At 44.1% G+C, this 64,354-nt stretch overlaps 2 protein-coding genes across 2 annotated transcripts; one reads left to right on the forward strand and one right to left on the reverse strand.

Annotated features, from left to right (window-relative positions):
• Positions 1-6,559: 6,559 nt before the first annotated feature.
• On the forward strand, positions 6,560-7,522 carry LOC135558069 (uncharacterized). Its single transcript, XM_064991821.1, has one exon. The coding sequence runs from the start codon at positions 6,560-6,562 to the stop codon at positions 7,520-7,522; it is 963 nt and encodes a 320-aa protein (XP_064847893.1).
• Positions 7,523-22,589: 15,067 nt separating this feature from the next.
• Positions 22,590-36,624, reverse strand: LOC135558297 (vimentin A2-like). Its single transcript, XM_064992019.1, has 9 exons — positions 35,969-36,624; positions 35,536-35,596; positions 29,724-29,819; positions 27,248-27,412; positions 25,234-25,359; positions 24,799-25,019; positions 24,264-24,307; positions 24,033-24,118; positions 22,590-23,042 (listed from the first exon to the last, which is right to left on the reverse strand). Exons 1-9 carry the CDS (start codon positions 36,517-36,519, stop codon positions 22,992-22,994), a joined length of 1,401 nt encoding a protein of 466 aa, XP_064848091.1. The 5' UTR covers positions 36,520-36,624; the 3' UTR covers positions 22,590-22,991.
• Positions 36,625-64,354: the final 27,730 nt, after the last annotated feature.

The following is a 64,354-nucleotide window of genomic DNA, read 5'->3' on the forward strand; positions in this document are numbered from 1 at the left end:
GGGCGCAGGGACCCGTCCTTCTTCTGAACAAAAAACCCGCGCCCGGCGGGGGAGGAGGAGGAGACTATGGTACCGGCGCCGAGCGAAACCGACAAATAATCCTCGAGAGCCTTACGTTCGGGAGCCGACAGAGAGTATAATCTACTCCCGGGGGAGTAGTTCCCGGAAGGAGATCAATACTACAGTCATACGACCGGTGTGGAGGGAGAGAAGTGGCCTTGGAACGACTGAACACCGTGCGCAGATCGTGATACTCCTCCGGCACCCCTGTCAAATCGCCAGGCTCCTCCTGTGAAGAAGAGACAGAGGAAACAGGAGGGATAGCAGACATTAAACAGGTTACATGACAAGAAACATTCCAGGATAGGATAGTATTACTAGACCAATTAATAGAAGGGTTATGGCGCACTAGCCAGGGATGACCCAAAACAACAGGTGTAAAAGGTGAACGAAAAATTAAAAAAGAAATGGTTTCGCTATGATTACCAGAGACAGTGAGGGTTAAAGGCAGCGTCTCACGCTGAATCTTGGGGAGAGAACTACCATCTAAAGCGAACAAGGCCCTGGGCTCCCCTAACTGTCTGAGAGGAATGTCATGTTCCCGAGCCCAGGTCTCGCCCATAAAACAGCCCTCCGCCCCAGAGTCTATCAAGGCACTGCAGGAAGCAGATGAACCGGGCCAGCGGAGATGGACCGGAAAGGTAGTGCGTGATCCAGAAGGAGAGGCCTGAGTAGTTGCGCTCACCAGTAGCCCTCCTCTTACTGATGAGCTCTGGCTTTTACTGGACATGAGGTGACAAAATGACCAGCGGAGCCGCAGTAGAGACAGAGGCGATTGGTGATTCTCCGTTCCCTCTCCTTGGCCGAGATGCGGATACCCCCAGCTGCATAGGCTCAGCATCCGAGCCGGCGGAGGAGGGTGGCAGTGATGCGGCAGGTGGCAGTGATGTGGAGAGGGGAGCAACGGAGAACGCGAGCTCCTTTCCACGAGCTCTGGCGACGAAGATCAAACCGTCGCTCTATGCGAATAGCGAGAGCTATTAAGGAGTCCAGACTGGAAGGAACCTCCCGGGAGAGGATCTCATCCTTAACCTCGACGTGGAGACCCTCCAGAAAAACGAGCGGCAAAGCCGGCTCGTTCCAGTCACTAGAGGCAGCGAGAGTGCGAAACTCAATAGAATAATCCGTTGGATCTATTCCCCTGACATAGGGAAGACAGGGCCCTGGAAGCCTCCTCGCCAAAAACAGAACGGTCAAAAACCCGTATCATCTCCTCCTTAAAGTCCTGATACTGGTTAATACACTCAGCCCTCGCCTCCCAGACTGCCGTGCCCCACTCACGCGCCCGTCCGGTAAGGAGAGAAATGACGTAGGCGATGCGGGCTGCGCTCCTGGAGTAAGTGTTGGGCTGGAGAGAGAACACCACATCACACTGAGTGAGGAATGAGCTGGCACTCAGTGGGCTCCCAGAGTAACACGCGGGTTGTTGATCCTGGCCCGGAGACTGGAAAACCTGGAAGTGGGCGGTGGATCGAGGTGGAGTTGGTGAACCTGTCTTGTGAGGTCGGAGACTTGACGGCCAGGGTCTCAACGGCATGTTGAGCAGCAGACAATTCCTCCTCGTGTCTGCCTAGCATCGCCTCCCTGGATCTCGACGGCGGAGTGAAAAGGGTCCGGAGCCGCTGGGTCCATTCTTGGTCTGATTCTTCTGTTATGAACTTGAGTGAAGACCCAAAAGCGGTTTTAACAGAAAACAGAGTTCTTTAATGAAAAACAGGAATGGCATAAATCCTCTTCCAACGTAGTCAATGGAACAAAAAGAACGTAGTATAATGCAGGATGCACCTGCCATGCAGACCTGACAGGACAGGACAAGGTGGAAGCAAACGAGACGACAGCTTGCTTCTGGCATCAAAAAACACAAACAAGAATCAGACACTGAAAGTAGCAGGAACAGAGAGAGAAATAGAGACCTAATCAGAGGGGGAAGAGAGAACAGGTGGGGAAAGAGAACCGTGACAATTCTCATCAATGACATAAACTCTACAGTGGAAAGTCTGCACATTGTAGTTATCAGATTCACATGGAATTGTTGTTCAATATAAATGTTTGAATATAAAATTATTGGTGAAAAGATGAAATGTAATTTTAGCTTCCAAATGAGAGATTTGGGTTTTCATAAGGTTAGGGATCTGCTCAATCAGTGGCCCGCCCCTGTGAAGAGACATGGGTAATACAACTTTTCAAACACACCCTTCTTGCTCCCCTTTATAAAGCCTTGACGAAAATGTAACCTCCTGTTCTGAGGATGTGAGGACCACGGTCCATACGTTAAAAGGACTAACATGTCAACTACAGAACTAAGCCAACCTCAGCGTGTTGCTTGGTTGCGAATGATATGAACTTTGAACTCTTATTCACTACAGAAGTGATACCTCCTAGCCGTTGAGTTAGCAACAGCAGCTGCAAACGTGGGCTAGGGAAGAACAGACAGAGTATCCCATCTACCACACAACGACGTTACTACAACGTATTCTTCAAAGGACAAAGGACTCTGTTGGGCAACACGGCCTTCCATCTACCACCAACCTACCGAAGCGCAGCTGAGAGTAAATATTTATTGCATTTTCCTTTTCCAAATGGGCGGTAATTTAGAATGCATAAGATACTGTATTTACGATAGCACAGCTTCGCCCTTTGTTCCTCAGTCTTCCCGCTCTTTCACTCAAACCCAGACCCTTTTCTTTTGTGTAACAAGCTGTCATATCTGTTCCGTCTGCTAGGGATGTTTTCCTTTATGATATAATTTGTAATCAAGGTATGATTCATTCTGTGTATATGTAATTCTGTGTTATTAGTTAGATATTAACTAAATAAATGATTAAACCCAATTTTGTATTGCTGATTCAACTTGTTAGCCAGGGTTCGTGAATATTTACAACTTTCAGATAAGACTGAAATAAGGTGACGATTAATATTGACTGCTATTGATGTAAAATATTACTAGGTCTTTAACTTCTTCGATATAGGGGGCGCTCTTTTCATTTTTGGATTAAATAACGTTCCCGTTTTAAACAAGATATTTTGTCACGAAAAGATGCTCGACTATGCATATAATTGACAGCTTTGGAAAGAAAACACTCTGACGTTTCCAAAACTGCAAAGATACTGCCTGTGAGTGCCCCAGAACTAATGCTACAGGCGAAACCAAGATGGAATTTCATACAGGAACTGCCCCAGATTTTGAATGCGCTGTGTTCCAATGTCTCCTTATATGGCTGTGAATGCGCCAGGAATGAGCCTACACTTTCTGTCGATTTCCCCAAGGTGTCTGCAGCATTGTGACGTATTTGTAGGCATATCATTGGAAGATTGACCATAAGAGACTACATTTACCAGGTGTCCACTTGGGGTCCTCCGTCGAAATTATTGCGCAATCTCCAGCTGCGTCCACTTTTCCATTAGGTTCAGAGGAGAAAGGCAACTGCCACAAATTATTTATCATTGAATAGATATGTGAAAAACACCTTGAGGATTGATTCTAAACAACGTTTGCCATGTTTCTGTCGATATTATGGAGTTAATTTGGAAAAAATTTTGGCGTTGTAATGACTGAATTTTCGGGGGGTTTTCTTAGCCAAACGTGATGAACAAAACGGAGTGATTTCTCCTACACAAATAATCTTTTTGGAAAAACTGAACATTTGCTATCTAACTGAGAGTCTCCTCATTGAAAACATCCGAAGTTCTTCAAAGGTAAATGATTTTATTTGAATGATTTTCTTGTTTTTGTGAAAATGTTGCCTGCTGAATGGTAGGCTTAATACTATGCTAGCTATCAATACTCTTACACAAATGCTTGTGTAGCTATGGTTGAAAAGCATATTTTGAAAATCTGAGATGACAGTGTTGTTAACAAAAGGCTAAGCTTGTGAGCCAATATATTTATTTCATTTCATTTGCGATTTTCATGAATAGTTAACGTTGCGTTATGCTAATGAGCTTGAGGCTATGATTACGCTCCCGGATACGGGATTGCTCGACGCTAGAGGTTAAGAGTTGAATCGGAAGATAACAGCTCTATAAATATTATTTTGTGGTGCCCCGACGTTCTAGTTAATTACATTTACATGATTAGCTCAATCAGGTAATATTAATTACAGAGAAAGGATTTTATAGAATAGCATGTCTTAACACTTAATCCGGCATAGCCAAAGACACGACAACAGGTTTATAGGGTTAGGGATATCTTCACCATTACAGGTTTAAAGGGTTAGGGATATCTTCACCATTACAGGTTTAAAGGGTTAGGGATATCTTCACCATTACAGGTTTAAAGGGTTAGGGATATCTTCACCACTACAGGTTTAAAGGGTTAGGGATATCTTCACCACTACAGGTTTAAAGGGTTAGGGATATCTTCACCATTACAGGTTTAAAGGGTTAGGGATATCTTCACCATTACAGGTTTAAAGGGTTAGGGATATCTTCACCATTACAGGTTTAAAGGGTTAGGGATATCTTCACCACTACAGGTTTAAAGGGTTAGGGATATCTTCACCATTACAGGTTTAAAGGGTTAGGGATATCTTCACCATTACAGGTTTAAAGGGTTAGGGATATCTTCACCATTACAGGTTTAAAGGGTTAGGGATATCTTCACCATTACAGGTTTACAGGGTTAGGGATATCTTCACCATTACAGGTTTAAAGGGTTAGGGATATCTTCACCATTACAGGTTTAAAGGGTTAGGGATATCTTCACCATTACAGGTTTAAAGGGTTAGGGATATCTTCACCACTACAGGTTTAAAGGGTTAGGGATATCTTCACCATTACAGGTTTAAAGGGTTAGGGATATCTTCACCATTACAGGTTTAAAGGGTTAGGGATATCTTCACCATTACAGGTTTATAGGGTTAGGGATATCTTCACCATTACAGGTTTATAGGGTTAGGGATATCTTCACCACTACAGGTTTAAAGGGTTAGGGATATCTTCACCATTACAGGTTTATAGGGTTAGGGATATCTTCACCATTCCAGGTTTAAAGGGTTAGGGATATCTTCACCATTCCAGGTTTAAAGGGTTAGGGATATCTTCACCATTACAGGTTTAAGAATGGTTTTCTTCAGCTAGTTTCACTCCGTGTGACTAACCTTCAAACTATACATTGACACTGATACCATCTCCTAGACACACACACACTTCAAACCATGCCACATCAAACCAAACCACCTTAAACCAAACCACCTCAAACTAACCCACCTCAAACCAACCCAACTTGAACCAACTCACCTTGAACCAGCTCACTTGAACCAACTCACCTCAATCCAACCCACCTCAAACCAACTCACCTCAAACCAAACCAACTCAAACCAACCCACATCATACCAAACCACCTCAAACCACCCCACCTCATACCAACCCACCTCAAACCAACTCACTTCAAACCACCCCACTTCAAACCAGCCCACCTCAAAACAACCCACCTCAAATCAAACCACCTAAAACCAAACCACCTGAAACCAACTCACCTCAAACCAACTCACCTCAAACCAAACCACCTCAAACCAAACCACCTTAAACCAAACCACCTCAAACTAACCCACCTCAAACCAACCCAACTCGAACCAACTCACCTTGAACCAGCTCACTTGAACCAACTCACCTCAAACCAAACCAACTCAAATCAACCCACATCATACCAAACCACCTCAAACCACCCCACCTCAAACCAACCCACCTCAAACCAACTCACTTCAAACCAGCCCACCTCAAAACAACCCACATCAAACCAACTCACATCATACCAACTCACCTCAAACCAACTCACCTCAAACCAACCCACCTCAAACCAACCCACCTCAAACCAACTCACCTCAAACCAAACCACCTCAAACCAACCCACATCATACCAAACCACCTCAAACCACCCCACCTAGATTTACATTTACATTTAAGTCATTTAGCAGACGCTCTTATCCAGAGCGACTTACAAATTGGTGAATTCACCTTCTGACATCAGTGGAACAGCCACTTTACAATAGTGCATCTAAATCATTTAAGGGGGGGTGAGAAGGATTACTTTATCCTATCCTAGGTATTCCTTGAAGAGGTGGGGTTTCAGGTGTCTCCGGAAGGTGGTGATTGACTCCGCTGTCCTGGCGTCGTGAGGGAGTTTGTTCCACCATTGGGGGCCAGAGCAGCGAACAGTTTTGACTGGGCTGAGCGGGAACTGTACTTCCTCCGTGGTAGGGAGGCGAGCAGGCCAGAGGTGGATGAGCGCAGTGCCCTTGTTTGGGTGTAGGGCCTGATCAGAGCCTGGAGGTACTGCGGTGCCGTTCCCCTCACAGCTCCGTAGGCAAGCACCATGGTCTTGTAGCGGATGCGAGCTTCAACTGGAAGCCAGTGGAGAGAGCGGAGGAGCGGGGTGACGTGAGAGAACTTGGGAAGGTTGAACACCAGACGGGCTGCGGCGTTCTGGATGAGTTGTAGGGGTTTAATGGCACAGGCAGGGAGCCCAGCCAACAGCGAGTTGCAGTAATCCAGACGGGAGATGACAAGTGCCTGGATTAGGACCTGCGCCGCTTCCTGCGCCAAACCAACTCACCTCAAACCACCCCACCTCAAACCAACCCACCTCAAACCAACCCACCTCAAACCAACTCACTTCAAACCAACCCACCTCAAACCAACTCACCTCAAACCAACTCACCTCAAACCAACTCACCTCAAACCAAACCACCTCAAACCAACTCACCTCAAACCAACTCACATCAAACCAACTCACCTCAAACCAACCCACCTCAAACCAACTCACCTCAAACCAAACCACATCAAACCAACTCACCTCAAACCAACTCACCTCAAACCAAACCACCTCAAACCAACTCACCTCAAACCAACTCACATCAAACCAACTCACCTCAAACCAACCCACCTCAAACCAACTCACCTCAAACCAAACCACATCAAACCAACCCACATCATACCAAACCACCTCAAACCACCCCACCTCATACCAAACCACATCAAACCAAACCACCTCAAACCAACTCACCTCAAACCAACCCACCTCAAACCACCCCACCTCAAACCACCCCACCTCAAACCACCCCACCTCAAACCAACTCACCTCAAACCAACCCACCTCAAACCACCCCACCTCAAACCAACCCACCTCAAACCACCCCACCTCAAACCAACCCACCTCAAACCAAACCACCTCAAACCAACTCACCTCAAACCAACTCACCTCAAACCAAACCACCTCAAACCAACTCACCTCAAACCAACTCACATCAAACCAACTCACCTCAAACCAACCCACCTCAAACCAACTCACCTCAAACCAAACCACCTCAAACCAACCCACATCATACCAAACCACCTCAAACCACCCCACCTCATACCAAACCACATCAAACCAAACCACCTCAAACCACCCCACCTCATACCAAACCACATCAAACCAACCCACCTCACACCACCCCACCTCACACCACCCCACCTCAACTGAACCCACCTCAAACCACCCCACCTCACACCAACCCACCTCATACCACCCCACCTCAACTGAACCCTGTTCTGTCCTTTCCCCTCCCGGACACAGAACCCTGCAGTGTCCTTTAAATGACTACATCTGGACTTCACACATAATAATAATAATATTCTGGACTGGAAATTATTTATTAAGACACAAATGTTTGTTGTCATAAGACATTGATCAACTGATGTTTTCATTAAAACATGTCTTTCCTGCTGTCTCTCATGTGGTTTAGGCTGGGCTAGAGCAGAAGCCTGAACACCCAGTGTACATCCAGGAGAAGGACTGGCCTGCTACAATTGTAATACGGTTGTATCCTACATTGTGTGACTTTTAACTGTGTTGTTGTATACAACATTAGAGTCACTGAGTCATGGCTCTCCTCCTAATGGACATGTGATGTAGACTCACAGGAGGTTCTGTGAATGTTCTCCCTCAGGTCAACGTTGTGAGTTGAGGTGAGACCCGGGAGGGTGGGGGGGTGGGGGGGGGGACTACAGGTGAGAGGTTCCCAGGAAGTTGAGAGGAAACTCACTTGGTTGTCTCATCGTCACGTAGTCATCGTTACAACACAACAGAGGGTATTTTAGGAGCCAACCAGGGACAACCCTTCCCCTCTCAGGGAGGGGTGTAGAGAGAGACAGAGGTATGTAGAAAGAGAAAGCAGGAGACTGAGGAGAACCAACCAACTGTATGGAAATGTGATCTCTGAAACACTGTGTTTATTTCAGACCAGATACTGCCACATCAAACAGAGGCTTTGGTAGTTGTGTTTATTTCAGACCAGATACTGCCACATCAAACAGAGGCTTTGGTAGTTGGACAGACATGCACCATTGATATCCATCTTCAAAGGACTCTATCTGCCCATTCATGTTGTGGATGAATTCAATGAACATTATTCCACAGACAAGCAACAGTATACAGGGTCTCTATGTCTGTAGTATACAGAGAACAGTGCAGGGATGCATCTGGTTTTCAGGGGAAATGGAAAAGGAGCATGTGACTGGAATTATGCTTTTGGACATTAACAAGGCAACACTCCATCCTCCACGTCTACTGGTTAAACAGTGCAGAAGAAAACCTCCCACATCAGTTTTCTCTCTTCTCATCAGGGCCAGATTGAAAGGAAAACCATTAGGTCATCACTTATTAGCAGACCAATGGACATGAGAGATCTGTTAGACTGAGAGTCCAACGTGAGAGATCTGAGAGTCCAACGTGAGAGATCTGAGAGTCCAACAAGCGAGATCTGTCAGACTGAGAGTCCAACATGAGAGATCTGTCAGACTGAGAGTCCAACATGAGAGATCTGTCAGACTGAGAGTCCAACATGAGAGATCTGAGAGTCCAACATGAGAGATCTGAGAGTCCAACGTGACAGATCTGAGAGTCCAACATGAGAGATCTGTCAGACTGAGAGTCCAACATGAGAGATCTGAGAGTCCAACAAGAGAGATCTGTCAGACTGAGAGTCCAACAAGAGAGATCTGAGAGTCCAACAAGCGAGATCTGTCAGACTGAGAGTCCAACATGAGAGATCTGAGAGTCCAACAAGAGAGATCTGTCAGACTGAGAGTCCAACATGAGAGATCTGAGAGTCCAACATGAGAGATCTGTCAGACTGAGAGTCCAACATGAGAGATCTGTCAGACTGAGAGTCCAACATGAGAGATCTGTCAGACTGAGAGTCCAACATGAGAGATCTGAGAGTCCAACATGAGAGATCTGTCAGACTGAGATCATGTTATATTATATCTGTATCTATCAAGCGCAAATAGTCGGCAGCTAGTTTAACTTTTTATCGTCTTTTTGAAGTGTGTCCTTGGTTTTAAATGCTCTAAGTGTCGTGTATTCATGGAAGCCAAAGGAAACCAGGCTTCCCCCAAAAATACAAAAATTACAAAAAAACAAGTAAAAGGATGTATCTGTCTTCTCTCTGTTTCATAATTTTCCTTCAATTCCCAAGAGACTGAACCTGTCTCTCCAGAGAAAGCATCATAAACCACACCCCTCTGTCTCTGTATGTCATAAACCACGCCCCTCTGTCTGACTCTGTCATAAACCACACCCCTCTGTCTCTGTATGTCATAAACCACGCCCCTCTGTCTCTGTATGTCATAAACCACACCCCTCTGTCTCTGTATGTCATAAACCACGCCCCTCTGTCTCTGTATGTCATAAAACAAGCCCCTCTGTCTCTGTATGTCATAAACCACACCCCTCTGTCTCTGTATGTCATAAACCACGCCCCTCTGTCTCTGTATGTCATAAACCATGCCCCTCTGTCTCTGTATGTCATAAACCACACCCCTCTGTCTCTGTATGTCATAAACCACACCCCTCTGTCTGACTCTCATAAACCACACCCCTCTGTCTCTGTATGTCATAAACCACGCCCCTCTGTCTCTGTATGTCATAAACCACACCCCTCTGTCTCTGTATGTCATAAACCACGCCCCTCTGTCTCTGTATGTCGTAAACCACACCCTTCTGTCTCTGTATGTCATAAACCACGCCCCTCTGTCTCTGTATGTCATAAACCACACCCCTCTGTCTGACTCTCATAAACCACACCCATCTGTCTCTGTATGTCATAAACCACGCCCCTCTGTCTGTGTATGTCATAAACCACGCCCCTCTGTCTCTGTATGTCATAAACCACGCCCCTCTGTCTCTGTATGTCATAAACCACGCCCCTCTGTCTCTGTATGTCATAAACCACACCCCTCTGTCTGACTCTCATAAACCACACCCCTCTGTCTCTGTATGTCATAAACCACGCCCCTCTGTCTCTGTATGTCATAAACCACGCCCCTCTGTCTCTGTATGTCATAAACCACACCCCTCTGTCTCTGTATGTCATAAACCACGCCCCTCTGTCTCTGTATGTCGTAAACCACACCCCTCTGTCTGACTCTCATAAACCACACCCCTCTGTCTCTGTATGTCATAAACCACGCCCCTCTGTCTCTGTATGTCATAAACCACACCCCTCTGTCTGACTCTGTCATAAACCACGCCCCTCTGTCTGACTTTGTCATGAACCACGCCGCTCTGTCTGACTTTGTCATAAACCACGCCCCTCTGTCTGTATATGTCATAAACCACTCCCCTCTGTATATCATAAATTACCTGTCTAAAATGTTCGGTGCAGGTTTTGGTAGCAGGTAACCTGTTTGCCTTACAGGGTAGCCTCGTGGTTAGAGCAGTTGCAAGTTCAAACCCCTGAGCTGACAAGGTGCAAATCTGTCGTTCTGCCCCTGAACAGGCAGTTAACCCACTGTTCCTAGGCTGTCATTGAAAAGGAAAAGGTAAAATTTTAAATAATAAAAACACCTGCGCAGAATGTTGTGCAACAGGTCATTCATATGTTCTCCATACTGGCCAATGATTATACTGGTGATTCTGATCCAACCGTTAATTCATACATTGTGCCTCCGGCCTGAGAGGATGGAAGTTCAATATGTAGCTGGAGGTAGTATGCTAATGTTAACTAGCTGGCTAATTGTTTTCCAAGAAAGTTAGGTTAGTGAGCAAGGATTTTAGCCAGGTAGCTTAGGACAACAAAACAGAAAGGTTGTACTGTATGACAGAGTCATAGACCGTTTAGACAACATGAAAGATGAAGATGGCATCGGTGTGTCTACAAGTAGGATGTGTCAACGTGGTTTTTATACTTATGTACACACACAGAAATCAGTACCATGGACAGCCACATCATATTTAGCTGACTTTGATTGGACTAAATCGTTTTTGGTATCTTTCAGTTGTCACTGAATCAGACTAAGCAGATGTATTAGATGATGTTGAAGTGTAAATGGTGCTGGAATAGTGGAGGCAGCTCCTATTTTCTTTGTGACTTGCAGTAACTCTCCGTGGTTCTAAATCAATAATTGTTTTGTCCCCAAATGCCGGAAACATTACTTTGCTTGACCATACTGTAGGTCATGTAACTGGTTGTTATAAGAAAAAGGATTTGTTGGCTTCACCAGACAGATTTCGCTCTCCGGTTTGGTGATGAAACAAATGTGTGGTTGAATTTATTCTGCCACTGTGTCTTCTTATTGTTTCGGCCTTAGGGCCTATATATCACGGTTACAAGGCATATGAATTAACAGGCTATAGAAGCAAACAACGAAATTATCACAACACACAGGTTGTAATGTGTAGAAAAAATGATGGCTTGTTTTCCCCAGTGATTTACCCCACGCACCATTACTGAATGTCATTTAAAATCAAAGAAAGTTGAACTGAAAACTCACCGTTGAGCCCGTTACCAGGGGGCTCGAGAGCGCTCTGTGAAGTCCCCACTCTTCCGCCACCAGCATCTGGCGCGTTCAGCTCCTCTGACAGCGACTGTCTCGTGCTCTGCCGTCCAATCTGGTTCGAGGAGGAGACGTTGAGGCGCACGCTCCTCTTCCTCCCGTGGTCAGACTTCGGGGCGGAGAGGTTCCGGTCAGTCTCGTGCTCGGGTTCTGAACCAACTTTGACCAATGCGTGTCTGGTCCGTCTGGTCAAGGCAGACGTCACAGAGCCCATGGCTTCAATACTTATTTTTAGTGATTAGAACAGCAGGTCTTTAGAAAGTTAAAGTGCAGTGAAGGACGCATAATATGGATATTAAAAAACATTCCCCGTGAAGTCTTCCAGTAGGTTTGAAGAGAAACAGCCTGGTTCCAGCTACTAAAACTCACTGGGGGGAGTAGGCTGAGGGAACTTCTTCATCGTTCAAATTATTAGTTGGTTCATCGGTTTTCCTCCTCTCCTTCCCCGCAGACTGTAGCAGCCCAGTCCATGCTGGGTGAAATTAGATGAAATATTTCCAGTCCAGGACAGCGGAGCAGAACAGTGTTTGGGCTCATCATCCCCCGCAAGCCTTTCCTCCTCTCATCCTCCTCTTCTCTCAGAGGCATCCTGTCTGTCGCCAGGGGATGGCGTCACATGGTGGAGAAAGTTGCTATGTCAAACACAAGGGAGTCTCGAGGGCAAAGACCTGCAAAAACAAGCTCAGTAATGAGTCTGGTGCTTGTCGGATGTATTAATACCGCAGGATATCAAACGCTCCGGAACACCCGGGCTCCTGAGTGTCGCAGTGGTCTAAGGCACAGCATCTCAGTGCAAGAGGCGTCACTGCAGTCCCTGGTTCTAATCCATCTGCATCACACCCGGCGGTGATTGGGAGTCCCGTAGGGCGGCACACAATTGGCCCGGGGTTGTAAATAAGAATGAGTTCTTAACGGACTAGGCTAGTTAGATAAAGGTAAAATGATTGATGTATTTTCAGCTCTGCTGCAGTTTAGAGGGGATTTATAATGGTCAGTAGGCATCGTTCTACAGCACCCATCTAATTGAAGGTGGCATGGGGAGGACTGCTCATTGTAATAGCTGGAATAGAAAGCTATCAAACACTAAACATTTTCAGCAGTTTTTTAAAATGTATATATTTATCATAGTTAATGTAATCCTAGAATGGATGTGAACGTTCTTAAGATGTTATAAAGGTCAGCCATGTTGGTCAGGGAGATGGTCAACCGTGGTTTGCCAGTGTTGTCATAAGATATGCAGGCAAATGGGAGGGGCGGAGTATGAGTTCAAATAAAATCAAAGTTTATTTGTCACCTGCGCCGAATACAACAGGTGTAGACGTTACAGTGAAATGCTGAATAGAACAGGTGTAGTAGACCTTACAGTGAAATGCTGAATACAACAGGTGTAGACGTTACAGTGAAATGCTGAATACAACAGGTGTAGACGTTACAGTGAAATGCTGAATAGAACAGGTGTAGTAGACCTCACAGTGAAATGCTGAATACAACAGGTGTAGTAGACCTTACATTGAAATGCTGAATACAACAGGTGTAGGTAGACCTTACAGTGAAATGCTGAAAAGAACAGGTGTAGTAGACCTTACAGTGAAATGCTGAATACAACAGGTGTAGGTAGACCTTACAGTGAAATGCTGAATACAACAGGTGTAGGTAGACCTTACAGTGAAATGCTGAATACAACAGGTGTAGTAGAGCTTACATTGAAATGCTGAATACAACAGGTGTAGGTAGACCTTACAGTGAAATGCTGAATACAACAGGTGTAGTAGACCTTACATTGAAATGCTTACTTACAGGCTCTAACCAAAAGGTCTTAGGTGGACAATAGGTAGGTAAAGAAATAAAACAGCAGTAAAAGGACAGGTTATAAACAGTAGAGAGGCTGTATACAGTAGAGGTTATATACAGTAGAGAGGCTATATACAGTAGCGAGGTTATATACAGTAGCGAGGTTATATACAGTAGCGAGGTTATATACAGTAGAGAGGCTATATACAGTAGAGAGGCTATATACAGAAGAGAGGCTATATACAGTAGAGAGGTTATATACAGTAGAGAGGCTATATACAGTAGAGAGGCTATATACAGTAGAGAGGCTATAAACAGTAGAGAGGCTATAAACAGTAGAGAGGTTATATACAGTAGAGAGGCTATATACAGTAGAGAGGCTTTATACAGTAGAGAGGCTTTATACAGTAGAAAGGTTATATACAGTAGAGAGGCTATATACAGTAGAGAGGCTATATACAGTAGAGAGGCTATAAACAGTAGAGAGGCTATATACAGTAGAGGCTATAAAAGTAGCGAGGCTACATCCAGACACCTGTTAGTCAGGCTGACTGAGGTAGTATGTACATGTAGGTATGGTTAAAGTGACTATGCATATATAGTGGGGCAAAAAAAGTATTTAGTTAGCCACCAATTGTGCAAGTTCTCCCACTTAAAAAGATGAGAGAGGCCTGTAATTTTCATCATAGGTACACTTCAACTATGACAGACAAAATGAGAGAGAAAAAAATCCAGAAAATCACATTGTAGAATTTTTTATGAATTTATTTGCAAATTATGGTGGAAAATAGGTATTTGGTCACCTACAAACAAGCAAGATTTCTGGCTCTCACAGTGTACCGGTTTTCTTTATGCGAAAGAAAGTCGGACCAAAATGCGGTGACCCTGCTTAATGACCTCACTGGACTGAGGGGCAGCTCGGGACAGAGGGGCAGCGCCGGACAGGCGGGAGACTCCGGCAGCACTGGAGAGGAGGAAGGCTCCGGCAGCACTGGAGAGGAGGAAGGCTCCGGCAGCACTGGACAGGCGGGAGGCTCCGGCAGCACTGGACAGGCGGGAAACTCCGGCAGCACTGGACAGGAGGAAGGCTCCGGCAGCACTGGACAGGCGGGAGACTCCGGCAGCACTGGAGAGGAGGAAGGCTCCGGCAGCACTGGACAGGCGGGAAACTCCGGCAGCACTGGAGAGGAGGAAGGCTCCGGCAGCACTGGACAGGCGGGAGACTCCGGCAGCACTGGACAGGCGGGAAACTCCGGCAGCACTGGACAGGCGGGAGCACCTGTACGGATGAACCGGAGAGACAGCCTGGTGCGGGGGGCTGCCACCGGAGGGCTGGTGCGTGGAGGTGGTGACGGATAGACCGGACCGTGCAGGCGCATTGGAGCTCTTGAGCAACGAGCCTGCCCAACCTTACCTGGTTGAATGGTCCCGGTTGCCCTGCCAGTGCGGCGAGGTGGAATAGCCCGCACTGGGCTATGCAGGCGAACCGGGGACATCATGCGCAAGGCTGGTGCCATGTAAGCCGGCCCAAGGAGACTCACTGGGGACCAGATGCGTAGAGCCGGCTTCATGGCACTTGGCTCGATGCCCACTCTAGCCCAGCCGATACGCGGAGCTGGAATGTATCGCACCGGGCTATGCACCCGCACTGGGGACACCGTGCGCTTCACAGCATAACACGGTGCCTGCCCGGTCTCTCTAGCCCCCCGGTAACCACAGGAAGTTGACGCAGGTCTCCTACCTGGCTTCGCCATACTTCCTGTGAGCCCCCCCCAATACATTTTTGGGGCTGACTCTCGGGCTTCCATCCACGCCGCCGTGCTTGTTTCTCCAACTCCATTCTCCTGTAACCCTCTTCTCACTGCTCCAGCGAATCCTAGGCGGGCTCCGGCACTCTCCCTGGGTCGACCACCCACCTGTCTATTTCCTCCCAAGTCGTATACTCCAGACTTCGTAGCTCCTGCTGCCGCTGCCTGTTGTCACGCCACTTGGTCCTGTTGTGGTGGGTGATTCTGTAACGGTTTTCTTTATGCGAAAGAGAGTCGGACCAAAATGCGGCGTGGCTATTTAGATTCATGTTTAATAAAAAACAACTAAACACAAACACTAGAAAACAAGAAACGTAACACGAAAACCGAAACAGCCTATACTGGTGCAAAGTAACACATAAACAGAAACAAGGACAATCACCCACAAAACCCAACACCAAACAGGCTACCTAAATATGGTTCCCAATCAGAGACAATGACTCACACTTGCCTCTGATTGAGAACCATATCAGGCCAAACATAGAATGAGACAAACTAGACATGAAACATAGAATGCCCACTCATATCACACCCTGACCAAACAAAACATAGAAACATACAAAGCAAACTATGGTCAGGGTGTGACACACAGACCTGTAACTTCTTATTTAAGACGCTCCCCTGTCCTCCACTCGTTACCTGTATTAATGGCACCTGTTTGAACTTGTTATCAGTATAAAAGACACCTGTCCACAACCTCAAACAGTCACACTCCAAACTTTACTATGGCCAAGACCAAAGAGCTGTCAAAGGACACCAGAAACAAAATTGTAGACCTGCAGCAGGCTGGGAAGACTGAATCTGCAATAGGTAAGCAGCTTGGTTTGAAGAAATCAACTGTGGGAGCAATTATTAGGAAATGGAAGACATACAAGACCACTGATAATCTCCCTCGATCTGGGGCTCCACGCAAGATCTCACCTCGTGGGGTCAAAATGATCACAAGAACGGTGATCAAAAATCCCAGAACCACACGGGGGGACCTAGTGAATGACCTGCAGAGAGCTGGGACCAAAGTAACAAAGCCTACCATCAGTTACACACTACGCGGCCAGGGACTCAAATCCTGCAGTGCCAGACGTGTCCCCCTGCTTAAGCCAGTACATGTTCAGGCCCGTCTGAAGTTTGCTAGAGAGCATTTGGATGATCCAGAAGAAGATTGGGAGAATGTCATATGGTCAGATGAAACCAAAATAGAACTTTTTGGTAAAAACTCAACTCGTTGTGTTTGGAGGACAAAGAATGCTGAGTTGCATCCAAAGAACACCATACAGTGCCTTGCGAAAGTATTCGCCCCCCTTGAACTTTGCGACCTTTTGCCACATTTCAGGCTTCAAACATAAAGATATAAAGCTGTATTTTTTTGTGAAGAATCAACAACAAGTGGGACACAATCATGAAGTGGAACGACATTTATTGGATATTTCAAACTTTTTTAACAAATCAAAAACTGAAAAATTATTCAGCCCCTTTACTTTCATTGCAGCAAACTCTCTCCAGAAGTTCAGTGAGGATCTCTGAATGATCCAATGTTGACCTAAATGACTAATGATGATAAATACAATCCACCTGTATGTAATCAAGTCTCCGTATAAATGCACCTGCACTGGGATAGTCTCAGAGGTCCGTTAAAAGCGCAGAGAGCATCATAAAGAACAAGGAACACACCAGGCAGGTCCGAGATACTGTTGTGAAGAAGTTTAAAGCCGGATTTGGATGCAAAAAGATTTCCCAAGCTTTAAACATCCCAAGGAGCACTGTGCAAGCGATAATATTGAAATGGAAGGAGTATCAGACCACTGCAAATCTACCAAGACCTGGCCGTCCCTCTAAACTTTCAGCTCATACAAGGAGAAGATTGATCAGAGATGCAGCCAAGAGGCCCATGATCACTCTGGATGAACTGCAGAGATCTACAGCTGAGGTGGGAGACTCTGTCCATAGGACAACAATCAGTCGTATATTGCACAAATCTGGCCTTTATGGAAGAGTGGCAAGAAGAAAGCCATTTCTTAAAGATATCCATAAAAAGTGTTGTTTAAAGGTTGCCACAAGCCACCTGAGAGACACACCAAACATGTGGAAGAAGGTGCTCTGGTCAGATGAAACCAAAATTGAACTTTTTGGCAACAATGCAAAACGTTATGTTTGGCGTAAAAGCAACACAGCTCATCACCCTGAACACACCATACACACTGTCAAACATGGTGGTGGCAGCATCATGGTTTGGGCCTGCTTTTCTTCAGCAGGGACAGGGAAGATGGTTAAAATTGATGGGAAGATGGATGGAGCCAAATACAGGACCATTCTAGAAGAAAACCTGATGGAGTCTGCAAAAGACCTGAGACTGGGACGGAAATTTGTCTTCCAACAAGACAATGATCCAAAACATAAAGCAAAATCTACAATGGAATGGTTCAAAAATAAACATATCCAGGTGTTAGAATGGCCAAGTCAAAGTCCAGACCTGAATTCAATCGAGAATCTGTGGAAAGAACTGAAAACTGCTGTTCACAAATGCTCAAATCCTCCATCCAACCTCACTGAGCTCGAGCTGTTTTGCAAGGAGGAATGGGAAAAAATTTCAGTCTCTCAATGTGCAAAACTGATAGAGACATACCCCAAGCGACTTACAGCTGTAATCGCAGCAAAAGGTGGCGCTACAAACTATTCACTTAAGGGGGCTGAATAATTTTGCACGCCCAATTTTTCAGTTTTTGATTTGTTAAAAAAGTTTGAAATATCCAATAATTGTCGTTCCACTTCATGATTGTGTCCCACTTGTTGTTGATTCTTCACAAAAAAATACAGTTTTATATCTTTATGTTTGAAGCCTGAAATGTTGCAAAAGGTCGCAAAGTTCAAGGGGGCCGAATACTTTCGCAAGGCACTGTATATACTGTACTCGATACCATCTACTGCATCTTGCCTATGCCGCTCTGTACCATCACTCATTCATATATCTTTATGTACATAGTTTTTATCCCTTTACACTTGTGTGTATAAGGTAGTAGTTTTGGAATTGTTAGTTAGATTACTCATTGGTTATTACTGCATTGTCGGAACTAGAAGCACAAGCATTTCGCTACACTTGCATTAACATCTGCTAACCATGTGTATGTGACAAATAAATTTGATTTGATTTGATTTGTAGACATGTGGTCATTACCATGATGAGGTCTTAACTATGACCAGTAGGCTACATAATATAGTGGTCACAATTATGACCAGCTGGTCAGACAGAGCTCACAATTATTACCAGCTGGTCAGACAGAGCTCACAATTAGGACCAGCTGGTCAGACAGAGCTCACAATTAGGACCAGCTGGTCGTATGGTGGTCAGAAAAATGCGTAATATTCTGGCCACTGAAAAGACGTCAAAATATGTTGGTTTTTTCAACCAGTTTGCGACCAGAATAAGACCATAAAAACATGTCGTACATACGTCTTTTCAACCAGGTTTTGCTCATTAGGAAGTGCTGATATTGTATCATATAACAGCACAGACCGCTTTCAAAGAAAACTCAATCTGAGACATTCATGGTATGTTTACATATATTTTAGGGGATATTTATATAGACAGTTGGTATAAACCCTGTATAAACTGTATTTATAATTATATGACAATATTTTAGGTTGACTACAATTCTATTCAAACATTTCTGATACCCTACTTTTATTAAGTAAAATAAGAAAATGCATCACCTATGCCTCTATTGCCATTCCAATTAGTGGATTTGTTTTGGATTTCTCCCTGACCAAGATGGCTGCCATTTTCACCCCATTCTTGAACTTCAGAGGGCTTATGACCCCCCCTCTAGTAATTTAGTAGGATCTTTATGAGTTATGCCTTGTTTAAGTACATCAATATCACATCATTAGAACAAGAGGTGTGTAAATAATCCAGCTGAGTGGGGCATCTGTGTCTCTCTTGGCAGCACCCTGTGTGTCGTTCTCAGCATCACCACCTGGTTGCAGTAATCAGCTACTGTCGGCTATCAGGCAGGCAGTCACCACTGTTGGCAATAAGAAATACAGCAAAGCTCTACTGAGGTTTATTCTGTCTGGTTTAAAGGGGACACGCTTATAGCCATTCTTCTTGGAGGGTTTCTACAGCTGTAATGTTGCCTGGAGAACACTAGAAGTGAGTGAGAGGAGACCTGAGAGCAATGTGTTCAACATGTGATTGTGCCCACCTCCCGTAGCAGTAAGGTGTAACTCTTCACCACTGACCCAGGACCAGTTTAACCCTTCACCACCCAGGACCAGTTTAACCCTTCACCACTGACCCAGGACCAGTTTAACTCTTCACCACCCAGGACCAGTTTATCCTGATCCAGGTATTTATCACACCAGTTTAACCCTTCACCACTGACCCAGGACCAGTTTAACCCTTCACCACCCAGGACCAGTTTAACCCTTCACCACCCAGGACCAGTTTAACCCTTCACCACTGACCCAGGACCAGTTTAACCCTTCACCACTGACCCAGGACCAGTTTAACCCTTCACCACTGACCCAGGACCAGTTTAACTCTTCACCACTACAATTTAACTGTATGACTACATATTCCCTATAAAGTGTACCCTACACCCTACACTCTTAGAGAAAAGGTGCTATCTAGAACCTTAAAGGATTCTGTCTCCAATTGGGACAGCTGGAGAACCCTTTGGAACCCCTATTTCTAAGAGTGAATGGAACCTGGTAAAAAAAGTAGTGTACTAATATAGGGAATAGGGTGCCATTCTGACCCTACTCATAGATTATCCTCATCCTAACTACAAGGGCTGATTCTGGACCTGTTAATATCTAGCTGACATGGCAACTTATATCAGATAAGTGTTGTTATGGAGACAGCAGGGGTAACCATCATGAGCTGGTTGTCCTATTGTTGTTGTGTTTTTATCACATGCAACACACTTCTTAACTATATTTCCTGTTTATCACATACAACACACTTCTTAACTCTATTTCCTGTTTATCACATACAACACACTTCTTAACTATATTTCCTGTTTATCACATACAACACACTTCTTAACTCTATTTCCTGTTTATCACATACAACACACTTCTTAACTCTATTTCCTGTTTATCACATACATCACACTTCTTAACTGTATTTCCTGTTTATCACATACATCACACTTCTTAACTCTATTTCCTGTTTATCACATACATCACACTTCTTAACTGTATTTCCTGTTTATCACATACATCACACTTCTTAACTCTATTTCCTGTTTATCACATACATCACACTTCTTAACTCTATTTCCTGTTTATCACATACATCACACTTCTTAACTGTATTTCCTGTTTATCACATACATCACACTTCTTAACTCTATTTCCTGTTTATCACATACATCACACTTCTTAACTGTATTTCCTGTTTATCACATACATCACACTTCCTAACTCTATTTCCTGTTTATCACATACATCACACTTCTTAACTCTATTTCCTGTTTTAGTTCCTCTATTATAATCACAATGTTAAAATAAGAAAATTAATTTAGAGGACCCAGTAGTTTGAGCCCAATAATAGTTACAACGTTGGTGTTATAATTCTGCTTTCATAGCCTCCACTCTCTCATCACGAAAAGTGCCTGGAAGTGTAGAATTTCCATTCCCATTAGGGGGAACAAGTTGTTTAGGCGTAATCAGCATGAATTAGGTCAGCTCAACAGTAGAGGTACTGTAACAAGTTGAACCAAAATAAAACTGTTTAGGAGAAATCAGCATGAATTAGGTCAGCTCAACAGTAGAGGTACTGTACGTTTCAGAGAACTGCAAATGGTGGCCTTATGGCACAAAGGAAATTAAGAGGATTTAGTACATCAAATAACTTCCCTGAGACCGAGGATGTCTGTCTACCAGTTTTATTGTTCTTTAGATGAACAGTGTTTAATGTGTTGCTCTTCCGCTAGACTGACAGATGTAGGACCGGTCGTGAAGGACAGGCCGTGAAAGACAGGCCAGCTGGTTCATTCAGACAAATAATTATATTGTATCTGGTAACATGACTGGTTTTTACAGAGTTAACAAAATATTGCTGTGACGACAAATGTATTGTTTCTGTCGACTCTCGAGTCTCTCCATTCCCTCTCTCTCTTCTCTCCCTGTCCACCACCTAGAAGTAGTGCAAACGTGTCCTAGAATAACAGTCTCAGCCCTAACGTCTAGCTCACAACAGGTGGAATATTCTAGCAGGCTCACACAGTAACAAGACACTTGAAGCAGGCTTGGATGGGTGTTTACCGTGGGTAGGTTGTCCTGTCAGGGTGTTTACCGTGGGTAGGTAGTCCTGTCAGGGTGTTTACCGTGGGTAGGTAGTCCTGTCAGGTTGTTTACCGTGGGTAGGTAGTCCTGTCAGGGTGTTTACCGTGGGTAGGTAGTCCTGTCAGGGTGTTTACCGTGGGTAGGTAGTCCTGTCAGGTTGTTTACCGTGGGTAGGTAGTCCTGTCAGGGTGTTTACCGTGGGTAGGTGGTCCTGTCAGGGTGTTTACCGTGGGTGTAGTCCTGTCAGGGTGTTTACCGTGGGTAGGTAGTCCTGTCAGGTTGTTTACCGTGGGTAGGTAGTCCTGTCAGGGTGTTTACCGTGGGTAGGTAGTCCTGTCAGGGTGTTTACCGTGGGTAGGTAGTCCTGTCAGGGTGTTTACCGTGGGTAGGTAGTCCTGTCAGGGTGTTTACCGTGGGTAGGTAGTCCTGTCAGGGTGTTTACCGTGGGTAGGTAGTCCTGTCAGGGTGTTTACCGTGGGTAGGTAGTCCTGTCAGGTTGTTTACCGTGGGTAGGTTGTTTACCGTGGGTAGATAGTCCTGTCAGGGTGTTTACCGTGGGTAGGTAGTCCTGTCAGGTTGTTTACCGTGGGTAGGTTGTCCTGTCAGGGTGTTTACCGTGGGTAGGTAGTCCTGTCAGGGTGTTTACCGTGGGTAGGTAGTCCTGTCAGGGTGTTTACCGTGGGTAGGTAGTCCTGTCAGGGTGTTTACCGTGGGTAGGTAGTCCTGTCAGGGTGTTTACCGTGGGTAGGTAGTCCTGTCAGGTTGTTTACCGTGGGTAGGTAGTCCTGTCAAGGTGTTTACCGTGGGTAGGTAGTCCTGTCAGGTTGTTTACCGTGGGTAGGTAGTCCTGTCAGGGTGTTTACCGTGGGTAGGTAGTCCTGTCAGGTTGTTTACCGTGGGTAGGTAGTCCTGTCAAGGTGTTTACCGTGGGTAGGTAGTCCTGTCAGGTTGTTTACCGTGGGTAGGTAGTCCTGTCAGGGTGTTTACCGTGGGTAGGTAGTCCTGTCAGGGTGTTTACCGTGGGTAGGTAGTCCTGTCAGGGTGTTTACCGTGGGTAGGTGGTCCTGTCAGGGTGTTTACCGTGGGTAGGTGGTCCTGTCTGGGGGAATGGTCCAGAAACATAATCAAGATATATAACAGACAGATATATTGTTTATGGCTGCGGGTTATAGAAAAAGAATCTAGATACAAATATCATCTATGTTTTTCTGTGTTGTAGATGGCTGGTCTCTAGTTGAAGACATCGATGGGGTCGTCATGGTTCATGGACTCATTGATCACCTGTTGGGGAGGGACAGAGAGGAAACAGTTAACACCTGGTCCGAACTGGACCCTGTGTGGCTCAGTCAGAGCATTGCACCAAGGGTCTTGGGTTCGATTCCCTTATATGTATGCATGTGTGACTCTGAGTGGCTTGGATAAAAGCACCTGCTAAATGGTATACTAAGTAGGCTACATAGGCTTGTTCAAGGTGTCCAACCATTCTGTGTGAAACGTGCTTTGATGATTCAATCCAAAAAGTCAGATTTAATTGTAATTTTTCATATTTTTATTTTTTAAAGCTCTGTTGACAAGAGTGCCACATTCTAGCAGCGACTTTGATGATTTTAAATCTGGTGTTCACAACTGTAAAGCTAGATTACTGGACATGAACACGGCACCAGCTGAACCACACGTAAAAGGTTCTGCTCGCTGCACCGGTTGTTTCTGCGGGTCGTAAAAAGCTAGCTTACTGGACATGAACACGACACCAGCTGAACTACACGTAAAAGGTTCTGCTCACTGCACCGTTGACGAGTCACAGAGAAACGCTTGTTTTTCTGATGTCTCTTTGAAAAAGAACAGGAATTTATATGAAATGGGTATACTAAAATATGAAAATACTACATGTCATGTCTCAAAATCTATATACAGCTTATACTGTCAGTTAGCCTTAATTCTCTCACAGCATCCAGCCTAGCTGACACAATGCTATTATCTGGCCTCCATTGATTTAGTCACCCGAGTCTTGGCCATCCTACAAGGGTAGAAACTCCAAGAACATTTGAATGGATTATGAGATGTGGTTTGGACCATTGTCCATCCCTGGTCTGTGTCTGAACTGATGATATGCATACAGTAGAAGCTCAGAGTTACAGACCAAATCAACCCAGTGAACAGGGAATGTGTGTGTCTCAGGTGGTTGTGGGTTCGAGTGTCACGGGGCACCAGTACCAAAAGCTTTCAGAAGATGGATGCTTTACGTCACTCTGGATAACAAGCTGACCGTACCTGTCCATCTCTGGTCTCGATCGTCTTGATCAGAACCTTTTTGGACATTGTTGTTTCAACCATGGGTCTGGAATCCATCATGGTTTCTATAGCGACAGATGACAATAAAGAGAGGAGTTTTTCTACAGCATATTATTGATAATTGATACAGCATATTGTTGATAATTGATACATCATATTATGAAGTGATTTATATCATTGGTGAGCGAGTATCTACAGAACAGGACCTACCTCTGAGGTTTAAGGAGGAGAAGTTTGGCAATGGAGAGGTGATTCTGAAATGAGAGGGACCTTTGAGTCAATCAGTATTCTTTGTTTTCCTCAACTCTGAGCAATGTCTCAATGTCCTTCATCGTCATCACCATCACTATCATCATCACCATCACCACCATCATCACCACCATCACATTCATCACCACCATCATCATCATCACCATCACCATCACATTCACCACCACCATCATCATCACATTCATCACCACCACCATCATCACATTCATCACCACCATCACATTCATCACCACCATCATCATCATCATCACCATCACCATCACCATCACATTCACCACCATCATCATCATCATCATCATCACCATCACCATCATCACATTCATCACCATCATCATCACATTCATCACCACCACCATCTTCACATTCATCATCATCATCAGTAGTAGAGTAGTAGTAGTAGTAGTAGTAGTAGTAGTAGTAGTAACAATAGTTTCCTGTAGGTACTGTAGCTATCTCTATGTCCAGGGCCATTTACCTGCTCTCCTCTCCCTCCAGTAGTTTCCTGTAGGTAGCTATCTCTATGTCCAGGGCCATCTTGACATTGAGGAGATCTTGGTATTCTCTGAGGTGTCTGGCCATCTCATCCTTCATGTTCCTAATGTCCTCCTCCAGACCACTGACGTTGTCCTGGTAACCAGACGACTCCATACTGAAGTTCTCCTCCATCTCCCTCATCTGCCGCTCCATAGACTCATTCTGAGAGGAGGAGAGGGGAGAGAGAGTGAGCAGAGGGGAGAGAAAGGGAGGAGAGAGAGCAGAGGGGATAGACAGAGGGAGAGAGAGCGAGGGAGGGAGGGAGGGGGAGGGGATAAAGAGCAGGTAGAGGGAGAGCAAGTGAGTGCCATCACTTGAACAGAAAATGCTGACTCACTAGACAGATTCCTCTTAGTGTGACAGGTGCTGTACTCACGCTTCCCTTCAGGGCATCGATCTCACAGGTGAGTGCCTGCACCTGGCGTCTGTAGTCATTAGCCTCCTGCTTAGCAATCCGTAGAGACTCGTTGTTACGGGCTGCAGAATCAGTCAGGTCAGCAAACTGCAGACAGGAGAGATAGACCTGAGACTGTCAATATGCATGTCTATGAACACTGTACAGGAGAGATAGACCTGACACTGTCAATATGCATGTCTATTAACACTGTACAGGAGAGATAGACCTGACACTGTCAATATGCATGTATATTAACACTGTACAGGAGAGATAGACCTGACACTGTCAATATGCATGTCTATATTAACACTGTACAGGAGAGATGGACCTGACACTGTCAATATGCATGTCTATTAACACTGTACAGGAGAAAGACTTCAGGAGACAGTAGAGGAAGGACGTCCCCATCCACATCGACAGGGCCGCAGCGGAGAAAGTGAAAAGCTTAAAGTTTCTCGACGTACACATCACTGAAGATCTGAAATGGTTTACTGACACAGACAGCGTGGTGAAGAAGGCGCAACAGCGCCTCTTCAACCTCAGGAGGCTGAAGAAATTTGTCTTGGCACCTAAAACCCTCAAACTTTAACAGATGCACAATTGAGAGCATCCAGGTTGGGCTGTATCACCACCTAGTACGGCAACTGCTCCGCCCACAGCCGCAGGGCTCTCCAGAGGGTACTAAGGTCTGCACAATGCATCACTGGAGACAAACTACCTGCCCTCCAGGACACCTACATCACCCGATGTCACAGGAAGGCCAAAAACATCAAGGACAGGGTGCATCTGGTCAGTCAGAGGAGGGAGGAACAGGGGTGCATCTGGTCAGTCAGAGGAGGTAGGGAGGGAACAGGGGTGAGGCCACCTCACCCGACTCCCAGTCCCGCCGCTCTCCCTTCCCTCTGCTGAGAAAAGGGGACAGTCTTCCAGCTGATGGCAAAACTCAAGTCACACTGCATTATTTCTGACTCACCAAATCATGTTGTTAATCGGATGTCCAGTTAAAGTGGAATATTCCTCGATGTAAAGACAGACAAGCAGCCAGTAGTAGGGAGAACACACATTGTCTGGCTTATAGAAGTGTTGAATACAAAGTGTTGACAGGGCTGAGTGAGAACGTAAACATGAAGTCATATAAACAGCAGCTCTTTGCTGTATTTGTTGACAGTCTCTCCAATCATGGTTTTATACGTTTTGAAATCTCTCAGTATCAACTTTGCTGTGTGTTCAAGGCTTCTTTTTCAGTTTATGGAGCGTGGAAATTGCAGACACGTGATCTGATTGGCCAGCGCTAGGCCTATAGGTGCACTTGATTTGCTCTCTGGGCCTGCCGGGTAGGTCGGAGTTCTACATCCAGACACATGAAATTATTCAAAATGGGAACACTTTGTTTTCCCGGCACTAGGGCTGCTGAATCAAGTGCACCTACCTTGCACCTACACATGAAATGGATTAAAATGGGTTAGGGGACTACTGCTGTAGGATATAGGGTAAAGGGTATAAGGTGCAGCCTACCTTAGACTTGTACCAGTCTACAGACTCCTCTAGGGTATAGGGGGTAGGGTGTAGGGTATAGGGAACAGCCTACCTTAGACTTGTACCAGTCTACAGACTCCTCTAGGGTATAGGGGGTAGGGGGAAGGGTGTAGGGTATAGGGAACAGCCTACCTTAGACTTGTACCAGTCTACAGACTTCTCTAGGGTATAGGGGGTAGGGTATAGGGGTAGGGTGTAGGGTATAGGGAACAGCCTACCTTAGACTTGTACCAGTCTACAGACTCCTCTAAGGTATAGGGGGTAGGCTGTAGGGTATAGGGGGTAGGCTGTAGAGTATAGGAAACAGCCTACCTTAGACTTTTACCAGTCATCTGACTCCTGTAGGGTGTAGGGTGTAGGGAACAGCCTACCTTAGACTTGTACCAGTCGTCTGACTCATGTAGGGTGTAGGGTGTAGGGTATAGGGGTAGGCTGTAGAGTATAGGGAACAGCCTACCTTAGACTTGTACCAGTCGTCTGACTCCTGCATGTTCTTGGAGGCCAGGTTCTCGTACTGAGAGCGGACGTCCCTGAGAGCACCCGTCAGGTCTGGCTTCACCACATCAATGTCCATCTGCACCTGCTGCGACACCTGCACCTGAGACTGCAGCTCCAACAGCTCCTACAGACAGGAGTCAGAGGTCAGAGAGGGGTCAGCACCTGAGACTGCAGCTCCAACAGCTCCTACAGACAGGAGTCAGAGGTCAGAGAGGGGTCAGCACCTGAGACTGCAGCTCCAACAGCTCCTACAGACAGGGGTCAGAGGTCAGAGAGGGGTCAGCACCTGAGACTGCAGCTCCAACAGCTCCTACAGACAGGAGTCAGAGGTCAGAGAGGGGTCAGCACCTGAGACTGCAGCTCCTACAAACAGGGGTTAGAGGTCAGAGAGGGGTCAGCACCTGAGACTGCAGCTCCTACAAACAGGGGTTAGAGGTCAGAGAGGGGTCAGCACCTGAGACTGCAGCTCCTACAAACAGGGGTTAGAGGTCAGAGAGGGGTCAGCACCTGAGACTGCAGCTCCTACAAACAGGGGTTAGAGGTCAGAGAGGGGTCAGTACCTGAGACTGCAGCTCCTACAAACAGGGGTCACAGAGATCCTATGAATTAGGTTTGAAGAGTTAGCGAGGTAACTTTTGTCAACTCGAGTTCATCTCGGGATAGCCAGTCGTACGAATGTGGCCCAGCTTTAAGCCAGGTACATTTCTATGGCAACGAATCCTTCAGAACTAACCTGCTCCGGGGCAGGCTAACTCACAGCTAACCTCACTGACCCTGAATGAAATGACTGAGCCACGAGTTGAAGACCAATGAAATCAGATTCCCTCCCTCTTGCAAATGTTGCATCATCATCCCCTTGATTTGAGGAAGACGACTAATGAAATATTTGAATATGTTAATATTAAAATACCTACCACAAGATTTAGTAATGACAGAATGCATTTGAAACTTCTGGAATTGTGAAACGTTTGTATGACATAATAACATGTATTTTATCGATAGGAACAGGTGCTTGAGCATTGATGAGCACACTAAAGACGGCATTATTAGGAAAGTTGAGAAATAAATCAAGTAGGCCTGGCCTATAGAAGGCTGATAGGATCCTACTCTTTTTAATAGAGGCCATCACTCTATTTTCTCACACAATTTCATAGCTTATAGAAATGTTGAGCAAAATGAGCTCATGGGCTCTCATGAAGTGTTTGATTCGATTTTCTATTATGTTTGCACTGATGTCAGAGTGATTAGAGGGATAATAGAGTGATGAGTACCAGGCAGGCAGCACGTTTGGTAGGCTACTGTTACTGTAATTTAATTATACCAATGTGTTTTCATTAATTGAATTCCCTTAATCTATTTTATGAGAATTTGTAAAATAGACGGAGACCAGTCTTTTCAATCATAGGTAACAGAATTTATTCTCGGAGCGCGCTGCCACGTTACCACGAGCAACAGTTTATATACAATAACATGACGTCATTTCATTGCTTAACAGAATCCCCTCTTCTCGACCGGGACAAAGTGAAGTTAATAGTTCATTCTAATTTACTAACACACTCACAGGTCACACAACATAATTGAATTAACTTTTGACCCCTCAACATTATCGATCACCACTTAGCTGACAGTTCTAATTAACAGAAAACCTAGGAATGCACTCACTTCCTTATCTAAAAACCCCAGAGCTCAGTTTCGTCGGTTCAACCACAGGTTAACTACCTTATCTGTTTACTTAATCCACAGACCATTCCTTTCTTCCTAGTTGGAATGGTGTTCATTAACTTTAATTACTCCTTGTCTGTGTCACACTATCCCTTCTTATGAACTCATTTTGTTAATCAGATATAATAAAACAGAGTATAAGTTTACTTAGTTACAGTTCCATTTAAAATGATTTGTTCAGTCATTTAATCATAATTTTCCTATCAGCTAATAATGATCATCGGCAGCATCAGAGATTGGAGAAGCCTAATTACCGTGACTAAACAGTCACGTGGAAATTGACTGCGGTCATGACTCGTGACCGCTGGTATGGCGGTAATACGGTCATCCTAACAGCACTGACTCGCACATGGATAGATGTTTCAGCATCGACTCAATGAAGTGTTCAGCATTCAACTAGCCAGGTGCGACATTACAAGCCCGCTAGAGTAAGCTGCGGGCAGATGAGCAATTTCCATCCTCGTAGTACGGATAAAGTCTGAGCTGGAATGTGACGCTAACTGAAGCTGGTTAGCATTAGAAAACCCTGAGTAGATCTAGCATGCTTTGTAGGATATCCCTCTGGGGTTAGAGGTCAGGGGTAAAAGAAGGGGGAGGGTGTGTGAGAGATAGAGTGTGGGTGTGTCAGTGTTGTTGTGTGTGTTTACATCCGTGTGCGTGTGCGCATGCGTGTGTTTTTGTGCATGTTTCCTTGAGTGTGTATGTGTTCTGACCTCATCGTGTAGTTTCTTCAGGAAGTTGATCTCCTCCTGAAGCGACTCCACCTTCCTCTCCAGGTCTAGACGAGACAGAGCTGCGTTGTCCACATCCTGAATACAACATGATGAACAGGGATAACCACACAGACGCACATTTTCCTCATAGGTCAAGACAGAAATGTCCTCATGAAACAAATTATTTCTCTCTCGCCTCTCTTTCTGTAACTGACCGAGAGACGACCAGAGCCAGACGGGTCACATTGTGTCTCGCTCTGATAACCCCGGCCGGTCCCCCATCCCTCCCTCCCTCCTCCAGACAGAACTCTAGTGCCCTGCTATCCTCCCCTCTGCTCCATCTGTCTCGTACAGCAGCCAACAGACCTCTCCCACTGCTGCCAAAATAGAGGCCTGGTCAGCCAGCCGTACTGACAGAGTCTCGTACAGCAGCCAACAGACCTCCCCCACTGCTGCCAAAATAGAGGCCTGGTCAGCCAGCCGTACTGACAGAGTCTCGTACAGAAGCCAACAGCCAGTCACCTAGAGCCAGCCATCTCTACAGCAGGCTGAGGGCCTGAGCCAGGTCTGCCGTGGTAGACCCCATGATAAATATATGGGTGGTATGGATCAGAAGCTCTACAGCAGGTCTGGATGGACCTGGCCTGTGGGGTCCACCCGGAGATTGGGCCCCCCAGATAGCATGTGAAAAAAATGTTTAGAATGACAGTAAATGAGCTTTAAAACAGCTTGAACATGTTTCTGGTAAAATGTGTAGACAGTGTAGGCAGGAAGTTAGCTCAGGGAACCTGGAATGTTGGGATAGTCCGGGAGGAACATCTATTTTTATGGATTTTGATGCAGTACTTAAATTTTATAAGAGAAAAGATTTGTTTTGGGAATTTTCTAAATATTTTCAATATTACTCATTTCCATGTTGGTGCTATGTCTGGAAATGCCCTAGTCCCGGAGCAAAGGATCCCAATTTCAAACGCTCCCAAATAGTTTGTAAAAAATAAAATAAAAAACGTCCCATAATGGATATTAATGATCGTATGTAGTTTCTTGCAATAGCCCTCTGACTTTAAATAACATTTTGTTCAAATGTTGATTCCTGAAAGATGTGTCCGGAGATTTGATCAATGTATCTAAATATAGGGCCACCTAAACCGTAAGGACCCCTTATTCATGTCCTCATTACATGTGGAGCAACAAGACCATTCAGGGTCTGGAAAGTTCTCTACTGTTGATAGATTTAAACAAATAATACTGGAATCACCATGGTTACAACCATGAACAGTCACCTGCCTGATAGATTCAAAAAGAACATTTCATTTGGAGTCATGAAACACCATTGTTACTGTCTATACCAGTTGAATGAGGAAGAAAAGTGACATTGTTGTCAACTCCGTAAAACATCAACTCTGTCAGAGTGCTGAGACCTGATAGAATGGTTGTTTTTATTGCCGATTTTTAGATTCATTATTTTCCAGATTTTACAAATGTTTGTTTTTTTAACCAAAAATGTCTGTTTTGAGTATCTGTCAACTCCGTCACTGATGGTTAACCCTCTTAAGATCGTTTTTCTGGCAGTATTCTGAAAACAATATTGTATCACTGTTCTGCAACATATGCTTAAACAACTGACGTTTTTGCTGTGCTGGACATAAGAGATGTTTTTGCTTTATAAATGTTGTTTTATTTTCCAAATATAGAAAAACATGTCAAAATGAAAACGTTAGTGAAATTAGCCCTGGAGCATCCAATAGTGCTATAAATCCTGTACTCCCTGTTCACTCATAACTGCACGGCCAGGTACGACTCCAACACCATCATTAAGTTTGCCGATGACACAACAGTGGTAGGCCTGATCACCAACAACAACGAGACAGCCTGTAGGGAGGAGGTCAGAGACCTGGCCGAGTGGTGCCAGAATAACAACCTCTCCCTCAACGTAACCAAGACTAAGGAGATGATTGTGGACTACAGGAAAAGGAGGGCCGAGCACGCCCCCATTCTCATCAACGGGGCTGTAGTGGAGCAGGTTGAGAGCTTCAAGTTCCTTGGTGTCCACATCACCAACAAACTAACATGGTCCAAGCACACCAAGAGAGTCGTGAAGCGGGCACGACAAAGCCTATTCCCCCTCAGGAGACTGAAAAGATTTGACATGGGTCCTGACATCTTTAAAAGGTCGTCAGATCCTCAAAAGGCTCTACAGCTGCATCATCGAGAGCATCCTGACTGGTTGCATCACTGCCTGGCAACTGCTCTGCCTCCGACTACAGAGGGAAGTGCGAACGGCACAGTACATCACTGGGGTCAAGCTTCCTGCCATCCAGGACCTCTACACCAGACGGTGTCAGAGGAAGGCCCTAAAAATTGTCAAAGACTCCAGCCACCCTAGTCATAGACTGTTCTCTCTGTTACCACACAGCAAGCGGTACCGGAGCACCAAGTCTAGGACCAAGAGGCTCCTTAACAGCTTCTACCCCCAAACCATAAGACTCCTGAACATCTAGTCAAATGGCTACCCAGACTATTCACATTGCCCCCCTACACCACTGCCACTCTCTGTTATCATCTATGCATAGTCACTTTAAATAACTCTACCTACATGTACATACTACCTCAACTAAACGGTGCCCCCGGACATTGACTCTGTACCGGCACCCTCTGTACATAGCCTCTACATTGACTCTGTACCGGTACCCCCTGTATATAGCCTCCACATTGACTCTGTACCAGTACCCCCTGTATAGAGCCTCCACATTGACTCTGTACCGGTACCACCTGTATATAGCCTCCACATTGACTCTGTACCAGTACCCCCTGTATATAGCCTCCACATTGACTCTGTACTGGTACCCCCTGTATATAGCCTCCACATTGACTCTGTACCGTAATACCCTGTATATAGCCTCCACATTGACTCTGTGCCGTAATACCCTATATATAGCCTCCACATTGACTCTGTACCTTTAATACCCTGTATATAGCCTCCACGTTGACTCTGTACTGGTAACCCCTGTATATAACCTCCACATTGACTCTGTACTGGTACCCCCTTTATATAGCCTCCACATTGACTCTGTACTGGTACCCCCTGTATATAGCCTCCACATTGACTCTGTACTGGTACCCCCTGTATAAAGCCTCCACATTGACTCTACTGGTAACCCCTGTATATAGCCTCCACATTGACTCTGTACTGGTACCCCCTGTATAAAGCCTCCACATTGACTCTGTACTGGTACCCCCTGTATATAGCCTCCACATTGACTCTGTACTGGTACCCCCTGTATAAAGCCTCCACATTGACTCTGTACTGGTAACCCCTGTATATAGCCTCCACATTGACTCTGTACTGGTACCCCCTGTATATAGCCTCCACATTGACTCTGTACTGGTACCCCCTGTATAAAGCCTCCACATGACTCTGTACTGGTAACCCCTGTATATAGCCTCCACATTGACTCTGTACTGGTAACCCCTGTATATAGCCTCCACATTGACTCTGTACTGGTAACCCCTGTATATATCCTCCACATTGACTCTGTACTGGTAACCCCTGTATATAGCCTCCACATTGACTCTGTACTGGTACCCCCTGTATAAAGCCTCCACATTGACTCTGTACTGGTAACCCCTGTATATAGCCTCCACATTGACTCTGTACTGGTACCCCCTGTATAAAGCCTCCACATTGACTCTGTACTGGTACCCCCTGTATATAGCCTCCACATTGACTCTGTACTGGTACCCCCTGTATAAAGCCTCCACATTGACTCTGTACTGGTAACCCCTGTATATAGCCTCCACATTGACTCTGTACTGGTAACCCCTGTATATAGCCTCCACATTGACTCTGTACTGGTAACCCCTGTATATAGCCTCCACATTGACTCTGTACTGGTACCCCCTGTATAAAGCCTCCACATTGACTCTGTACCGGTACACCCTGTATATAGCCTCCACATTGACTCTGTACTGGTACCCCCTGTATATAACCTCCACATTGACTCTGTACTGGTACCCCCTGTATAAAGCCTCCACATTGACTCTGTACTGGTAACCCCTGTATATAGCCTCCACATTGACTCTGTACTGTTAACCCCTGTATAAAGCCTCCACACTGACTCTGTACCGGTACACCCTGTATATAGCCTCCACATTGACTCTGTACTGGTACCCCCTGTATAAAGCCTCCACATTGACTCTGTACTGGTAACCCCTGTATAAAGCCTCCACATTGACTCTGTACCGGTACCCCTGTATATAGCCTCCACATTGACTCTATACCGGTACCTCCTGTATATAGCCTCCACATTGACTCTATACCGGTACCTCCTGTATATAGCCTCCACATTGACTCCGTACCGGTACCCCCTGTATAAAGCCTCCACATTGACTCTGTACTGGTAACCCCTGTATAAAGCCTCCACATTGACTCTGTACCGGTACCCCCTGTATAAAGCCTCCACATTGACTCTGTACTGGTAACCCCTGTATAAAGCCTCCACATTGACTCTGTACTGGTACCCCCTGTATAAAGCCTCCACATTGACTCTGTACCGGTACCCCTGTATATAGCCTCCACATTGACTCTATACCGGTACCTCCTGTATAAAGCCTCTACACCCCCCTGTATATATATCACTATTTTTTACTGCTCCTCTTTAATTACTTGTTACTTAAATATGTTATTCTTATCAGTATTTTTTTAAACTGCACTGTCGTGAGGCATCCTAGGGCAAAATGGAGAACACCATCATGTTCATGAGAGTCTCAGCTTGAGAGTCTCAACTTTCAATAGCGTGGTTACAATTACATTCCACCCATGATGGCAACACCCACCCGTAGCACGCACTCCAGCAGGTGTATCTCACTGATCATCCCTAAAGCCAACACCTCTTTGGCCACCTTTCGTTCCAGTTCTCTGCTGCCTGTGACTGGAACTAATTGCAACAATCTCTGAAGTTGGAGACTTTTATCTCCCTCACCAACTACAAACATCTGCTATCTGAGCAGCTAACCGATCGCTGCAGCTGTACATAGTCTATCGGTAAATAGCCCACACATTTTCACCTACCTCCTCCCCATACTGTTTTTATTTATTTACTTTTCTGCTCTTTTGCACACCAATATCTCTACCTGTACATGACCATCTGATCATTTATCACTCCAGTGTTAATCTGCGAAATTGTAATTATTCGCCCACCTCCTCATGCCTTTTGCACACAATGTATATAGACTCTCTTTTTTTTCTACTGTGTTATTGACTTGTTAATTGTTTACTCCATGTGTAACTTGGGAACTACCTGGTTAAATAAAGGTGAAATAAAAATAAAATAAAAGAGGGCAAATTGGTCATTTGACTGCATTTACACGGTGTGATTGCTGATATTTTGATGGACCATAGGATCTATTATTTAAAATGTTTAAATAAATAAATCTCATTCTGTCTCTACACCCATAGAAACAAAAACAGTCCCATGAATCTATATTTGCATCTTTGTTGTTATTGTGAACAGCATTACTCAAACATGGATTTATGGAACAGTGGAAACCTGTAATCTACCATTGAGTGCAGACACCGTATCAGAATGAGTTTCTGATGTAATAGGAGTTGGTTTGGAGCGTTGTATAACATGTTTAGAAACATTTTCATAATGCATTGAGGTCAATGACAAGTGATGACTCTCTGTAATGAAACAAAATATTTAAAACTCCAAGCACAGAAACAGTGAAAATAAGGCCACAGGTAAAAAAAAAAAAATGGGTGAACCTCCCCTTTAACTAAGATGTGTGGTAGTATGAAGCTGTGTCCTACCCCTCTGAAGCTCTGCATGGTACTCTCAGATTCCTCACGCTGCATCATCTCCTCCTGCAGTCTGGAAAGCACAACATACTGTACTGAAGAAAATAGCTTGTGTTATCTGTATTAGAGAGTCCTTTCAAGACATTCAAGAACACTTTTAAAAGTGCATTAAAAGTGTGTAAAATCAGACCCCAATATGCAACAACAACAAACTGGCATTTTAACAGCCACCGCTCGCTCATTCAGAAGTTGGGATGGTCTCACTAACTCACTATGTGCCTGTCGAATTAGGAGCACGCAACATAAACATGGGGGTGGGGTATGGGGTATATTGTAATAAGTGTCTTGTAGTGCAATCAATGAATAAAACTTTCATTGTGTAGGATATATTGTGGTCATTAATTACTCCATAACTATTCGGTAAACATGTAACTGATTGTCTTACTTCTCTCTGAGCCGGTCTATATCATCAGACAGGTTGTCCCGGTGCACTTCCACTCGCGCCTTCTCGTTCGTCAGCTGGTCCACCTGTCGCCGCAGCTCGCGCATCTCGTCCTCGTACAGGTCCCCGATGCGGGATCGGGACGTGCCCTTCCCTCGTAGCTGCTCGAGCTCTGCCTGCAGGATCTTATTCTGCTGCTCGAGGAACCGGACCTTCTCGATATAGCTCGCGAAGCGGTCGTTGAGCGACTGCATCTGAGCCTTCTCGTTGGTCCGGTTGGTCTTGAACTCGGAGTTCACGGCGTCGGACAGAGAGAAGTTCAGGGTTTCGGAGGACAGCCGGGGCATCGGGGCGCTGCTGCGGAGCCGCTGGGTCCTGGTTGCGTAGACCCCCGGAGCGGCGGAGGACAGGCCGAAAGAGACCCGAGAGGAGCGCACCGTCACCGGGTTGGAGTACAGCTGGCGGCTGGAGGGGTAGGAGGACGAGTGGCTCATGTTCCTTTCCCCACCAAAATACTTCTTATAGGAGGACTGAGGACCACGGGCTGCTGTCATCCTGAGATGTTCGGTCTCTTCTGTAGAGTTAGTTAGGTTACTATGTTAAGTTTCTCTGGGTTGGGTCTCTCTCGTTATCGTTCAGCTGACACGGGAGGGTGTCACTGGGACCGTATTTATACCCCGGTTTTTATGCTAATGAGTTTGAGTGACAACAGGGAGTTTGAGTGACAGTTCGGACATCCTATCACAGGCTGATAAGACACTTGGTGCCCAGAGACATGGATAACTAGACTTGACTTTTCCCATTGGACAAGCTTCATTCCTATTATAACTTCATAATTTGATCCATTACGGAAACGTCAAGGGGCAATGGCAGGTAACTGAGCGGTTAGAGAGTTGGGCCAATAACCGAGCTGACAAGGAGAAACTTCTGCCAGTGTACCCTTGAGCAAGGCAACATAACCCTAATTGCTCCAGGGTTGCTGTTGATAATATTAGACCCTGGCTGTGTGAAATAGGACACTATAAGCACCACCTAATTATTATTATTATCATTATTATTGCCATTATTATCATTATTATGATGATTATTATTGTTATTATTATCATTATTATTATTGTTATTATTATTATTATTATTATTATTATCATTATTATTATTGTTATTATTATCATTATCATTATTGTCCTTATTATTATTATTATCATTATTATTATTGTTATTATTGTTATTATTATTATCATTATTATTATCATTATCATTATTATTATTGTTATTATTATTATTGTTATTATTATCATTATCATTATTATTATTGTTATTATTATCATTATCATTATTATTATTGTTATTATTATCATTATCATTATTATTATTGTTATTATTATTATTGTTATTATTATCATTAGTATTATTATTATTATCATTATCATTATTGTTATTATTATCATTATCATTATTATTATTGTTATTATTATTATTGGTATTATTATCATTATCATTATTGTCCTTATTGTTATTATCATTATTATTATTGTCTTTCTTTGCATCATTTCTCAAAGAAATATAACTAATGTCACATTATGTGGCAATTGAAAGTCTGTAGAAAATGTTGATATGTAACTTGTTCTTGAATGTTGAATTTGTAGTGTCTCTCCTCTTCCGCTGCAGGTTGCTACAGTCAGGAGGAGGACGTGCAATTAGAACATTCTAGTAGTCTTCTTCTCCCCATGGTTTGTTCCTGGTGCTCAGGGAGTCTAACATAGACAAAGAGAGATGCTATCCAGTTGCTAACACTAATCACATGACAGGATTACTGAGAACAGTTGTCATAGCAACACCTTTCTAATGCATTAGAGCTATGTTAGTCAGCCAGGGGAGGAATAGAAATGTCCTGTGATCTTATTTAGTGTTTCTCTGGTGTCTGTCTAGTCATACGACACATGTCCCCAATGGCACCCTATTCCCTATTTAGTGCACTACTTTTGACCAGGGGCCATAGGTAGTGCACTATATGCTAGGGGGTACCAAATGGGACACAGGCCGCCTCTGTTGTCTGTCTCTGTAGTCACACCCCGGAGTAGGGTTAGGTCTCTTAATAAAGAACAGCCTGCTGTCTTCACAGATACACTGCCAGCCAGGTGAGTGTAGTTGAATACAGGGGAAGAGTGACAGGTGAAGGCAGCCCTACTGCTACCACCACGTTCACCTCAGAGCTCACTGACCATACAGTGTTATGAATACATCTGTGGTTGCCATGGCGCTGTGGGGTTGCCTAGGCAGAGTGCTCTGTAAATATTCCAAATAAAAAAATCAAGTCAAACTTTATTTGCCACATGCTCCGAATACAACAAGTGTAAACTTTACCGTGAAATGCTGACTTACAAGTCCTTAACCAACAGTGAAGTTCAAGAAGAGTTAAGAAAATATTTACCAAATAAACTAAAGTAAAAAATTAAATAATACAAAGTAACACAATAACATAACAATAACGAGGCTATATACAAGGGGGTACCATAAACCGGGTCAGTGTGCGAGGGTACAGGTTCGTTGAGGTCATTTGCAGATGTAGGTAGGGGTGAAGTTACTATGCATATATAATAAACAGTGAGTAGCAGCAGTGTACAAAACAAATGGAGGGGTCAATGTAAATAGTCCAGTGGCCATTTGATTAATTGTTCATCAATCTTATGGTTTGGGGGTAGAAGCTGTTAAAGAGCATTTTGGTCCTAGACTTGGCGCTCCGGTACCACTTCCCGTGTGGTAGCAGAGAGAAACAGTCTATGACTTCGGTGACTGGAGTCTCTGACAATTTTTTGGGGCCTTTCTCTGACACCACCTGGTATAGAGGTCCTGGATGGCAGGAAGCTTGGCCCCAGTGATGTACTGGGCCATTCGCACTACCCTCTGTAGCATCTTACGGTCAGATGCCGAGCAGTTGCCATACCAGGCGGTGATGCAAGGCGTCAGGATGCTCTCGATGGTGCAGCTGTAGAACCTGACTCAACACTATACATGTCAGCTACTACAGCAACTGAAATGACTGCAACACCTAGCAAAGAGCTGCAGTTAGTTTCAGAGTGGGTGGCAAGGAATAAGTTAGTCCTAAATATCAAAAACTAAAAGCATTATATTTGGAAAAAAACACTCACTAAACCCTAAACCTCAACTAAATCTTGTAATAAATAATGTGGAAATTGAACAAGTGGAGGTGACTAAACTGCTTGGAGTAACACTATATTGTAAACTGTCATGGTCAAAACATACTGATACAACAGTAGCTAGGATGGTGAGAAGTCTGTCCATAATAAAGCGCTGCTCTGCCTTCTTAACAACACTATCAACAAGGCAGGTCCTACAGGCCCTAGTTTCTACCTTCTTAACAGCACTATCAACAAGGCAGGTCCTACAGGCCCTAGTTTTGTCGCACCTGGACTACTGTTCAGTCGTGTGGTCAGGTGCCACAAAAAAAGCATTTAGGAAAATTGCAGTTGTCTCAGAACAGGGCAGCGCGGCTGGCCCTTGGATACACAGAGAGCTAATATTAATAATATGCATGTCAATCTCTCCTGGCTCAAAGTGGAGGAGAGATTGACTTCATCACTACTTTTATTTGAGAGCTATTGACATGTTGAATGCACTGAGCTGTCTGTCTAAACTACTGGCACACAGCTCGGACACCCATACATACCCCACATGACATGTCACCAGAGGTCTCTTCACAGTCCCCAAGTCAAGAACAGACTATGGGAGGCACACAGTACTACATAGAGCCATGACTACATGGAACTCTATTCCACAGCACTACATAGAGCCATGACTACATGGAACTCTATTCCACAGTACTACATAGAGCCATGACTACATGGAACTCTATTCCACAGTACTACATAGAGCCATGACTACATGGAACTCTATTCCACATCAAGTAACTGATGCAGCAGTAAAACTAGATTTACAATAACAGATAAAAACACACCTTAAGGAACAGCGGGGACTGTGAAGCAACACAAACATTGGCACAGACACATACTGTACATACATACACACGCACACGATAACATACTCAAATACATACACATGGATTTAGTACTGTAGATATGTGGTAGTGGCGGAGTAGCGGCCTGAGGGCACACAGTGTGTTTTTAAAATGGTATAAACTGTCTTAATTTAGCTGGACCCCATGAAGAGTAGCTGCTGCCTTGGCAGGAACTAACGGGGATCCATAATAAACCCCAGGAAGAGTAGCTGCTGCCTTGGCAGGAACTAACGGGGATCCATAATAAACCCCAGGAAGAGTAGCTGCTGCCTTGGCAGGAACTAACGGGGATCCATAATAAACCCCAGGAAGAGTAGCTGCTGCCTTGGCAGGAACTAAAGGGGATCCATAATAAATCCCAGGAAGAGTAGCTGCTGCCTTGGCAGGAACTAATGGGGATCCATATTAAATATAAAATACAGAAGGCATGTCTACCATTGATATACCATCTGACCACGTGTGGACATGAAATGGGAGCTGTCCAGTTAAACTAAACCCCTGAAAACACATGTTGAATTGTTTTATCAAATAATCTCCAATAGGATGGAGGAATGTGTTTAGGCATCCAGTCCACTCACTCTAGCCTGAAGAGGAATTATACTTGTTACAATGGAGGACTGTCCCTTAGCCAGTCTGCATACAACTAATGTGTGTGTGTGTGTCTGTGCATGTATGTATGGCTGTGTGTATGCATGCGTCTGTTTGTGTGTGTCTATGTGCCTGTGTGTGTGTGTTTGTGTGTGTCAAGCATCTGACTGTGAGTCATTGCATCACAGGACCCAAGCCCTAATAACAGTGTTTTTCATTCATTTTTTTGTAAAGTCATAGTTCTTTGAATTGGAAATACAGACTGCCTGCCTCTCTCCTCCTGACTCCCTCTCTCCTCCTTCTCCTATCTTCTCCTGACTCCCTCTCTCCTCTCGCCTCCTAAGCCTATTACCTTTCTCCTCCTATCCCTCTATGCTCTCCTCTCTCCTCCTCCTAACCCTCTTTCCAGTCTCCTCCAAACCCTCTCCATCTAACCCTCTCTCCTCCTCCTAACCCTCTTTCCAGTCTCCTCCAAACCCTCTCCATCTAACCCTCTCTCCTGTCTCCTCCAAACCCTCTCCATTTAACCCTCCCTATCCTCAGTTTAGAGGTCTGTTGGGTTGGAGAATATGTGTTATAGTCAGAAACATGAGTGTCACAGAGGTAGTCATTTATTTAGTAACATAATCAAACTCAGAGTGGAATAGTGTAGAGGCAGACAGACAGACGGACGGACGGACATTGCTGCAGGCTGATTTGTATTGTTTTTGGCGTGAATCTGATGATTGATTCTCTAAAAGCTCTTCATAGTTAGTTAAATAACTCCCAGTAGCTCCATTTACCCAGGGATGCTGGAGAGGTCATTGTTGCTTCCATACAGACTGAGCTCCCTGTGGGGATGCTGGAGAGGTCATTGATGCTTCCATACAGACTGAGCTCCCTGTGGGGATGCTGGAGAGGTCATTGTTGCTTCCATACAACAATTCAAATCTAATTAAATGTATTTACATCAGCAGATGCCACAAAGTGCTTATAAAGAAACCCAGCCTAAAACCCCAAACAGCAAGCAATGCAGATGTACAAGCACAGTGGCTAGGAAAAACTCCTAGAGAGGAACCAGGCTCTGAGGGGTGACCAGTCCTCTTCTGGCTGTACCGGGTAGAGAGGAACCAGGCTCTGAGGGGTGACCAGTCCTCTTCTGGCTGTACCGGGTAGAGAGGAACCAGGCTCTGAGGGGTGACCAGTCCTCTTCTGGCTGTACCGGGTAGAGAGGAACCAGGCTCTGAGGGGTGGCCAGTCCTCTTCTGGCTGTACCGGGTAGAGAGGAACCAGGCTCTGAGGGGTGACCAGTCCTCTTCTGGCTGTACCAGGTAGAGAGGAACCAGGCTCTGAGGGGTGACCAATCCTCTTCTGGCTGTACCGGGTAGAGAGGAACCAGGCTCTGAGGGGTGACCAGTCCTCTTCTGGCTGTACCGGGTAGAGAGGAACCAGGCTCTGAGGGGTGACCAATCCTCTTCTGGCTGTACCGGGTAGAGAGGAACCAGGCTCTGAGGGGTGACCAGTCCTCTTCTGGCTGTACCGGGTAGAGAGGAACCAGGCTCTGAGGGGTGACCAGTCCTCTTCTGGCTGTGCGATGTGGAGTTTATCAGAGTACACAGCCATTAAAACCCCCTAGAGTTACATAAGAGGAAAATGACTGGTGTCACAGGACCAAAGATAACCGGTACCGGTCAATTAAAAAATGAATGGAAGTATGAAGGTAGTTGAGCCTTATCAAAAAAAGGGGTTTCATGTGTAAAATATATATTTCCTGAGCATTCTTATATCTTCTAGATACAGGACAGACACCTCAAAACCACTTTAAACAATGCCACTTAATATAATGTTTACATACCCTACATTCACTCATCTCATATGTATATACTGTACTAGACACCATCTACTGTCACGGCTTTCGTTGTGGGAAGGAGGAGCGGACCAAAATGCAGCATAGTTGTGATTCATTTTATTTAATACGGAAACTATACAGGATAGACTAACAAAATAACAAACGTACGAAAACCAAAAATAGCCCTAGCTGGTGCAAAACACAGAGACAGGAACAATCACCCACAAACACACAGTGAACCCCAGGCTACCTAAATATGGTTCCCAATCAGAGACAATGACTAACACCTGTCTCTGATTGAGAACCATATCAGGCCAGACATAGAAATAGACAAACAAGACATCCAACATAGAATGCCCACTCAGATCACACCCTGACCAATCAAAACATAGAAACATACAAAGTAAACTATGGCCAGGGCGTGACATCTACTGCATCTTGCCTATGCCGTTCTGTACCATCACTCATTCATATATCTTGTGAAATTGTTAGGTTAGATTACTCGTTGGTTATTACTGCATTGTCGGCACTAGAAGCACAAGGATTTCGCTACACTCGCATTAACATCTGCTAACCATGTGTAAGTGACAAATACAATTTGACTTGATTTGAAACCTTGTTTCTTATTATGAGTTTTTTTGACTGTCTTTGGCCATTTCTGAATGTGTTATTCAATGTGTTTCTCTGGGATATAGTAGTAAAGGCCAAATTCAATATTTTATCAAATAATTCATTTTTTATTTTTTTAAAGCTAAAGGGGTCCTAAAATTCAAAATCAAATCTCTAAATGATCCATAGTAATAGCATCTTAAAATAGTTCCATGTCAGCTTAGAACATCCCAAGGGAAAGGGGGGGGGGGGTAGCCCCATCTGATGAATGTGTCGAGAGATACAGAATAAAAAAATGAATGTCTCCATTGATCCAAGGTCCGGGCAGTTCTGTGCAGACTCAGGACAACTGAGCTTTTAAGAAATAAGCAGATTCAAATTGGTTTCCAATTTTCATGAAGTCTTTGTAATTCAATACATTATACCCGGTATAGAAGATGTATATATCTGGATTTTCCCTTTCTGTGTGTCTGGGGGTCCATCAGATCTGCAGTGTTAGGTGTATAGCACTGAAGGAGACAGGTCCATCCAGGAGCCAGAGAGACAGGACCAGGGAGGCAGGCCCATCCAGGGTCCAGGGAGACAGGCCAGAGGGACAGGCCAGGGAGGCAGGCCAGAGAGACAGGACCAGGGAGACATGATCAGGGAGGCAGGACCAGGGAGACAGGACCAGGGAGACAGGACCAGGGAGGCAGGCCCATCCAGGAGCCAGGGAGACAGGACCAGGGAGACAGGCCAGAAAGACAGGACCAGGGAGACAGGCCAGAGAGACAGGACCAGGGAGGCAGGCCAGAGAGACAGGACCAGGGAGGCAGGCCAGAGCCAAGAGGCTGAGAGACAGGACATAACAGGGACCAGAGAGACAGGCCAGATAGCCAATAGAAAGTCAATATAATGCCAGTAGAAAGTCAATATAATGCCAGTAGAAAGTCAATATAATGCCAGTAGAAAGTCAATATAATGCCAGTAGATAGCCAATAGAAAGTCAATATAATGCCAGTAGAAAGTCAATATAATGCCAGTAGAAAGTCAATAGAAAGTCAATATAATGCCAGTAGATAGCCAATAGAAAGTCAATATAATGCCAGTAGATAGCCAATAGAAAGTCAATATAATGCCAGTAGAAAGTCAATATAATGCCAATAGAAAGTCAATATAATGCCAATAGAAAGTCAATATAATGCCAGTAGATAGCCAATAGAAAGTCAATATAATGCCAGTAGAAAGTCAATATAATGCCAGTAGAAAGTCAATATAATGCCAGTAGATAGCCAATAGAAAGTCAATATAATGCCAGTAGAAAGTCAATATAATGCCAGTAGAAAGTCAATATAATGCCAATAGAAAGTCAATATAATGCCAGTAGATAGCCAAAAGAAAGTCAATATAATGCCAGTAGATAGTCAATAGAAAGTCAATATAATGCCAGTAGAAAGTCAATATAATGCCAATAGAAAGTCAATATAATGCCAGTAGAAAGTCAATATAATGCCAGTAGATACCCAATAGAAAGTCAATATAATGCCAGTAGAAAGTCACTATAATGCCAATAGAAAATCAATATATTGCCAGTAGATAGCCAATAGAAAGTCAATATAATGCCAGTAGATAGCCAATAGAAAGTCAATATAATGCCAGTAGATAGCCAAAAGAAAGTCAATATAATGCCAGTAGATAGCCAATAGAAAGTCAATATAATGCCAGTAGATAGCCAATAGAAAGTCAATATAATGCCAGTAGAAAGTCAATATAATGTCAGTAGATACCCAATAGAAAGTCAATATAATGCCAATAGAAAATCAATATAATGCCAATAAAAAGTCAATATAATGCCAGTAGAAAGTCAATATAATGCCAATAGAAAGTCAATATAATGCCAATAGAAAATCAATATATTGCCAGTAGAAAGTCAATATAATGCCAGTAGAAAGTCAATATTATGCCAGTAGAAAGTCAATATAATGCCAGTAGAAAGTCAATATAATGCCAATAGAAAGTCAATATAATGCCAGTAGAAAGTCAATATAATGCCAGTAGAAAGTCAATAGAAAGTCAATATAATGCCAGTAGATAGCCAATAGAAAGTCAATATAATGCCAGTAGATAGCCAATAGAAAGTCAATATAATGCCAGTAGAAAGTCAATATAATGGCAATAGAAAGTCAATATAATGCCAGTAGAAAGTCAATATAATGCCAGTAGAAAGTCAATATAATGCCAGTAGATAGCCAATAGAAAGTCAATATAATGCCAATAGAAAGTCAATATAATGCCAGTAGAAAGTCAATATAATGCCAGTAGAAAGTCAATAGAAAGGCAATATAATGCCAGTAGATAGCCAATAGAAAGTCCATATAATGCCAGTAGATAGCCAAAAGAAAGTCAATATAATGCCAGTAGATAGCCAATAGAAAGTCAATATAATGCCAGTAGATAGCCAATAGAAAGTTAATATAATGCCAGTAGAAAGTCAATATAATGCCAATAGAAAGTCAATATAATGCCAGTAGAAAGTCAATATAATGCCAGTAGATACCCAATAGAAAGTCAAAATAATGCCAATAGAAAATCAATATAATGCCAGTAGAAAGTCAATATAATGCCAGTAGAAAGTCAATATAATGCCAATAGAAAATCAATATAATGCCAGTAGAAAGTCAATATAATGCCAGTAGAAAGTCAATATAATGGCACTAGAAAGTCAATATAATGCCAGTAGAAAGTCAATATAATGCCAGTAGAAAGTCAATATAATGCCACGTGCATTTGCAATATGTTTCAATGGGCATTTACCATCACGAATTTGTCATGCTCAAAAATCATGCAGAAATGCAAAATTGACTGGCCTGATGAACACAGGATGGCCTGGCAGTGATAGTTGTGTTGATTTCATTATGTCCATTTGTTTATGTTTTCTCACTTTTGCAAAGTCACTGTGCATTTGCAATATGGTTCAATGGGCATTCACCATCACGAATTTGTCATGCTGTAAAAATCGTGCAGGAATGCGAAATTGACTGGCCCGATGAACTCGGGATGGCTGGGCAGTTGATTCTGGTACCTCTCCATCGCTCGTTAGGGTTGATTTCAGAATGTCACTTTTGGTGATGGTACCTCAATGTTTAATAAACATATTGCAAATGGCCAAGAGTCACCAGCAAGTCATCGTCCATCAGTCAATTAGATATCATTCTGACACCAAACTGATACAAACTGACACCAAACCCACTTTTCCCAACTCGGTTCGTAGCCAACTATCACATACTTCAGAGCTGGCCCAAAATTCACAACGCCTTCGGTTCAAACCATAAAAAAAACATAAAACACGTTGTTACGTTCTAGCTGCGGGTCCATTTCTTATGTTATGTGTAGGCCTAGCTGAGGCGACCCCGAATCCCAAGTTTCGGCTCGATAGGTCATTTGATGTCCGAGCAAAACCCTAATTGGTGCTGAAAATCCACTTTTTTCCAAGACTTGCTACGGGGTCCTTGAAAGAGCTATCGGACAGAAACGTTGGGTTCTGTCTCTATGGGCCGAGACAGTCACAATGCACCTAGTCTTGTGTCTCTGGGACATTTCTAAATGTCAACATTTTCATGATGCAAAAATGAATTGAAGTCATTGCAAATGTACGAGGCTGTTTCTCGGTCCGAGAACCTTCTAGAGCGACGTAACTCACCACGCACTATCGACCTGAGGTCTAGAACAGGATTCTAAAGTTTCGGAACTCTAGGTCTGACGGTTCTTTAAAAGTTCCAACAAGGTTAACTAATGCAGGGAGTGTATGTCTCTACGCACCCCAATGGGTCCCTCCTTCCAAGCAGTGTGTGTGTGTGATTTAGTTTTCCTTTGAAATTTTATGGGAAAAATGACTGATTTACAGTTCATGGGGGTTGCCTAATCACATATATGAAGTTTTGGAAAGATCTGATTTTTTTAACCCCTCGAAACAGCCCATGAGACACCAATTATGGCACTTCCGGTTGGCACAGGAAGCTATAACTCAACACACATCCTCATTGGGATATTACAGAATCCTGAGTTTTAAGTCTTTACCATAAAAACTGACTGATTTACACAGGGTTGAATGCACTATGTCTATCAAACTGCATGCAGGTTAAGGATATACACTTTTAGGGCGATTTTAACCACTTCCGGTTGGTCCAGGAAGCTTAGAATCAACACAGGTAGACCTTATAGTGGCTTGATGGACTGGTACCGAAGACAGGTTCATACGGCATTCATAACCCATATAGGCTCCAGGTTGAATTTAGGGGAGCAGGAAATGTATTCCTATGGGGAGAGATGTCATTGTAATCTGTGAGATCAAAAAACCCTGTTTTTCTGTTAAGGGTTAATGCTACACGGTCAAGGTTAGGCTTGCACAGATTGGGAGGACCTTAGGAACGTACCTGAGGTCGAATTGTGCTTCTCACCCTAACGGTTCTCTCACTGTCACCCAAAAGCAAATGACGTTGTGGGGCAGGCTTCATTTTTGGCCTACTTTTCTAATGGTTGCTGCGCTTAGACCGAGCGAGCTACGGTCAAGCGGGGCATCTCGTTAAACTCGGCACGGCCTAGAAAATATGGAAATGCCATTGCAGGCTCTGTGTGTCTTTAAGCACCGCACTTTGTCACTCCATCCTTGCTGTGTGTGTGTGTCTGTGTGTGTGTGTGTGTGTGTGAGAGAGAGAGCTTTTCTTTGACATCTGTTGGTAGAAATGACTGACTTACAGTTCATGGGGGTTGCCTAATCACACATATTAATTTTTGAAAAGATCTGACCTTTTTAACCCTTGGAAACAGCCACAATGACACCATTAAAGGCACTTCCGGTTGGCACAGGAAGCTATAAATAAACTCATATCCTGATTGGGGTATGCCTTTACAGAATCCTGAGTTATAAGTCTTTACGTTAAGAACTGACTTATTTACGGAGGGTTTAGTGAGTGTGTGTTATTTCAGAAAATCATAGAAAATCACAGAAATCTCGCAGAGCTCCGAAGCACACTTTAAAAAGATTCGTATGAACACCCTGCAACTGGATCTGTAACTGTTTAAAAATCTTTGAACATCACCAATTTGTCATTGTACGATTTCTCTTAAATGACGATAGATAAATGGCTGTTTCTTTTTTTATTGACACTGGAGGCTCCTTGACTTTGACGTGAAGCAGAACAATTATTTCTCTATTTTCATTTTGGACCTTTAATCCCAGAGACATAACTCAAAAACCGCTGAGGCCGCTGAGGCCGAGACGCCATCTTGTTTGGGGCCAACTGCCCATTATGCCAAACCTACGCTCATCAAGTTTCATTTACATTTACATTTAAGTCATTTGGCAGACGCTCTTATCCAGAGCGACTTACAAATTGGTGAATTCACCTTATGACATCCAGTGGAACAGCCACTAATAGGGGAGCGGCTTCGAAATATTTTCCGCTTTGGAGATAAGGCCCCGTCGTGATTCGTGATATTTCGTACAATTGCAATATGATTGCTTATGCCCTCTTGTGGGATTTTCTGGGACAGCGGAAAAATGACCAAAATTTGATTATTTAATAAAATGGAAACCGAATGTCCGAGAAAGTTCGTTTCATGACTTTTCGGTAGGTCCGGCCCTGCCGCACGAATTTTAGAAACGTTCTCGGACGTCTAGTAAGGGACCGTACATTTGCAATATGGACTTTCTCACTAATCATACAGCAAATGTCAAAATGTTCCCTTAAGGTATGGAATGACAGTAGAAAGCCAAAAGAAAATATATAGAACAGAATGACAGTAGAAAGCCAATAGAAAGGTTAGGATAGAAGAGAGCAGCCATTGTTTCTGCTGGGTTATTACGTGTTGGTAAGGATAGAAGAGAGCAGCCATTGTTTCTGCTGGGTTATTAGGTGGTGGTAAGGATAGAAGAGAGCAGCCATTGTTTCTGCTGGGTTATTAGGTGGTGGTAAGGATAGAAGAGAGCAGACATTGTTTCTGCTGGGTTATTAGGTGTTGGTAAGGATAGAAGAGAGCAGCCATTGTTTCTGCTGGGTTATTAGGTGTTGGTAAGGGTAGAAGAGAGCAGACATTGTTTCTGCTGGGTTATTAGGTGTTGGTAAGGATAGAAGAGAGCAGCCATTGTTTCTGCTGAGTTATTAGGTGGTGGTAAGGATAGAAGAGAGCAGCCATTGTTTCTGCTGGGTTATTAGGTGTTGGTAAGGATAGAAGAGAGCAGACATTGTTTCTGCTGGGTTATTAGGTGTTGGTAAGGATAGAAGAGAGCAGACATTGTTTCTGCTGGGTTATTAGGTGTTGGTAAGGATAGAAGAGAGCAGCCATTGTTTCTGCTGGGTTATTAGGTGTTGGTAAGGATAGAAGAGAGCAGCCATTGTTTCTGCTGGGTTATTAGGTGTTGGTAAGGAATGGTAAGGGTTGTGTCCTCTGTGTCTATATGGTCAGACCTCATCGTTTAAGGATGTGATGAGTGACCAACCCATTGCCCAGTAAGGCCTCAGGAGCATCTGTGGCCAAGGGACTGTAATAGCGGGTAGTCGTTTGGTCAGTTATTTAGTTCCGACAGGGCACGCCACGTCAATACAACTTGAAAATGTGGGTAATATTTGGTTAAGATGTTGATTAATGAGATTTGAACCTTTATTCACCCACAAAAAGACAGCCAACAGTTATTTAAATCCGGTACTATCGAGTTGCTCGCTCTTGAAAGCATTTATATTCCAGACATGATCTATACTACTGTTGGCTATTATCATTCTGTGTGACACAATTTGACGATTAACTTGGAACAGCATTGTGGAAAGCCTTGTCCATGTAATAACTTATGCAAAACATAAAATGTCTGAGTCAAAGTTTCAATAAAAATAAATAAATAAATAAATATTGCACCACTAAATAGATGTAGAAACTCAATCATCTCTGCAGGAAAATGTTGGAAAAAAATGTTGGACAACATCATGGCAATGATTGGTACATTTAGAATGCCTTTCCCAAATAGATCAAGAATGAGAATAAGGGATTGGTTGTGAAAGGTCCTCTTCACTATAAGCTCTGGGTGGCTTGTACAGCGTTTTAATTTGCCGTTGCTGTATGGAAGCATCAATGACCTCTCCAGCATCCCCACATGGAGCTCAGTCTGTATGGAAGCATCAATGACCTCTCCAGCATCCCCACAGGGAGGTCAGTCTGTATGGAAGCAACAATGACCTCTCCAGCATCCCCACAGGGAGGTCAGTCTGTATGGAAGCAACAATGACCTCTCCAGCATCCCCACAGGGAGGTCAGTCTGTATGGAAGCAACAATGACCTCTCCAGCATCCCCACAGGGAGCTCAGTCTGTATGGAAGCAACAATGACCTCTCCAGCATCCCCACAGGGAGCTCAGTCTGTATGGAAGCAACAATGACCTCTCCAGCATCCCCACAGGGAGGTCAGTCTGTATGGAAGCAACAATGACCTCTCCAGCATCCCCACAGGGAGCTCAGTCTGTATGGAAGCATCAATGACCTCTCCAGCATCCCCACAGGGAGGTCAGTCTGTATGGAAGCAACAATGACCTCTCCAGCATCCCCACAGGGAGGTCAGTGTGGGTAAATGGAGCTACTGGGAGTTATTTAACTAACTATGAAGAGCTTTTAGAGAATCAATCATCAGATTCACGCCAAAAACAATACAAATCAGCCTGCAGCAATGTCCGTCCGTCCGTCCGTCCGTCTGTCTGTCTGCCTGCTTGCCTGCCTCTACACTATTCCACTCTGAGTTTGATTCTGCTACTAAATAAATGACTACCTCTGTGACACTCATGTTTCTGAATACAACGCATATTCTCCAACCCAACCGACCTCTAAACTGAGGAGAGGGAGGGTTAGATGGAGAGGGTTTGGAGGAGACTGGAAAGGGGGTCAGGAGGAGAGAGGAGAGGGAGTCAGAATGAGAGAGGAGAGCATAGGGTTGGGAGGAGAAATGTATAGGAGGAGACAGGAGAGAGGGTTAGGAGGAGAGAGGAGAGAGGACAGTGGGTCAGGAGGAGAGAGGAGAGGGAGTCAGGAGGAGAGGGGAGAGAAGGTTAGGAGGAGAGAGGAGAGAGGAGAGGGAGGAGAGAGGAGAGGGAGGAGAGAGGAGAGGGGGTCAGGAGGAGAGATGAGAGGGAGTCAGGAGGAGAGTGGGTTAGGAGGAGAGAGGAGAGCATAGAGAGGGTTAGGAGGAGAAAGGAGAGAGGTTAAGGAGGAGAGAGTAGCGAGAGTTGGGAGGAGAGAGGGTTAGGAGAGAGGATAGAGGGTTAGGGGGAGAGAGGAGAGAGGTTTAGGAGGAGAGAGGGTTAGGAGGAGAGCAGATAGAGGTTTAGGAGGAGAGAGGAGAGGGTTAGGAGGAAAGAGGAGAGAGGGTTAGGAGGAGGATGGACAGAGGGTTAGCAGGAGCGAGGAGAGAGGGTTCGGAGGAGAGAGGGTTAGGAGATTTGATTTGATGTGATTTATTAGGATCCGCAATAGCCAATGGCGAAGTCTTACTGGGCTCCGACACGTAACAAAAAAGACATTACAGACAAAATAATTTACCATTTACATACTTTGAAAAACATGAACATGTAGTTTGTGTGTGCCTCTATCAGTTAGACATGTCAGTTTACACAAAACAAGTAGGTCACAAGTGAGAGAGGCGTTGTGCCGTGAGGTGTTTTTTGAAACGCTGGCAACACAAAGTCAACTTTCATTGCTATGCGGACGATACACAGATGTATATTTCAATGAAACATGGTGAAGCCCTGAAATTGCCTGGATGCCTGTGTTTCAGACATTAAATAAAACCCGTTTAAATAGTGTTTGCCTACGGTTTTACTACTTTCATATTTTTTACTGTATCCTTGTCAAGTGCATCCTGTTTAACTAATGCTGTATATATTCTATATATACTACATCTGTATTCAATATATACTATATCTGTCATGCCTGCTCCCGCTCTTCCCCCATGGCGCTCAAGTGCGCCAGGCTACCCTGAATTACGTACTCCTGCTTCCCTCGTCACATGCATCAGCGATTCATCGCAATCACCTGGACAAAATCACCTGTGTTATTTCCACCCCTATATCTGTCTGTTCCCCAGCTCTGTTCCTGCTTCAGCATTAATTGTCGTATGTCATAGTATTTACTGGTTCTGACGCTGTTCCTGTCCACGTCTGTGTAAATGAAACTCTCCGTACCTGCTTCTCGTCTTCAGCGTCGGTTCTTAAAATATCTGTATTCTATATATACTATATCTGTATTCTATATATACTATATCTGTATTCTATATATACTAGATCTGGATTCTATATATACTATATCTGTATTCTATATCTGTATTCTATATATACTATATCTGTATTCTATATATACTATATCTGTATTCTATATATACTATATCTGTATGCTATATCTGTATTCTATATATACTATATCTGTATTCTATATATACTATATCTGTATTCTATATAGACTATATCTGTATTCTATATATACTAGATCTGTATTCTATATATACTATATGTATATTCTACATATACTATAGCTGTATTCTATATATACTATATCTGTATTCGATATCTGTATTATATATATACTATATCTGTATTCTATATATACTATATCTGTATTCTATATATACTATATCTGTATTCTATATCTGTATTCTATATATACTATATCTGTATTCTATATATACTATATCTGTATTCTATATCTGTATTCTATATATACTAAATCTGTATTCTATATATACTATATCTGTATTCTATATATACTATATCTGTATTCTATATATACTATATCTGTATTCTATATATACAATATCTGTATTCTATATCTGTATTCTATATATACTACATCTGTATTCTATATATACCTTATCTGTATTCTATATATACTATATCTGTGTTCTATATATACTATATCTGTATTCTATATCTGTATTCTATAAACTAAATATTCCAATCACATACTGTCCATAATGTCTATAATGTCTATACATCCCATCACATACAGTACCAGTCTGTCACGACTTCAGTCTGTCACGAAGTCGTTACCTCTCCTTGTTCGGGCGGTGCTCGGCGTTCGACGTCACCGGTCTTCTAGCCATCATTGATCCTTTTTTCATTTTCCATTGGTTTTGTCTTGTCTTCCCACACACCTGTTTTCAATCCCATTCATTACCTGTTGTATATTTAACCCTCTGTTTCCCCTCATCTCTTTGTCAGAGATTGTTTTATTGTCAGTGTAGTGTGATTGTTGTATAGGTGCGCGTCGGGTCCTTGTACCCATGTTTGTTTGTTTAAGTACACTTAGCGTTATGGAGCATACTCCGTGGACTTTATTAAAAGACTCCATTTTACACTCCATTTGACTCTCCAGCCACCTATTACACCTATGCATGACACAGTCAAATGTTTGGACACACCTACTCATTCAAGGGTTTTTATTTATTTTTACTACTTGTAGAATAATAGTGAACACATCAAAACTATAAAATAACACATATGGAATTATGTAGTGACCAAAAAAGTGTTAAACAAATCTAAATATATTTTAGATTTTAGATTCCTCAAAGTAGTCACCCTTTGTCTTGATGACAGCGTAGCACATTCTTGGCAATCTCTCAACCAGCTTCACATGGAATGCTTTTCCAACAGTCTCGAAGGAGTTCCCACATCTGCTGAGCACTTGTTAGCTGCTTTTCCTTAACTTTGTGGTCCGACTCTCAAATAAAGAAAATCCCTTGAATGAGTAGGTGTTCTAAATCTGTTGACCGATAGTGTATATACTCTCTATACACACCATCATATATAATGTCTATACACACCATCATATATACTGTCTATACACACAATCATATATACTGTCTATACACCATCAAAAATACTGTCTATACACACCATCATATATACACCATCATATATATACCATCATATACAGTATACACCATCATATATACACCATCATATATCTGTCTACACACACCATCTTATATACTGACTGACTTCCGGCGCCGACAGAGATGGCCGCCTCGCTTCGCGTTCCTAGGAAACTATGCAGTTTTTTGTTTTTTTACGTGTTATTTCTTACATTAGTACCTCAGGTCATCTTAGGTTTCATTACATACAGCCGAGAAGAACTACTGTATATAAGATCAGCGTCAACTCACCATCAGTACGACCAAGAATATGTTTTTCGCGACGCGGATCCTGTGTTCTGCCTTACAAACAGGACAATGGAATGGATCGCATGCAGCGACCCCAAAAAACGACTCTGAAAAAGAGGGAAAAGTAGCGGTCTTCTGGTCAGACTACGGAGACGGGCACATCGTGCCCCACTTCCTAGCATTCTTCTTGCCAATGTCCAGTCTCTTCACAACAAGGTTGATGAAATCCGAGCAAGGGTAGCATTCCAGAGGGACATCAGAGACTGTAACGTTCTGTGCTTCACGGAAACATGGCTCACTGGAGACACGCTATCCGATGCGGTGCAGCCAACGGGTTTCTCCACGCATCGCGCCGACAGAAACAAACACCTTTCTGGTAAGAAGAGGGGTGGGGGTGTATGCCTTATGGCTAACGAGGCATGGTGTGATGAAAGAAACATACAGGAACTCAAATCCTTCTGTTCACCTGATTTAGAATTCCTCACAATCAAATGTACCTACCAAGAGAATTCTCTTCGATTATAATCACAGCCGTATATATCCCCCCCCAAGCAGACACATCGATGGCTCTGAACAAACTTTATTTAACTCTTTGCAAACTGGAAACCATTTATCCGGAGGCTGCATTCATCGTTGTTGGGGATTTTAACAAGGCTAATCTGAAAACAAGACTCCCTAAATTTTATCAGCATATCGATTGCGCAACCAGGGGCGGAAAAACCTTGGATCACTGTTACTCTAACTTCCGCGACGCATATAAGGCCCTGCCCCGCCCCCCTTTCGGAAAAGCTGACCACAACTCCATTTTGCTGATACCTGCCTACAGACAAAAGCTAAAAAAAGAAGCTCCCACGCTGAGGTCTGTCCAACGCTGGTCCGACCAAGCTGACTCCACACTCCAAGACTGCTTCCATCACGTGGACTGGGACATGTTTCGTATTGCGTCAAATAACAACATTGACGAATACGCTGATTCGGTGTGCGAGTTCATTAGAATGTGCGTTGAAGATGTCGTTCCCATAGCAACGATTAAAACATTCCCTAACCAGAAACCTTGGATTGATGGCAGCATTCGTGTGAAACTGAAAGCGCGAACCACTGCTTTCAATCAGGGCAAGGTGTCTGGTAACATGACTGAATACAAACAATGCAGCTATTCCCTCCGTAAGGCTATCAAACAAGCTAAGCGTCAGTACAGAGACAAAGTAGAATCCCAATTCAACGGCTCAGACACAAGAGGCATGTGGCAGGGTCTACAGTCAATCACGGACTACAGGGAGAAATCCAGCCCAGTCACGGACCAGGATGTCTTGCTCCCAGGCAGACTAAATAACTTTTTTGCCCGCTTTGAGGACAATACACTGCCTGCAACGGAAAAATGCGGTCTCTCCTTCACTGCAGCCGAGGTGAATAAAACATTTAAACGTGTTAACCCTCGCAAGGCTGCAGGCCCAGACGGCATCATCAGCCGCGCCCTCAGAGCATGCGCAGACCAGCTGGCTGGTGTGTTTACGGACATATTCAATCAATCCCTATACCAGTCTGCTGTTCCCACATGCTTCAAGAGGGCCACCATCGTTCCTGTTCCCAAGAAAGCTAAGGTAACTGAGCTAAACGACTACCGCCCCGTAGCACTCACTTCCGTCATCATGAAGTGCTTTGAGAGACTAGTCAAGGACCATATCACCTCCACCCTACCTGACTCCCTAGACCCACTCCAATTTGCTTACCGCTCAAATAGGTCCACAGACGATGCAATCTCAACCACACTGCACACTGCCCTAACCCATCTGGACAAGAGGAATACCTATGTGAGAATGCTGTTCATCGACTACAGCTCGGCATTCAACACCATAATACCCTCCAAGCTCGTCATCAAGCTCGAGACCCTGGGTCTCGACCCCGCCCTGTGCAACTGGGTACTGGACTTCCTGACGGGCCGCCCCCAGGGGGTGAGGGTAGGTAACAACATCCTCAACACTGGGGCCCCACAAGGGTGCGTTCTGAGCCCTCTCCTGTACTCCCTGTTCACCCACGACTGCGTGGCCACGCACGCCTCCAACTCAATCATCAAGTTTGCGGACGACACAACAGTGGTAGGCTTGATTACCAACAACGACGAGACGGCCTACAGGGAGGAGGTGAGGGCCCTCGGAGTGTGGTGTCAGGAAAATAACCTCACACTCAACGTCAACAAAACTAAGGAGATGATTGTGGACTTCAGGAAACAGCAGAGGGAACACCCCCTATCCACATCGATGGAACAGTAGTGGAGAGAGTAGCAAGTTTTAAGTTCCTCGGCATACACATCACAGACAAACTGAATTGGTCCACTCACACAGACAGCATCGTGAAGAAGGCGCAGCAGCGCCTCTTCAACCTCAGGAGGCTGAAGAAATTCGGCTTGTCACCAAAAGCACTCACAAACTTCTACAGAGGCACAATCGAGAGCATCCTGGCGGGCTGTATCACCGCCTGGTACGGCAACTGCTCCGCCCTCAACCGTAAGGCTCTCCAGAGGGTAGTGAGGTCTGCACAACGCATCATCGGGGGCAAACTACCTGCCCTCCAGGACACCTACACCACCCGATGTTACAGGAAGGCCATAAAGATCATCAAGGACATCTACCACCCGAGCCACTGCCTGTTCACCCCGCTATCATCCAGAAGGCGAGGTCAGTACAGGTGCATCAAAGCTGGGACCGAGAGACTGAAAAACAGCTTCTATCTCAAGGCCATCAGACTGTTAAACAGCCACCACTAACATTGAGTGGCTGCTGCCTACACACTGACACTGACTCAACTCCAGCCACTTTAATAATGGGAATTGATGGGAAATGTTGTAAATATATCACTAGCCACTTTAAACAATGCTACCTTATATAATGTTACTTACCCTACATTATTCATCTCATATGCATACGTATATACTGTACTCTATATCATCGACTGCATCCTTATGTAATACATGTATCACTAGCCACTTTAACTATGCCACTTTGTTTACATACTCATCTCACATGTATATACTGTACTCGATACCATCTACTGTATCTTGCCTATGCTGCTCTGTATCATCACTCATTCATATATCCTTATGTACATATTCTTTATCCCCTTACACTGTGTATAAGACAGTAGATTAGGAATTGTTAGTTAGATTACTTGTTGGTTATTACTGCATTGTCGGAACTAGAAGCACAAGCATTTCGCTACACTCGCATTAACATCTGCTAACCATGTGTATGTGACAAATAAAATTTGATTTGATTTTTGTCTATATACACCATTATATATACAGTCTATACACACCACCATATATACTGTCTATACACACCATCATATATACTGTCTTTACACACCATATATACACCATCATATATACACCATCATATAAACTGTCTATACACACCATCATATATACTGTCTATACACACCATCATACATACACCATCATATATACACCATCAAAATTACTGTCTTTACACACCATATATACACAATCATATATACACCATCAAAAAAACTGTCTTGACACACCATCATATATACTGTCTGTACACACCATCGTATATACACCATCATATATACATCATCATGTATACTGTCTATACACACCATCATATATACAGTCTATACCACATCAAATATACTGTCTATACCACATCAAATATACTGTCTATACACACCATCAAATATACTGTCTATACCACATCACATATACTGTCTATACACACCATAATATATACACCATCATATATACTGTCTATACACACCATCATATATAATGTCTATACACACCATCATATATACACCATCATATATAATGTCTATACACACCATCATATATAATGTCTATACACACCATCAAAAATACTGTCTATACACACCATCATATATACACCATCATATATACACCATCATATACAGTATACACCATCAAAAATACTGTCTATAAACACCATCATATATACTGTTTATACACACAATCATATGTAATGACTATACACCATCAAAAATACTGTCTATACACACCATCATATATACACCATCATATATACACCATCATATACAGTATACACCATTATAAATACTGTCTATACACCATCAAAAATACTGTCCATACACACCATCATATATACTGTTTATACACACCATCATATATACACCATCATATATACTATCTTTACACACCATCATACAGTGCCTTGCGAAAGTATTCGGCCCCCTTGAACTTTGAGACCTTTTGCCACATTTCAGGCTTCAAACGGACCTCTGTCTGTACACCATCAAATATACTGTCTATACACACCATCATATATACTGTCTATACCACATCAAATATACTGTCTATACCACATCAAATATACTGTGTATACACACCATCAAATATACTGTTAAAAACAACATCATTTATACTGTCTATACACCATCAAATATACTGTCTATACCACATCATATATACTGTCTATTCACACCATCATATATACTGTCTATACACCATCAAATATACTGTCTATACACATCAATGCAAAAAGAAAGCCAGCCACATCACGGTCACCAACACCACACTACCAGACGAGCACAAAGACCGAAGGCCGAGGAGGGCCCCCAATGACAACGTAGGATACACACTCACAGTCTCCACTGACGATGAATGTAAGTCATTCAAACGTGTTAACCCTGGCAAGGCTGCCGGCCCAGACTGAATCCCTAGACATGCCCTCAGAGCATCTGCAAACCAGCTGGCTGTTGTTCTCGAACATATCTCCCAGGCCGCTATACCCACCTGCATCAAGATGTCCACTATTATCCCCCTGCCCAAGAAAGGGAAAGTAACTGAACTGAATGACTACCGTCCCGTAGCACTAACTTCCATCATCATGAGGTGCTTTGAGAGATTAGTCAAGGACCATATCACCTCCTCCCTCCCCGACCCACTCGAGCCTCACCAATTCCTCCCTGACAGATTCACAGACGACACAATTGACATTACACTGCACACGGCCCTTACCCATCTGGACAAAAGGAATGCATATGTGAGGATGCTGTTCATCGGCTACAGCTCAGCCTTCATTACCATAGTGCCCTAGAAGCTCATTACAAAGTTCACAGCCCTGGGTCTGAACTCCTCCCTATGCAACTGGTTCCTGGACTTCCTGGAGGGCCGCTCCTAGGTGGTGAAGTTAGTCAACATTACCTCTTCAACACTGATTCTCAACACAGGGGCCCAACAAGGGTGCGTCCTCAGTCCCGTCCATATTCCCTGTATAACCATAACTGCGTGGCCTCACACAGTTCTAACTCCATCATCAAGTTCGCTGAGGACAAATTATTTACTTCTGATACCGGACCAGGCCCAAATCCCCATCATTTGCATGAAGTACCATCTGTTCCATTGGCCAACGTGCATTCATTGGAGAATAAACTGAATTAGCTCCGTTTGAGACTATCCTACCAACCGGACATTAAAAACTGGAATATATTTTGTTTCACGGAGTCGTGGCTGAATGACCACATGGATAATATACAGTTGGCTTGGTGTTCTGCACATCAGAACAGCTGCCTCCGGTAAGACAAGCGGTGGTCTGTGTCTATTTGTCAACAACAGCTGGTGCACGAAATATAATATTATTAAGGAAGTCTCAAGGTTTTGCTCACCTGAGGTAAAGTATCTCATGATAAGATGTAGACCACACTATTTACCAAGTGACCCTTTCATCTATATTTTTCGTAGCTGTCTATTTACGACCACAAACAGATGTTGTCACTAAAACTGCACTCAACGAGCTGTGTAAGGCCCTAAGCAAACAATGCTCATTCAGAGGTGGTGCTCCTAGTGGCTGGGAACTTTAATACAGGGAAACTTAAATCCATTTTACATCATGTCTACCAGCATGTTAAATGTGCAACCAGAGGGGAAAAAACTCTAGACAACATTTACTCCACACACACAGAGACAAGTACACAAATCTCCTACTCCCTCCATTTGGCAAATCTTACCATAATTATATCCTCCTGATTCCTGCTTACAAGCAAAAACTAAAGCAGGAAGTACTAGTGACTCGCTCAATACGGAAGGGGTCAGATGACGCGGATGCTAAGCTACAGGACTGTTTTGTTGCTCAGTGTCACGCCCTGGTCGAAATATATTATATTTATCTTCATTTATTTGGTCAGGCCAGGGTGTGACATGGGTTATTGTGGTGTGTTTTTGTCTTGGGGTTTTTGTGGGGCGTATAGTATAGTCTATGGCTGCCTGAGGCGGTTCTCAATCAGAGTCAGGTGATTATCGTTGTCTCTGATTGGGAACCATATTTAGGCAGCCATATTCTTTGAGTGTGTCGTGGGTGATTGTTCCTGTCTCTGTGTCTTCACCAGATAGGACTGTTTAGGTTTTCACGTTCCGTTTGTTGTTTTTGTATTGTTCGTGTTTTTTCGTTCTTCATTAAACATGTCTCATAAATACCACGCTGCATTTTGGTCCGCTCCTCCTTCAACAGAAGAAATCCATTACACTCAGACTGGAATATGTTCCGGGATTCATCCCAATGGCATTAAGGAGTACACCACATCAGTCACCGGCTTCATCAATAAGTGCATCAATGATGTCGTCCCCACAGTGACTGTACGTACATACCCCAACCAGAAGCCATGGATTACAGGCCATATCCGCACTGAGCTAGGGTAGTGCTGCCGCTTTCAAGGAGCGGGACACTAACCCAGACGCTCATATGAAATCCCGCTAAACCCTCCGATGAACTGTCAAAGCGTCAATACAGGTCTAAGATTGAATCCTACTCTGGCTCCGACACTCGTCAGATGTGGCAGGGCTTGCAAACTATTGCGGACTACAAGGGAAGCCCAGCCGCGAGAAGCCCATTGACAAACCAGATGAGCATAAATAACTTATATGCGTGCTTCGTTGCAAATAACACTGAAGTATGCATGAGAGCACCGGTTGTTCCGGACGACTGTGTGATCACGCTGTCCATAGCCGATTTGAGTAAGACCTTCAAACAGTTCAACATTGGATTACCAGGATGTGTACTCAGAGCACGCGCTGACCAACTGGCAAGTGTCTTCATTGATATTTTCAACCTCTCCCTGACCAAGTCTGTAATACCTACATGTTTCAAGTAGACCACCATAGTCCCTGTGCCCAAAAACACCAAGGTGTCCTGCCTAAATGATTACCAACCTATAGCACTCACAAGTGGAGCCATGAAGTGCTTTGAAAGGCTGGTCATGGCTCACATCAACACGATCATCCCAGAAACCATAGACCCACTCCAATTTGCATACTGCCCCAACAGATCCACAGATCACGCAATCTCTACTGCACTCCACACTGCCCTTCCCCACCTGGACAAAAGGAACACCTACGTGAGAATGCTGCTCATTGACTACAGCTCAGCATTCAACACCATAGTTCCCTCAAAACTCATCACTAAGCTAAGGACCCTGGGACTAAACACCTCCCTCTGCAACTGGTTCCTGGACTTCCTGACGGGCCGCCCCCAGGTGGTAAGGGTAGGCAACAACACATCTGCCACGCTGATCCTCAACACTGGGGCCCCTCAGAGGTGCGTGCTTAGTCCCCTCCTGTACTCCCTGTTCACCCACGACTGCATGGCCAAACACGACTTCAACACCATCATTAAGTTTGCTGATGACACAACGATGTTAGGCCTGATCAATGAAAACAATGAGACAGCCTATAGGGAGGAGGTCAGAGAGCTGGCAGTGTGGTGCCTTGACAACAACCTCTCCTTCAAATTAATCAAGACAAATGAGATGATCGTGGACTACAGGAAAAGGTGGGCCAAGCACACCCTCATTGTCATCGATGGGGCTGTAGTGGAGCAGGTTGAGAGCTTCAAGTTCCTACGTGTCCACATCACCAACAAACTATCATGGTCCAAACAAACCAAGACAGTTGTGAAGAGGGCAAGACAATGCCTATTCTCCCTCAGGATACTAAAAAGATTTGACATGGGTCCTCAAAGTTATACAGCTGCACCATCGAGAGCATCTTGACTGGTTGCATCACCACCTGGCATGGCAACTGTTTGGTCTCCGACCACAAGGCACTACAGAGGGTAGTGTGTATGGCCCAGTACATCACTGGGGCCAAGCTTCCTGCCATCCAGGACCTCTATATCAGGTGGTGTCAGAGGAAGGCCCTGAAAATGGATTCACTCATCATTATGGATGAAAATACCCTTAAATTAAAGCTGACTGTTTGCACTTAAACTCAGTCATTATATCATTTCAAATCCAAAGATCCAATACAACAAACAATTCGTCCCAATGCTGTTGGAGCTACTGTATATTATACTGCAGACCCGTATTTCTTAATTTCTTTATTTTTCTTTTTGGATTATGTGTGTATTGTTTTGTATCGCTAGGTATTATTACTGCACTGTTGGAGCTAGAAACACAAGCATTTTGCTACACCTGCGATAACATCTGAAAATCTGTGTACGTTACCAATACATTTTAATCTGAGTTATTGGGACATGTTGATTCCAAATGTTTTTGTTTATCAACCTTGAGTTACCCTGCCTAAGATCTGGAGACTCATGTTAGCTTCACTAGCTAAATATTCAGCTTTACCTTAGTGGGCGAATGCTGTCTTGAGTTACTCTGACAACACAATGTTTGAGAATGCATGACGATCGTAAAGTGTGTTTTCTCTGAGAAGTGGTTTTCTATCTCCGTTAGTCTCTGTTAAAACGTTAATATGTAGCATTCCATTCCTGCAGCAAATCAGATTAGGACATCTAGTTAACAGACAGAAGCTGCTCTGAGAGGAGAAGGAATCTAACAGGGCTAACGAGGAGCTATAGCTATATGGGTGGGATGGGGCTTTGAAGTTATTCTGGAAAGATCCTGAGACATTCACACGTCTAAATTAATGGGCTGACCAGAGCTGAGCAGAGGAGAACTGTGGGAGACTGGAATGGGCTGGATTGAACTGGACTGGGTTGTCACTGACGTGTGATATGAGAGGACTATCACGTGACTATGAGGGATTATGAGAGGATGATGAGGGATGAAGAGGGACTATGACAGGATGATGAGGGGTGATGAGAGGATTATGAGAGGACTATGAGAGGATGATGAGGGACTATGAGGGATGATGAGGGACTATGAGAGGATGATGACGGACTGTGAGGGATGATGAGGGACTATGAGGGACTATGGGGGATGATGAGGGACTATGAGAGGATGATGAGGGACTATGAGAGGATGATGAGGGACTATGAGGGACTATGGGGGATGATGAGGGACTAGGAGAGGATGATGAGGGACTATGAGAGGATGATGAGGGACTATTAGGGACTATGAGGGGACTATGAGAGTATGATGAGGGACTATGAGAGTATGATGAGGGACAATGAGGGACTATGAGAGGATGATGAGGGACTATGAGATGATGATGAGGGACTATGAGGGATGATGAGGGACTATGAGAGGATGATGAGGTACTATGAGAGGATGATGAGGGACTATGAGGGAGGATGAGGGACTATGAGAGGATGATGAGGGACTATGAGAGGAGGATGAGGGACTATGAGAGGATGATGAGGGACTATGAGGGATGATGAGGAACTATGAGAGGAGGATGAGGGACTATGAGAGGATGATGAGGGACTATGAGGGATGATGAGGGACTATGAGGGATGATGAGGGACTATGAGAGGATGATGAGGTACTATGAGAGGATGATGAAGGACTATGACTATGAGGGACTATGGGGGATGATGAGGGACTAGGAGAGGATGATGAGGGACTATGAGAGGATGATGAGGGACTATGAGAGGATGATGAGGGACTATTAGGGACTATGGGGGATTATGATGATGGGATGATGATGGACTATTAGGGATTATGAGAGGATGATAAGGGACTATGAGAATATGATGAGGGACTATGAGAGGATGATGACGGACTATTAGGGACTGTGAGGGACTATGAGGGGACTATAAGAGTATGATGAGGGACTATGAGAGTATGATGAGGGACAATGAGGGACTATGAGAATATGATGAGGGACTATGAGAGGATGATGATGGACTATTAGGGACTGTGAGGGACTATGAGGGGACTATAAGAGTATGATGAGGGACTATGAGAGTATGATGAGGGACAA

The sequence above is a fragment of the Oncorhynchus masou genome, chromosome 17 (assembly GCF_036934945.1).
Source record: "Oncorhynchus masou masou isolate Uvic2021 chromosome 17, UVic_Omas_1.1, whole genome shotgun sequence".
Lineage (NCBI taxonomy): Eukaryota > Metazoa > Chordata > Actinopteri > Salmoniformes > Salmonidae > Oncorhynchus > Oncorhynchus masou.

Coding starts and splice junctions, on each gene's coding strand:
- LOC135558069 (XM_064991821.1), top strand. CDS start 6,560: ATGACAAGTGCCTGGATTAGGACCTGCGCCGCTTCCTGCGCCAAACCA.
- LOC135558297 (XM_064992019.1), bottom strand. CDS start 36,519: ATGACAGCAGCCCGTGGTCCTCAGTCCTCCTATAAGAAGTATTTTGGT. Junction 25,360..27,247: donor ACGACTGGTACAAGTCTAAG/GTAGGCTGTTCC, acceptor TCCTGTCTGCAG/TTTGCTGACCTGACTGATTC. Junction 25,020..25,233: donor TCGATGCCCTGAAGGGAAGC/GTGAGTACAGCA, acceptor TCCTCCTCTCAG/AATGAGTCTATGGAGCGGCA.